The sequence below is a fragment of the Mytilus edulis genome, chromosome 7, assembly GCF_963676685.1.
Source record: "Mytilus edulis chromosome 7, xbMytEdul2.2, whole genome shotgun sequence".
Classification (NCBI taxonomy): domain Eukaryota; kingdom Metazoa; phylum Mollusca; class Bivalvia; order Mytilida; family Mytilidae; genus Mytilus; species Mytilus edulis.
This window is the reverse complement of record NC_092350.1, coordinates 39,432,443-39,490,710: the sequence shown is the minus strand read 5'-3', so window position 1 is coordinate 39,490,710 and position 58,268 is coordinate 39,432,443. Positions and strand designations below refer to the sequence as shown.

Sequence of the window (58,268 nt, the reverse complement as noted above, 5' to 3'; positions counted from 1 at the left end):
TATTAACTTCCGACAGTAGGTATAGACAAATACTGTTGATAGACGGTATATAGGAGCACTATATTGTATGTTAACTACCTACAGTAGGTATAGACAAATACTGTTGATAGACGTTATATAGGAGCACTATATTGTATGTTAACCACCGACGGTAGGTATAGACAAATACTGTTGATATACGGTGAATAGGAGTACTGTATTGCATGTTAACCACCGACGGTAGGAATAGATAAATACTGTTGGTAGACGGTATATAGGAGCAATATATCGCATGTTAACTACCGACGGTAGGTTTAGAAAAAAAATAATAATAGACGGTATATAGGAGCATTTTATTGCATGTTAATCACCGACGGTAGATATAGACAACTGTCAATAGACTGTGTAATGAAGCACTGTAGTGTATGTTAACCACCGACGGTAGGTACAGACAAATACTGTTGATATACGGTGTATAGGAGCACTATACTGTATGTTAACTACCGACAGTAAGTATAGACAAATACTGTTGATAGACGGTATATAGGAGCTCTATATTGTATGTTAACTACCAACGACAGGTATAGACACATACTGTTGATAGACGGTATATAGGAGCACTATATTGTATGTTAACTACCGACAGTAGGTATTAGACAAATACTGTTGATAGACGGTATATAGGAGCACTATATTGTATGTTAACCACCGACGGTAGATATAGACAAATTCTGTTGATAGACTGTATATAGGAGCACTATATTGTATGTTAACTACCGACGGTAGGTATAGACAAATACTGTTGATAGACTGTATAGAGGAGCACTATATTGTATGTTAACTACCGACGGTAGGTATAGACAAATACTGTTGATAGACGGTATATAGGAGCACTATATTGTATATTAACTACCGACAGTAGGTATAGACAAATACTGTTGATAGACGGTATATAGGAGCACTATATTGTATGTTAACTACCTACAGTAGGTATAGACAAATACTGTTGATAGACGTTATATAGGAGCACTATATTGTATGTTAACCACCGACGGTAGGTATAGACAAATACTGTTGATATACGGTGAATAGGAGTACTGTATTGCATGTTAACCACCGACGGTAGGAATAGATAAATACTGTTGGTAGACGGTATATAGGAGCAATATATCGCATGTTAACTACCGACGGTAGGTTTAGAAAAAAAAAATTAATAATAGACGGTATATAGGAGCATTGTATTGCATGTTAATCACCGACGGTAGGTATAGACAACTGTCAATAGACTGTGTAATGAAGCACTGTAGTGTATGTTAACCACCGACGGTAGGTACAGACAAATACTGTTGATATACGGTGTATAGGAGCACTATACTGTATGTTAACTACCGACAGTAAGTATAGACAAATACTGTTGATAGACGGTATATAGGAGCTCTATATTGTATGTTAACTACCAACGGTAGGTATAGACACATACTGTTGATAGACGGTATATAGGAGCTCTATATTGTATGTTAACTACCAACGACAGGTATTAGACAAATACTGTTGATAGACGGTATATAGGAGCACTATATTGTATGTTAACCACCGACAGTAGATATAGACAAATTCTGTTGATAGACTGTATATAGGAGCACTATATTGTATGTTAACTACCGACGGTAGGTATAGACAAATACTGTTGATAGACGGTATATAGGAGCACTATATTGTATGTTAACCACCGACGGTAGGTATAGACAAATACTGTTGATATACGGTGAATAGGAGTACTGTATTGCATGTTAACCACCGACGGTAGGTATAGATAAGTACTGTTGGTAGACGGTATATAGGAGCAATATATCGCATGTTAACTACCGACGGTAGGTTTAGAAAAAAAAATAATAATAGACGGTATATAGGAGCATTTTATTGCATGTTAATCACCGACGGTAGGTATAGACAACTGTCAATAGACTGTGTAATGAAGCACTGTAGTGTATGTTAACCACCGACGGTAGGTACAGACAAATACTGTTGATATACGGTGTATAGGAGCACTATACTGTATGTTAACTACCGACAGTAAGTATAGACAAATACTGTTGATAGACGGTATATAGGAGCTCTATATTGTATGTTAACTACCAACGGTAGGTATAGACACATACTGTTGATAGACGGTATATAGGAGCACTATATTGTATGTTAACTACCGACAGTAGGTATTAGACAAATACTGTTGATAGACGGTATATAGGAGCACTAAATTGTATGTTAACTACCGACAGTAGGTATAGACAAATACTGTTGATAGACGGTATATAGGAGCACTATATTGTATGTTAACCACCGACGGTAGATATAGACAAATTCTGTTGATAGACGGTATATAGGAGGATTATATTGTATGTTAACTACCGACGGTAGGTATAGACAAATACTGTTGATAGACGGTATATAGGAGCACTATATTGTATGTTAACTACCGACAGTAGGTATAGACAAATACTGTTGATAGACGGTATATAGCACTATATTGTATAAATAAATAAAATAAAATAAATAATCTTTATTTCAAGAGGATGATCCCATTAGTTAAAACTAATCTTCCTGAGAGTCCTCAAAATAATAATAACATATTTATAAGTACATAGAGTATTATAAAGTTATATTATACACAATATACAATTGTATTTAAATAATAATGAAAAAGCATATTAATTTGCACAATTGATGAAAAATTTGTAACATTTTGTTTTAAAAGATACAAGTGTATTACTCATTTTTATTTCATTTGGTAAACTGTTCCATATTTGAGAACCTGAATATGTAAATGTTTTCTTTAAAAAATTTGTTTTTGGTTTTGGAAGATTTAATACTTTTTCATCAGCTGAACGTAAGTTATAATTTTGATTATCAGTAAAATGAAAATTTTCTTGTAAATAGTTAGGAACCATACCATTTAATGATTTAAATACAAGTATTGCCTTTTGGTATTGAATGCGTTTTTCCACATTTAACCAGCGTAAACTATTAAACAATAAACTGGATGATGTCATTATGTCAGCTTCTACTATAACCCTAGCAGATTTCTTTAATAACTTATTAAGTTTATTTATTCCACTTTCACAACAGCTTCCCCATATATTGCAACAATAATCAAATAGTGGCAGAATATAAGCATTAAAATAGATAATACGTATATGCATAGGTAAATATTTTCTTATCTTTTGTAATAAATTGATTCTGTTTGATATAGTACATGACATTTTATCTATCTGCTGATTCCAATTTAGGTTTTTGTCAATATATAAACCAAGAAGTTTTTCACAATCTACATTTTCTATTTGTTCATTTGAAATATTGATATCTAAACTGTTTCCAGTTGAACAAAGTCTTTGTTTTGAACCAACAATCATTGATTTACACTTTTTGGCATTTAATTTCATACAATTTTGCGCACACCAGTTTTCAATTACATGAATATCATTTTGAAGGTTAGAAGTGAACTGAAGTAAATTATTACCTTTACAATGTAATGTAGAATCATCTGCATATAAATCTATTAATGAATGTTCTATATTAAGTGGTAAATCATTGATATATAAAATAAATAACAAAGGGCCCAGGATAGAACCTTGTGGTACCCCAGTTTTTATGCATTTAGTATTACACATGACGTTATTGACCTTAACTTGTTGGCTTCGTTCAAACAAGTATGACTTAAACCAGTCTAGTGTACAATTTGAAACATTATAATATTCAAGTTTTTTCAATAAAATTATATGATTAACCAGATCAAAAGCTTTCTTTAAATCTAAAAATATAACTCCGTTTATCTCTCCATTATCTATATTTGCCAACCATTCATCTACTAATTTAGTAAGTGCAGTAGTACACGAATGTTTAGGTCTGAAACCTGACTGTGTAGTATTAAGAAGGTCATTACTATTTAAAAATATATACAAACTATTAGCTATATGTCGTTCTATGATTTTTGAGAGACAAGGCAAAACTGCTATTGGTCTATAATTATCAGGATTACAGGCATCGCCACTTTTAAAAATTGGACAAACTCTTGCAGTTTTAAAAATACTTGGAAATTTACCACTTTTGATGCTTAGATTAAATATATATGTCAAGGCTGGTGCAATGACATCGCTGCACATACTTAAAATATTTGGTCCGACATCATCTAAACCAGTTGCTTTAGACTTGTCAAGTTTTTTTAAATACATGTTTACATCTAAAATACTCATTTCTGGTATAATGAATTTTTCACTACCCGTTTGTAACTTTGATTTTACAAATTTATTGAGTGCATCAAATCTGGCACCATCATCATTATTACATAATTTGTTATCAACTATACTTTCAGCAATATTTGTGAAATGCACATTAAATGTATTTGCTATATCAACATCATTTTGAATTACACTATTTTTATATTCTAAATGCGTGATATTATTATGTACTTTTTTAGGATTTAGACTTTTGACATACTTCCAAATAGTTTTACTATCTTTACAATTTGAAATAGCATTTTGGAAATATTTTTTCTTTGCCTGTTCTATTAAAAATGTAACCTTATTACGCCAAATTTTATAATTATATATATCACCAATTCTTTGAAAATAATCTCTTTGGTGTCTAGCGCTATTTATATCAGAAGTCCACCACTCTGGTTGTTGGGTATTTTTCACCCTTTTAATTTTCTTAGGAGCATGTTTGTCTAGGGTGCTCAGAAATAAATTATACCAATAATTAGCTGCTTCATCAACATCTCCAATCGATTCAATGAGATAGAAAGGAGTATTTGTTAAATTTTCAATAAATTTATTTTTATCAAATTGTTTGAATGATCTATATTCTATGGACAAATGCTCCATTTTTGTTATTTTGGGGTTAAGTTTTCTTGTTACGCAAACAGGATAATGATCACTGACAGCATAACTAGGCACCTTTACTTCTATAATATGGTCTACATCGGTCGTATATATATGGTCTATGGTAGTTGCACATTTATCTGTTACTCGTGTCGGTTTATGTACAATTTGTTGTAAACCATACAAATTAATACAGTCCTTCCATTTTTGATTTCCGACAACTGTATGATTTATATGTGAAAAGTTTATATTAAAATCTCCTAAGAGTATAATTTCTTTATTTTCTGCAGACGCTTTATCTATTTCTTTTTCAGCTGAATCAATCCAAGATTGAAATGAACTCGGTGGACGATAAAAAATGCCTATTAAAATAGAGTTTGTGTTTGGAAATTTAATTTCAATCCATAAAGATTCAATACTACTTATTTCTAAATCGATTCTTCTCTGATGACATACACTATTTCGTATGTACGCAATCACACCTCCGCCATAATTAATAGCGTTTCTATCTTTTCTTTCTATTTTGTAACCTTCAATTTGTAATGTTTCGGTACCAATTTCATCATTTAAAAATGTTTCTACCATACCAAATATATCAAATAATTGTTCATATTTTAATAGAAATTTTATTTCTTCAAATTTTGGTTGTAAATGTTGAATATTTAAACAACCTAGTTTAAACCCTTTTTTAAACAACCAACTTGCTTCATTATTTCTACTTTTATTTACAGAACTAGGTGTTTTATTTTGACTCTTTCTATGTCTCTTTTGAGATTTTCTCCAATTATTATTATTACTGTTGTTTATATTATTAATGTCTTTTATATTACATGAACATTGTATACTACTACATTTATCACATAACAGATTTAAAATATTATATCTGTTTGAAAAACTAGAACAAGCTAAATGCTACCTATGAACATAAACTGACTTACGTACAGAGTTTGGTGAATGATAGTTAAAAAATGGTGCTCTGTCTACATTTTGTCTATTTAGCTCATTATTGTTTTCCCACGAGTCACGAGAGTTCATATTGAGATCATTCCTGTCCTTTACGTTTCTTGGGTTGATTCCTGAATGGTTGAAATTTCTTCTGTCTGTTGTATTCATGTTGCTCCTAGGTTGATATCTTGGTTTTGTAGGGCTCCTTCTGAAGTTGTTTGCGTAATATTGGTGACTGGAACTTTGATATCTATTTCTGTTTTGTTGGTTCAAATGATGCTGTATTTGTTTTCCCTTGAATACTTTAATTACTTTATTAACATTTGCCAACAACTTTATTGTTCCATATCTATTTAGATGAATGCCATCTGTGGTGTAAAATGATTTAGCTATATGATCATCTTTGTAGACAAAAGATTCATAATTTGATATGAATTTGACATCATTATAATGGCACATTTGTTTTAGGATTGTGTTATACTCAGTGACATCACATTGTATCCTTGGTAATATTCCAGATACAATTGCTCGACAGTTTTGACATCTTACAAAGTTAATGATTTCATGAAAAATGTCCACAAATTGTTGTACATTCATTTTGCTACTTGCATCATTGTCACCTACATGAATTATAATTGTATTGTATGTACTCAGATCCATATTTCTTATGTCTTCGTATAAATCTAGTACATTTGCTCCTCTGTGAACATGGACATCTATATAATCTTTTAATTTAGATGGGTCAATTCCTTTTAGGACTGAACTTCCGGCAATTAAAACCCTACTTCCTGATAATGGCAGTTTTGGTTGGGTATCATAAACAGGATTTTGTGGTTCTTCATTTATATCAGCATTTATTGACTGTTCTATTTCATGTGAATGTTCTTGTAATATTGTTTCACATATTGTTTTTGGAATTGTTTGATCTTCATCTAACATTGGGGTACATTGGTTACCGAGATTTTCCTCCGGCATAAAGCTTTTTTGTAATTTAATTGTTTCCACTTCATACAGTTTTATTTTATCACTGATGCTTTGTGTTTTTCCTTGTAACATGTTAACTTTTTTTTCCAAATTTTTATTAACATTTTGAATTTCTGCTTCAATGTCTTGCATCTTATTCATTGATTGTTGGTCATGTTGCATGCGCACCTTTGCTAAAGCTGTCATGCGGTCATTTAAAATTTGAATGCTACTCGCATTTGACAAATTATTTGCTTGTATAGATATTTCCAATTCGTCAACTTTGTCTTTCAAATTTGTAACAACAGTAGTTAGTTTGTCTAGTGTTGTAACGAAGTCTCGAATATTCAACTGTGGTAATGTGTTACCAGTTCCATCTAAACATGTACTTTCATCCTCTGAATTAGTCGGATTTATATCTTTCACTTGTGCTTGTATATCATCTGGAATATCTATTATAGGTATAGCTACTGACGAAGTTGACGGTTCCCGATTTGTATTTGACGATACATCCGCTTTTATTGATTTTATTGTGTTGTTATTAGGATTTGATATTTGAATGGTACCGGGGTTTAAATGTTCTGTTTTATTTACATCTATAACAGAGTTGTTATTGCAATCTTCTTTTCCTTGTTTCTCCATTAAAATCACCTCTTCGAAAATTTTGTTTAGCTCATTTAAATTTATATCTTTCCCGTTTATTTGACATTCCTTCATTTTTACTACAATGACCGGAAGATCTGTTTCACAAAATATGTTCAGTCCTTTTCCATTAATAAGTACAGAAGATGTTGTGAAATATATATTAATACAATAAGATTTACGCTTGATAGATCTTCCCAACGAATCAAAACCTTTTTCGGAAACTTTAATTTGTTCTTCAACGGCATTTTTATTATTCTTATCGCTGATTGGAATAAATGCGATTTCTCTGTTATCTCCTCCATTTGTATTCAGATGTTCATAATAGTATGTGCATGCACGTTTAAACACTTCAAAACTAGACGTGCTAAAAAACAGCCTAAGGCCACCACCGGTCAATTTAAAACTTAAATGTTCTGATCTGTTGCATCTAGTTTCTTGATCAAGGCCTTTGATTTATTTAAAGTGTAGTCTCTTGATATATTTTGATGTTGAACAGTTTTGTTATTATCTGTGCTTTGAATTTTTTTCATGTTTGACTTTTATTGTTTTTGTTGCTGGACGTCATTTTCTTAAACAATTGTAGAACGTAACACACACAATAGGAAAACGTTACGGAATAATCAGGGTTGTTATTATGACGTTACTCGTTGGAAACGCTTCAAATCATTTTGAACAGCAATATCGTTTCAAAATAAAATTATTAAATTGGCACAGTTTAAGATAAATATTTCTCGCCAAAAGCTTCTTCAAATTCAAATGAATATATTGTACCTTTTTTTCCGGAAGAATTCCGATCATAACAGGTTAGATACACACTTCTTTTGCGGAGCAGTTTTCAAGCAGCTACGCCATTGCACATCCGGGTATCCTTTTCTATAAACATTTGTCTATACCTACTGTAGGTAGTTAACATGTCTACAGTAGGTATAGACAAATAGACAAATAGACAAATACTGTTGATAGACGTTATATAGGAGCACTATATTGTATGTTAACCACCGACGGTAGGTATAGACAAATACTGTTGATAGACGGTATATAGGAGCACTATATTGTATGTTTACTACCGACAGTAGGTATAGACAAATACTGTTGATAGACGGTATATAGGAGCACTATATTGTATGTTAACCACCGACGGTAGATATAGACAAATTCTGTTGATAGGCTGTATATAGGAGCCCTATATTGTATGTTAACTACCGACGGTAGGTATAGACAAATACTGTTGATAGACGGTATATAGGAGCACTATATTGTATGTTAACTACCGACAGTGGGTATAGACAAATACTGTTGATAGACGGTATATAGGAGCACTATATTGTATGTAAACTACCTACAGTAGGTATAGACAAATACTGTTGATAGACGTTATATAGGAGCACTATATTGTATGTTAACCACCGACGGTAGGTATAGACAAATACTGTTGATATACGGTGAATAGGAGTACTGTATTGCATGTTAACCACCGACGGTAGGTATAGATAAATACTGTTGGTAGACGGTATATAGGAGCACTATATCGCATGTTAACTACCGACGGTAGGTTTAGAAAAAAAAATTAATAATAGACGGTATATAGGAGCATTTTATTGCATGTTAATCACCGACGGTAGGTATAGATAAATTCTGTTGATAGACGGTATATAGGAGCACTATATTGCATTTTAATCACCGACGGTAGATATAGACAACTGTCAATAGACGGTGTAATGGAGCAATGCATTGTATGTTAACTACCGACAGTAGGTACAGACAAATACTGTTGATAGACGATATATAGGAGTACTGTATGGCATGTTAACCACCAACGGTAGGTATAGACAAATACTGTTGATAGACAGTATATAGGAGGACTATATTGCATGTTAACCACCGACGGTAGGTAAAGACAAATACTGTTGATAGACGGTATATAGGAGCACAATATTGTATGTTAACTACCAACAGTAGGTATAGACGAAAACTCTTGATATACGGTATATAGGAGTACTATATTGTATGTTAATCACCGACGGTAGGTATAGACAAATACTGTTGATAGACGGTATATACACATGTAGGAGCACTATATTGTATGTTAACTACCGACAGTAGGTATAGACAAATACTGTTGATAGACGGTATATAGGAGCACTGTATTGTATGTTAACTACCGACGGTAGGTATAGACAAATACTGTTGATAGACGGTATATAGGAGCACTATATTGTATGTTAACTACCTACAGTAGGTATAGACAAATACTGTTGATAGACGTTATATAGGAGCACTATATTGTATGTTAACCACCGACGGTAGGTATAGATAAATACTGTTGGTAGACGGTATATAGGAGCACTATATCGCATGTTAACTACTAACGGTAGGTTTAAAAAAATACTGATAATAGACGGTATATAGGAGCATTATATTGCATGTTAACCACCGACGGTAGGTATAGACAAATACTGTTGATAGACGGTGTAAAGGAGTACTAATTCGTATGTTAACCACCGACGGTAGGTATAGACAAATACTGTTGATATACGGTGAATAGGAGTACTGTATTGCATGTTAACCACCGACGGTAGGTATAGATAGAATGAAATTCAAAACAGTGTGGCTGTGGCCATTCATTGACACATTAAATTCATCCATTGACTGGGACAATTTACATGAACGTTTGTCTGTAACGACCATTGTTCACGACGTACCTACGATAGACATTTAAACTGTGGGGTCAGCAAAGGTTTCTTAACGCCTTTAATTATAAAATAATTCAAAAAATTAATCAGGAATAACCTTTATGTTTTGATTTATATAATTGATATAAATCAAAACACCGTGTTATTTCTGATTAGTTTTTCGAATTACTTTATTAAGTTGTTGAGAACCTTTGGTGACCCCATAGTTTAAGTGTCTATAAAAAGTACATAGTGAGCATTGGTAGTTACATACAAACGTTCACCTTAATTGTCCCAGTCAATGGATGAATTTAATGTGTCAATCAATGGCCACAGCCACACTGTTTTGAATTTCATTTTAAATACTGTTGGTAGACGGTATATAGGAGCATTATAACGCATGTTAACTACCGACGGTAGGTTTAGAAAAATACTGATAATAGACGGTATATAGGAGCATTATATTGCATGTTAACTACCGACAGTAGGTATAGACAAATGATGTTGATAGACGGTATATAGGAGCACTATATTGTATGTTAACTACCAACAGTAGGTATAGACTAAAACTCTTAATAGACGGTATATATAATAGCACTATATCGTATGTTAATCACCGACGGTAGGTATAGACAAATACTGGTGATAGACGGTATATAGGAGCACTATATTGTATGTTAACCACCGACGGTAGGTACAGACAAATACTGTTGATATACGGTGTATAGGAGCACTATACTGTATGTTAACTACCGACAGTAGGTATAGACAAATACTGTTGATAGACGGTATATAGGAGCACTATATTGTATGTTAACCACCGACGGTAGGTACAGACAAATACTGTTGATATACGGTGTATAGGAGCACTATACTGTATGTTAACTACCGACAGTAGGTATAGATAAATACTGTTGGTAGACGATATATAGGAGCACTGTATTGTTATTGTTTGCTGTCTTTGATATTGATTTTACGTTTATCGTTTCAGCATTAATCGGGCTGTTTGTTTTCGTTTTTCGTCACATCTAGTCAGGAATGGGTTTTAATAGCATTTTACATGAATACATATGTGTAACTCATGGCTGATTCACATTCGTTTGTCTTTGGTGGATAGGTTTCTCATTGGCAAAATTACCACATATCTTCTGAGTTTTCATTGCATCATCTAAACATGTAAAATTCGTATATAGAAAATATATACGTATTGATAATATATATATAATATAAAAAAGTAGATGTTGTATGATTGCCAATGAGACAACAGTGGTGTTTGTGGGACAGAATGACCCCCATTAAGGTGGTCGTCGGACGCTGACGCCATATTCGAAAGTTGGCGCCGACGCCGACGCCATATTTGGGCCTTAAAGCGGACGCCATAGTCGACCCTGAAATCAAGACGCAAACTTCGGGTTGGACCATGTTACTCGGACATCGAGACGCCGACGCCATATTTGGGTTTAAATCGGACGCTATTAATGTTTGATCAGGCTACTCTCCAGGGTGGATACTTTTAGTGACCCTAGAAAGAGTTTTTCAAAACTTGAGACCTGCTATACATCCATGTAGGTGTTTTAAGATTTTTTTTTCTTTTCTTCCGTTTTTTTTCTTTCTTTTTTCATTATTTTTTTTTGTATCATTATTTTTTATTTAACCAAATAGAGCTACGAGTTTACTGTCATTCTGAATCGTGTCAGTGGATGAAAAGTTGTTGATAATGTCCTTCATCTCGAGTCCCGACATCTCAATTTATAAACAAACGACAACCACTGAATTACAGTCTCCTAACTTGGGACAGCCACATACATAGAGAATGTGGCGGGGTTAAACATGTTAGCGGGATCCCAAACCTCCAATAACCTGGGACTTTGGTGTAACAGTACAACATAAGAACGAACTATAAAAATCAGTTGAAGAAGGCTTACTCATCAGATGGAAAAAAAATACAAATATATAAGATCCATACAATACATACAGACCATATATCGAAACCAATATATACTAAGCATTCAGCAAATCAAACAAAATGCATGTTAGAACCAAAGATCATTTTCACACTGTATATGGGTTAGAGATCTTAAAACAGAGTTTTTTTGGACACTGTATATGGGTCAGAGATACAGTTTGTATACAGACTGTATCTAAAAATTAGACCCATAGATAAAGCATACAGAAAATGCATACAGACTGTATATAAGAGCCACAGGCAGTGCACACACTTTATCTTGCAGTAACAGGCAAAACATACAGACTTTTATTTCAACTTGGAACAACTTACAATGCATACATACTGTGTCTCTGATCCATAGACAGTGTTAACCGACTAAATCTAAGATATTCCGACAATAGAAGTATCTTAGACTCATAGTCAAAGCATATAAACAATGTATAAAGACTAAGAACGACGTACAATACATAAACTTAATTTAATTTACAACAAAGAAAATGCATACAGACTGTATCTGGGAAGCACAGACAATGCATTGACTGTGTGTAATCAAAGAACCTTTGTGAGCACGCTCACATACTTCACAGCCCGACATTGTCACTAAGCAAACAAAATTTCAACAGATTATTTACTTCAAACACGCATGAAATTCTGTTGTGTAATTTCAGAAGATATGCAGAATAAAATTGAGAATGGAAATGGGGAATGTGTCAAAGAGACAACAACCCGACCAAATAAAAAACAACATCAGAGGGTCACCAACAGGTCTTCAATGTAGCGAGAAATTCCCGCACCAGGAGGCGTCCTTCAGCTGGCCCCTAAACAAATATATACTAGTCCAGTGATCATGAACGCCATACTAATTTCCAAATTGTACACAAGAAACTAAAATTAAAATAATACAAGACTAACAAAGGCCAGAGGCTCCTGACTTGGGACAGGCGCAAAAATGCGGCGGGGTTAAACATGTTTGTGAGATCTCAACCCTCCCCCTATACCTGTAACCAATGTAGAAAAGTAAACGCATAACAATACGCGCATTAAAATTCAGTTCAAGAGAAGTCCGAGTCTGATGTCAGAAGATGTAACCAAAGAAAATAAACAAAATGACAATAATACATAAATAACAACAGACTACTAGCAGTTAACTGACATGCCAGCTCCAGACTTCAATTAAACTGACTGAAAGATTATGATTTCATCATATGAACATCATACCATCATAACATATAAATGTATGAGAAGAACATAACCCGTGTCATGCCAACAACTGTTTTTATAATAAATATGTTTAGTTCCGATGCAAAGACCCTATCAGTGACTCAATATTAACGCCAAAATATGCAATCTTTAATGACTTGACAACAGTATCGTAATTATATCCCTTCTTAATAAGTCTATTCAAAGGTTTTGTAAGTTTCTGAGGTGAATACTGACACCTTTGTGCTTTAAAAAGAATATTTCCATAAAAAATTGGATGTGAAATACCTGAACGTATTAGAAGTCTGCATGTTGAGCTATATTTACGAATGATGTCTTTATACCGATTATAAAATTTAGTAAATGTTTTGACTAGTTTGTGATATCGAAAACCCTGGTGTAATAATTTTTCAGTAATTCATAAATTTCTCTCGTTAAAATCTAAAACATTGTTACATACACGAGCGAATCGTACAAGTTGAGATATATAAACACCGTAAGATGGTGACAAGGGAACGTCACCATCTAAAAACGGATAATTAACGATAGGAAATGAAAAATCATCCCTTTTATCATAAATTTTAGTATTCAGCTTTCCATTAGTGATATAGATATCAAGATCGAGAAAAGGGCTGTGGTCATTGTTAGTATTAGCTTTATTTAAAGTAAGTTCAACAGGATAAATTTCATTAATATACATACTGAAGTCGTCATTATTGAGAGCCAAAATATCATCCAAATATCTAAAAGTATTATTAAATTTGTTTATCAGATGTTGTTTCGATGGGTCTTTGCTTACTTTTGTCATAAATTGTAACTCAGAACAATACAAAAACAGGTCCGCAATAAGTGGTGCACAGTTAGTCCCCATTGGAATTCCGATAATCTGACGATATACGGAATCCCCAAAGCGAACAAAAATGTTATCTAGTAAAAATTCAAGGGCATATATAGTATCAAAGCATGTCCAATTAACATAGTTTTTTTGTTTATTGCTACTAAAAAATGACCTAAAAGAGTTTGAACATATATATTCACATTCTGATTTTTTGAATGCCCATTTAATTAGGTGTGTGAATTTTTTCTTAATGAGAATGTGAGGCAATGTGGTATACAGGGTAGAAAAATGAAAACTTTGAACAGATTCAAAATCACCAATATAAGCATGCAATTTATCAAGTACTTCCAACGAGTTCTTGACACTCCAAAAGTAATTTATTCCACAGAAGTATATTTAGGCCGAAATTCTAAGTTCAGAAGGCATAGTTCCTAATTCCTAACAAGAGTACACACGTTGAAATTTCTCGCCTTATTTATGTTGATAGACCTAAATAGAAAGTTTTACTACAATTATCACATAAACTTATTAATAATATGACCAAAGAAAATGAGATCTAGGTCATATGACCAAAATGAGGAATACATTTACACCTTACAATAATTCAATACAAATGAGGTCAAGGTCAGATGACACTTGGCACAAAAACTAAACACTGAACAATGAACCTCGAAAATGAGGTCAAGGTCAAATGAGACTTGCGAGGCTGACATCATAAGATATTTCCAGACACTAAATATAGTTGACCTATTGCATATAGTATTAGAAAAAACGAACAAAACTCAAAAGCTTAACTTTGACTATTGAACCAAGGAAATGAGGTCAAGATCAGATGACACCTGCCAGTTGGACACGTACACCTTACAATCCTTCCATACACCAAATATACAAGACATATTTCATATAGTATCTGAGATATAGACTTGACCACCAAAAACTTAACCCTTTTCACTGATCCATGAAATGATGGCGAGGTCAAGTGAAAACTGGCTGATGGGCATGCTGACCAAGGTACGCAAATACTAAACATAGTTACCCATAATATGAGAGAAATTACAAAAACTCTTAACTTTTTTTCAAGTACTCACTGAACCATGAAAATGAGTTCAAGGACACTATTAATGGACATGTGACAGACGGAAACTTCCAAACTTAAGGCATCTGTATTTAAAGTATGGAGCATCCAGGTCGTTCGCCGTCTAAAATATAAAGCTTTTAAGAAGTGAACTAACGCTGTCGCCGCCGCCGCCGGATCACCATTCCTATGTCGAGCTTTCTGCGACAAAAGTCGCAGGCTCGACAAAAACAAGAATGTGTCTATCGTACACCGTTCCCCACTTGCCCTATCATTTTCTTTGTTCAGTGGACCGTGAAATAGGGGGAAAAAACCTTCTTTGGCATTAAGCTTAGAAAAAAACATACTATTGGAAACATATGTACTAAGTTTCAAGTTTATTTGATCTGACCTTCAACAAAAACTAACTTGACCAAAACATTTAACCTGAAGCGAGAAAACGGACGAAGGAGCAGACGCATAGACCGGAAAACTAATGCCCATGTACTATCGTAGGTGGGGCATAAAAAAATTAATCATGATTTTCTGCCAATATGCACATTTACATAGCATGTCCTAACTATCTAAAAAATTCATGAAACTCTGTTGTGGTCTTTAGACAGATTTTATGACAAACTGCTGTAGGAGTATATAGAAAATCAATGAATTGATAATTTCATAATTTCCTCATTATCTACAAAGATTTATAAAACTCTGTTATGTGGTTTCAGAGGAGATGCAATATCGAGAACAGGACTGACAGACCGATGGATCAAAAACATTGTACCATAAAGAACTTTGTTTGGTTTGGTATAATAAAGGGTCTGCTAAATAATGTAAGGCTGAGATAAATTAGTCATTTGGTCACACCAGTTTTTTTGGCGATGTTCGTTTTGTTCAGTCTGTGATGTTCTTTGTTGTGTTTTGCATTCTGCTGTTTGTTTTTTAATCTTTCTCTTTTTTTTTGCCGTGGTTTTGTCAGTTTATTATTGACTTATGTGTTTGAATAAGCCTTTAGTATCTTTCGCCTCTCTCTTCGGTCAATTTGATTATGTGGGACATACAGATTTAGACCCAAACTTGTCTCTGATTGTTTCGTGATTATTGCAGATGTAAATCATACTATAAAATTGAGTATGGAAATGGGGAATGTGTCAAGGAGACAACAACCCGACCATAGAGCAGACAACAGCCGAAGGCCACCGACAGATCTTCAATGTAGCAAGAAACTACCGCACACGGAGGTGTCCGTCAGCTGACAAATATGTATACTAGTTCAGTGATAATGGACGTCATACTAAGCTCCGAATTATACACAAGAAACTAAAATTATAAATCATACAAGACTAACAAAGGTCAGAGGCTCCTAACTTTGGACAGGCGCAAAATTGCGTCGGGATTAAACATGTTTTTTGAGATCTCAACCCTCCCCTATACCTGTAGCCAATGTAGAAAAAACAAACGTGAAACAATACGCACAGTAAAACTCAGTTTAAGAGAAGTCCGAGTCCGATGTCAGAATATGAAACAAAAGAAAATAAACAAAATGACAATAATACATAAATAACAACAGACTACTAGCAGTTATTGACATGCCAGAACCAGACCTCAATTAAACTGATTGAAAGATTATGTCTTCATCATATGAATATCAGGCACAATCCCTCCTGTTAGGGGTTTATTATTATACCGTCATGAAATATACAACCCTCTTATTTACAATATTATTTGATCAACACTTTTACAAGGGTCTATTTGATATGATTTTTCTCATTGTTGAAGGCTGTATGGTTGCATATAACTGCTTACATCCACTTTATTTGAACTTGAGTGGATACATGTAGGTGTCTCATTGGCAATCATACCACATCTCCGTATTTTTACAGTATTGTATCAGTACTGTTACCTAATAACAGGACAAAACAAGACAGCAATTTGACAAAACTAAAGACATACATACTTGATTTTACTTCTCGAAATATATAAACAAAATTTTCATAGTTCGTATCTGAACATGTACACAGCCAGGGAATTTTAAGGGACTATATTTCAGTGTGCATTTATTTAGTATCTAATCTGGCTACTTCCTGTTTATCAGACCGGTACCTTAGAAAAGAATTGTGACAATATATCCAATCTTTTCAAAAACCAAAGACTAACGTCACTAGAAGCAGCAGTTAGTTGTCATAGATACTCTAGATAGAAAGATAATCTGCCACTTTTATAAAAGGGACTACACATAGTTTTTGAAAGGGTATAATCCGTTTGTGCCGAAATTACTTTCTTTAGTCCAGAAACTCATTTGTGCTAAATGGTAATCTCCACCCACATTTAGGACTGGCAGTTATTTGTAGTCTTTATCAACAGCTTGCACTTTTTCTAAATTATATTTGCTTCTTTTCAGACTGACCAAAACTGTTTTTTTTACCATTGTGGTTTGATTAAGGTAGTGTATATCAAACAGCTATTGGAAATATTTTGGACAACCCTCTTATTTACAATATCATTTGATCAACACCTAGTGGTCTTTGGTGGTATCTCGCATAACATTAATAAGGTCTTTTTAAAAGGCAACTTGAAATTATTAGTCCCATATTTATGTGCTATAGCAAATGTATGGGCTGCTGATCTGCATATATGATAGCAATATATTCTTATGTTTTCAATGACCCCTTATTTCTTCACTCCACTTTATAAGATAGAAATAAATGTTATTCCATATTTTATTGGGTTTTTTAAAGGTATCATAATTTAGACATAAAGACAAAACTAAGCACAGTGAAAAAAGTCTACTCTGTCCTGTAAAGTTTGAGATGTTTTTGTTGTTCAATCTTTGTCACTTGTATGGAAACACTAAATCTTGATAACCTACAACAGAAATATTATCACTTTTATTTCAATTCAATTGTTGCAGTTATCATGCATGTAATAGAGAAAATGATAAATTAGACCAGATCTCCACATTAGTAATATCAAAACTAGAGGCTTCAATGAGCCTGTGTCACTCACATGATACTTTTATTTACAATTGATGCATGATACAGAAATTGTCCATACCAATCGTTAGTGTTTACCATACAATACAGTACTTCTATACACTGTCTGTATACAGTATTTGTCGGATTTTGTCCATACCTATCGTCGATGTTTGACATAAAATACAATACTCCTATATACCGTATATCAACAGTATTTGTCTATACCTACCGTCGGTGGTTAACATACAATACAGTCCTATATACCGTATATCAACAGTATTTGTCTATACCTACCGTCAGTGGTTAACATACGATATAGTACTCCTTTGCACCGTCCATCAACAGTATTTGTCTATACCTACAGTCGGTGGTTAACATGCAATAGCATACTCCTATATACCGCCTATCAACAGTATTTGTCTATACCTACCGTCAGTGTTTAACATACGATATAGTACTCCTTTGCACCGTCCATCAGCAGTATTTGTCTATACCTACCGTCGGTGGTTAACATACGATATAGACTAGTACTCCTTTACACAGTCTATCAGCAGTATTTGTCTTAACCTGCTGTCGGTGATTTACATACAATATAGTACTTCTTTACACAGTCTATCAACAGTTTTTGTCTATACCTACCGTCGATGGTTAACATACGATATAGTACTCCTTTACACAGTCTATCAACAGTATTTGTATATACTTACCGTCGATGGTTAACATACGATAAAGTACTCCTTTACACAGCCTTTCAACATTATTTGTCTATACCGTCCGCCGGTGGTTAACATACGATATAGTGCTCCTTAACACAGTCTATCAACAGTATTTGTATATACCTACCGTCGATGGTTAACATACGATAAAGTACTCCTTTACACAGCCTTTCAACATTATTTGTCTACACCTACCGTCGGTGGTTAACATACGATATAGTACTCCTATATACCGTCTATCAACAGTATTTGTCTATACCTACTGTCGGTAGTTGACAAACAATATAGTGCTCCTATATACTGTCCATCAACAGTATTTGTCTATACCTACCGTCGGTGGTTTACATTCAATATAGTGCTCCTATATACCGTCTATCAACAGTATTTGTCTATACCTACTGTCGGTAGTTAACATACAATATAGTGCTCCTATATACCGTCTATCAACAGTATTTGTCTATACCTACCGTCGGTGGTTAACATACAATATAGTGCTCCCATATACCGTCTATCAACAGTATTTGTCTATACCTACCGTCGGTATTTAACATACAATATAGTGCTCCCATCAACCGTCTATCAACAGTATTTGTCTATACCTACCGTCGGTGGTTAACATACAATATAGTGCTCCTATATACCGTCTATCAACAGTATTTGTCTATACCTACCGTCGGTGGTTAACATACAATATAGTGCTCCCATATACCGTCTATCAACAGTATTTGTCTATACCTACTGTCAGTAGTTAAAATACAATATAGTGCTCCTATATACCGTCTATCAACAGTATTTGTCTATACCTACCGTCGGTAGTTAACATACAATATAGTGCTCCAATATACCGTCTATCAACAGTATTTGTCTATACCTACCGTCGGTGGTTAACATACAATATAGTGCTCCTATATACCGTCTATCAACAGTATTTGTCTATACCTACCGTCAGTGTTTAACATACAATATAGTACTCCTTTGCACCGTCCATCAACAGTATTTGTCTATACCTACCGTCGGTGGTTAACATACGATATAGACTAGTACTCCTTTACACAGTCTATCAACAGTATTTGTCTTAACCTGCTGTCGGTGATTTACAAACAATATAGTACTTCTTTACACAGTCTATCAACAGTTTTTGTCTATACCTACCGTCGGTGGTTAACATACGATATAGTACTCCTTTACACAGTTTATCAACAGTATTTGTATATACTTACCGTCGATGGTTAACATACGATAAAGTTCTCCTTTACACAGCCTTTCAACATTATTTGTCTATACCTACCGCCGGTGGTTAACATACGATATAGTGCTCCTTAACACAGTCTATCAACAGTATTTGTATATACCTACCGTCGATTGTTAACATACGATAAAGTACTCCTTTACACAGCCTTTCAACATTATTTGTCTACCCCTACCGTCGGTGGTTAACATACGATATACTTGTAGTACTCCTATATACCGTCTATCAACAGTATTTGTCTATACCTACCGTCGGTGGTTAACATACAATATAGTGCTCCTACAATGTATATACCGTCTATCAACAGTATTTGTCTATACCTACCGTCGGTGGTTTACATACAATATAGTGCTCCTATATACCGTCTATCAACAGTATTTGTCTATACCTACTGTCGGTAGTTAACATACAATATAGTGCTCCTATATACCGTTTATCAACAGTATTTGTCTATACCTACCGTCGCTGGTTAACATACAATATAGTGCTCTTTTATACCGTCTATCAACAGTATCTGTCTATACCTACTGTCGGTAGTTAACATACAATATAGTGCTCCTATATACCATCTATCAACAGTATATGTCTATACCTACCGTCGGTGGTTAAAATACAATATAGTGCTTCTATATACCGTCTATCAACAGTATTTGTCTATACCTACCGTCGTTGGTTAACATACAATATAGTGCTCCTATATACCGTCTATCAACAGTATTTGTCTATATCTACCGTCGATGGTTAACATACAATATAGTGCTCCCATATACCGTCTATCAACAGTATTTGTCTATACCTACCGTCGGTAGTTAACAGACAATATAGTGCTCCAATATACCGTCTATCAACAGTATTTGTCTATACCTACCGTCGGTGGTTAACATACAATATAGTGCTCCTATATACCGTCTATCAACAGTATTTGTCTATACCTACCGTCGGTGGTTAACATACAATATAATGCTCCCATATACCGTCTATCAACAGTATTTGTCTATACCTACTGTCGGTAGTTAACATACAATATAGTGCTTCTATATACCGTCTATCAACAGTATTTGTCTATACCTACCGTCGGTGGTTAACATACAATATAGTGCTCCTATATACCGTCTATCAACAGTATTTGTCTATACCTACTGTCGGTAGTTAACATACAATATAGTGCTCCTATATACCATCTATCAACAGTATATGTCTATAAATACCGTCGGTGGTTAAAATACAATACAGTGCTTCTATATACCGTCTATCAACAGTATTTGTCTATACCTACAGTCGGTGGTTAACATACAATATAGTGCTCCTATATATCGTCTATCAACAGTATTTGTCTATATCTACCGTCGGTGGTTAACATACAATATAGTGCTCCCATATACCGTCTATCAACAGTATTTGTCTATACCTACTGTCGGTAGTTAACATACAATATAGTGCTCCTATATACCATCTATCAACAGTATATGTCTATACCTACCGTCGGTGGTTAACATACAATATAATGCTCCCATATACCGTCTATCAACAGTATTTGTCTATACCTACCGTCGGTGGTTAACATACAATATAGTGCTCCTACAATGTATATACCGTCTATCAACAGTATTTGTCTATACCTACCGTCGGTAGTTTACATACAATATAGTGCTCCTATATACCGTATATCAACAGTATTTGTCTATACCTACTGTCGGTAGTTAACATACAATATAGTGCTCCTATATACCGTTTATCAACAGTATTTGTCTATACCTACCGTCGCTGGTTAACATACAATATAGTGCTCTTTTATACCGTCTATCAACAGTATCTGTCTATACCTACTGTCGGTAGTTAACATACAATATAGTGCTCCTATATACCATCTATCAACAGTATATGTCTATACCTACCGTCGGTGGTTAAAATACAATATAGTGCTTCTATATACCGTCTATCAACAGTATTTGTCTATACCTACCGTCGGTGGTTAACATACAATATAGTGCTCCTATATACCGTCTATCAACAGTATTTGTCTATATCTACCGTCGGTGGTTAACATACAATATAGTGCTCCCATATACCGTCTATCAACAGTATTTGTCTATACCTACCGTCGGTAGTTAACATACAATATAGTGCTCCAATATACCGTCTATCAACAGTATTTGTCTATACCTACCGTCGGTGGTTAACATACAATATAGTGCTCCTATATACCGTCTATCAACAGTATTTGTCTATACCTACCGTCGGTGGTTAACATACAATATAATGCTCCCATATACCGTCTATCAACAGTATTTGTCTATACCTACTGTCGGTAGTTAACATACAATATAGTGCTTCTATATACCGTCTATCAACAGTATTTGTCTATACCTACCGTCGGTGGTTAACATACAATATAGTGCTCCTATATACCGTCTATCAACAGTATTTGTCTATACCTACTGTCGGTAGTTAACATACAATATAGTGCTCCTATATACCATCTATCAACAGTATATGTCTATACCTACCGTCGGTGGTTAAAATACAATACAGTGCTTCTATATACCGTCTATCAACAGTATTTGTCTATACCTACAGTCGGTGGTTAACATACAATATAGTGCTCCTATATATCGTCTATCAACAGTATTTGTCTATATCTACCGTCGGTGGTTAACATACAATATAGTGCTCCCATATACCGTCTATCAACAGTATTTGTCTATACCTACTGTCGGTGGTTAACATACAATATAGTGCTCCTACAATGTATATACCGTCTATCAACAGTATTTGTCTATACCTACCGTCGGTGGTTTACATACAATATAGTGCTCCTATATACCGTATATCAACAGTATTTGTCTATACCTACTGTCGGTAGTTAACATACAATATAGTGCTCCTATATACCGTTTATCAACAGTATTTGTCTATACCTACCGTCGCTGGTTAACATACAATATAGTGCTCTTTTATACCGTCTATCAACAGTATCTGTCTATACCTACTGTCGGTAGTTAACATACAATATAGTGCTCCTATATACCATCTATCAACAGTATATGTCTATACCTACCGTCGGTGGTTAAAATACAATATAGTGCTTCTATATACCGTCTATCAACAGTATTTGTCTATACCTACCGTCGGTGGTTAACATACAATATAGTGCTCCTATATACCGTCTATCAACAGTATTTGTCTATATCTACCGTCGGTGGTTAACATACAATATAGTGCTCCCATATACCGTCTATCAACAGTATTTGTCTATACCTACCGTCGGTAGTTAACATACAATATAGTGCTCCAATATACCGTCTATCAACAGTATTTGTCTATACCTACCGTCGGTTGTTAACATACAATATAGTGCTCCTATATACCGTCTATCAACAGTATTTGTCTATACCTACCGTCAGTGTTTAACATACGATATAGTACTCCTTTGCACCGTCCATCAACAGTATTTGTCTATACCTACCGTCGGTGGTTAACATACGATATAGACTAGTACTCCTTTACACAGTCTATCAACAGTATTTGTCTTAACCTGCTGTCGGTGATTTACAAACAATATAGTACTTCTTTACACAGTCTATCAACAGTTTTTGTCTATACCTACCGTCGGTGGTTAACATACGATATAGTACTCCTTTACACAGTTTATCAACAGTATTTGTATATACTTACCGTCGATGGTTAACATACGATAAAGTTCTCCTTTACACAGCCTTTCAACATTATTTGTCTATACCTACCGCCGGTGGTTAACATACGATATAGTGCTCCTTAACACAGTCTATCAACAGTATTTGTATATACCTACCGTCGATTGTTAACATACGATAAAGTACTCCTTTACACAGCCTTTCAACATTATTTGTCTACCCCTACCGTCGGTGGTTAACATACGATATACATGTAGTACTCCTATATACCGTCTATCAACAGTATTTGTCTATACCTACCGTCGGGGGTTAACATACAATATAGTGCTCCCATATACCGTCTATCAACAGTATTTGTCTATACCTACTGTCGGTAGTTAACATTCAATATAGTGCTCCTATATACCGTCTATCAACAGTATTTGTCTATACCTACTGTCGGTAGTTAACATACAATATAGTGCTTCTATATACCGTCTATCAACAGTATTTTTCTATACCTACCGTCGGTGGTTACATACAATATAGTGCTCCTATATACCGTCTATCAACAGTATTTGTCTATACCTACCGTCGGTGGTTAAAATACAATACAGTGCTTCTATATACCGTCTATCAACAGTATTTGTCTATACCTACAGTCGGTGGTTAACATACAATATAGTGCTCCTATATATCGTCTATCAACAGTATTTGTCTATATCTACCGTCGGTGGTTAACATACAATATAGTGCTCCCATATACCGTCTATCAACAGTATTTGTCTATACCTACTGTCGGTAGTTAACATACAATATAGTGCTCCTATATACCATCTATCAACAGTATATGTCTATACCTACCGTCGGTGGTTAACATACAATATAATGCTCCCATATACCGTCTATCAACAGTATTTGTCTATACCTACCGTCGGTGGTTAACATACAATATAGTGCTCCTACAATGTATATACCGTCTATCAACAGTATTTGTCTATACCTACCGTCGGTGGTTTACATACAATATAGTGCTCCTATATACCGTATATCAACAGTATTTGTCTATACCTACTGTCGGTAGTTAACATACAATATTGTGCTCCTATATACCGTTTATCAACAGTATTTGTCTATACCTACCGTCGCTGGTTAACATACAATATAGTGCTCTTTTATACCGTCTATCAACAGTATCTGTCTATACCTACTGTCGGTAGTTAACATACAATATAGTGCTCCTATATACCATCTATCAACAGTATATGTCTATACCTACCGTCGGTGGTTAAAATACAATATAGTGCTTCTATATACCGTCTATCAACAGTATTTGTCTATACCTACCGTCGGTGGTTAACATACAATATAGTGCTCCTATATACCGTCTATCAACAGTATTTGTCTATATCTACCGTCGGTGGTTAACATACAATATAGTGCTCCCATATACCGTCTATCAACAGTATTTGTCTATACCTACCGTCGGTAGTTAACATACAATATAGTGCTCCAATATACCGTCTATCAACAGTATTTGTCTATACCTACCGTCGGTTGTTAACATACAATATAGTGCTCCTATATACCGTCTATCAACAGTATTTGTCTATACCTACCGTCAGTGTTTAACATACGATATAGTACTCCTTTGCACCGTCCATCAACAGTATTTGTCTATACCTACCGTCGGTGGTTAACATACGATATAGACTAGTACTCCTTTACACAGTCTATCAACAGTATTTGTCTTAACCTGCTGTCGGTGATTTACAAACAATATAGTACTTCTTTACACAGTCTATCAACAGTTTTTGTCTATACCTACCGTCGGTGGTTAACATACGATATAGTACTCCTTTACACAGTTTATCAACAGTATTTGTATATACTTACCGTCGATGGTTAACATACGATAAAGTTCTCCTTTACACAGCCTTTCCACATTATTTGTCTATACCTACCGCCGGTGGTTAACATACGATATAGTGCTCCTTAACACAGTCTATCAACAGTATTTGTATATACCTACCGTCGATTGTTAACATACGATAAAGTACTCCTTTACACAGCCTTTCAACATTATTTGTCTACCCCTACCGTCGGTGGTTAACATACGATATACATGTAGTACTCCTATATACCATCTATCAACAGTATTTGTCTATACCTACCGTCGGGGGTTAACATACAATATAGTGCTCCCATATACCGTCTATCAACAGTATTTGTCTATACCTACTGTCGGTAGTTAACATTCAATATAGTGCTCCTATATACCGTCTATCAACAGTATTTGTCTATACCTACTGTCGGTAGTTAACATACAATATAGTGCTTCTATATACCGTCTATCAACAGTATTTTTCTATACCTACCGTCGGTGGTTACATACAATATAGTGCTCCTATATACCGTCTATCAACAGTATTTGTCTATACCTACCGTCGGTGGTTAATATACAATATAGTGCTGCCATATACCGTCTATCAACAGTATTTGTCTATACCTACTGTCGGTGGTTAAAATACAATATAGTGCTCCTATATACCGTCTATCAACAGTATTTGTCTATACATACCGTCGGTAGTTGACATACAATATAGTGATCCTATATACCGTCTATCAACAGTATTTGTCTATACCTACCGTCGGTGGTTAACATACAATAAAGTGCTCCTATATACCGTCTATCAACAGTATTTGTCTATACCTACCGTCGGTGGTTAACATACAATATAGTGCTCCCATAAACCGTCTATCAACAGTATTTGTCTATACCTACTGTCGGTAGTTAACATACAATATAGTGCTCCTATATACCATCTATCAACAGTATATGTCTATACCTACTGTCGGTGGTTAACATACAATATAGTGCTCCCATATACCGTCTATCAACAGTATTTGTCTATACCTACCGTCGGTAGTTAACATACAATATAGTGCTCCTATATACCGTGTATCAACAGTATGTGTCTTTACCTACTGTCGGTAGTTAACATACAATATAGTGCTCCTATATACTGTCTATCAACAGTATTTGTCTATACCTACCGTCGGTAGTTAACGTACAATATAGTGCTCCTATATACCATCTATCAACAGTATTTGTCTATACCTACCGTCGGTGGTTAACATACAATATAGTGCTCCTATATACCGTTTATCAACAGTATTTGTCTATACCTACCGTCGCTGGTTAACATACAATATAGTGCTCTTTTATACCGTCTATCAACAGTATCTGTCTATACCTACTGTCGGTAGTTGCTCCTATATACCGTCTATCACCAGTATTTGTCTATACCTACCGTCGGTGGTTAACATAAGATATAGTGCTCCTATATACCGTCTATCAACAGTATTTGGCTATACCTACCCTCAGTGGTTAACATATAATATAGTACTCCTATATACTGTCTATCACCAGTATTTGTCTATACCTACCGTCGGTGGTTAACATACAGTATAGTGCTCCTATATACCGTCTATCAACAGTATTTGTCTATACCTACTGTCGGTAGTTAACATACAATATAGTGCTCCTATATACCATCTATCAACAGTATATGTCTATACCTAACGTCGGTGGTTAAAATACAATACAGTGCTTCTATATACCGTCTATCAACAGTATTTGTCTATACCTACCGTCGCTGGTTAACATACAATATAGTGCTCTTTTATACCGTCTATCAACAGTATCTGTCTATACCTACTGTCGGTAGTTGCTCCCATATACCGTCTATCAACAGTATTTGTCTATACCTACCGTCGGTAGTTAACATACAATATAGTGCTCCAATATACCGTCTATCAACAGTATTTGTCTATACCTACCGTCGGTAGTTAACATACAATATAGTGCTTCTATATACCGTGTATCAACAGTATGTGTCTTAACCTACTGTCGGTAGTTAACATACAATATAGTGCTCCTATATACTGTCTATCAACAGTATTTGTCTATACCTACCGTCGGTAGTTAACGTACAATATAGTGCTCCTATATACCATCTATCAACAGTATTTGTCTATACCTACCGTCGGTGGTTAACATACAATATAGTGCTCCTATATACCGTTTATCAACAGTATTTGTCTATACCTACCGTCGCTGGTTAACATACAATATAGTGCTCTTTTATACCGTCTATCAACAGTATCTGTCTATACCTACTGTCGGTAGTTGCTCCTATATACCGTCTATCACCAGTATTTGTCTATACCTACCGTCGGTGGTTAACATAAGATATAGTGCTCCTATATACCGTCTATCAACAGTATTTGGCTATACCTACCCTCAGTGGTTAACATATAATATAGTACTCCTATATACTGTCTATCACCAGTATTTGTCTATACCTACCGTCGGTGGTTAACATACAATATAGTGCTCCTATATACCGTCTATCAACAGTATTTGTCTATACCTACTGTCGGTAGTTAACATACAATATAGTGCTCCTATATACCATATATCAACAGTATATGTCTATACCTAACGTCGGTGGTTAAAATACAATACAGTGCTTCTATATACCGTCTATCAACAGGATTTGTCTATACCTACAGTCGGTGGTTAACATACAATATAGTGCTCCTATATATCGTCTATCAACAGTATTTGTCTATATCTACCGTCGGTGGTTAACATACAATATAGTGCTCCCATATACCGTCTATCAACAGTATTTGTCTATACCTACTGTCGGTAGTTAACATACAATATAGTGCTCCTATATACCATCTATCAACAGTATATGTCTATACCTACCGTCGGTGGTTAACATACAATATAATGCTCCCATATACCGTCTATCAACAGTATTTGTCTATACCTACTGTCGGTAGTTAACATACAATATAGTGCTTCTATATACCGTCTATCAACAGTATTTGTCTATACCTACCGTCGGTGGTTAACATACAATATAGTGCTCCTACAATGTATATACCGTCTATCAACAGTATTTGTCTATACCTACCGTTGGTGGTTTACATACAATATAGTGCTCCTATATACCGTCTATCAACAGTATTTGTCTATACCTACTGTCGGTAGTTAACATACAATATAGTGCTCCTATATACCGTTTATCAACAGTATTTGTCTATACCTACCGTCGCTGGTTAACATACAATATAGTGCTCTTTTATACCGTCTATCAACAGTATCTGTCTATACCTACTGTCGGTAGTTAACATACAATATAGTGCTCCTATATACCATCTATCAACAGTATATGTCTATACCTACCGTCGGTGGTTAAAATACAATATAGTGCTTCTATATACCGTCTATCAACAGTATTTGTCTATACCTACCGTCGGTGGTTAACATACAATATAGTGCTCCTATATACCGTCTATCAACAGTATTTGTCTATATCTACCGTCGGTGGTTAACATACAATATAGTGCTCCCATATACCGTCTATCAACAGTATTTGTCTATACCTACTGTCGGTAGTTAACATACAATATAGTGCTCCTATATACCATCTATCAACAGTATATGTTTATACCTACCGTCGGTGGTTAACATACAATATAATGCTCCCATATACCGTCTATCAACAGTATATGTTTATACCTACCGTCGGTGGTTAACATACAATATAATGCTCCCATATACCGTCTATCAACAGTATTTGTCTATACCTACTGTCGGTAGTTAACATACAATACAGTGCTTCTATATACCGTCTATCAACAGTATTTGTCTATGCCTACCGTCGGTGGTTAACATGCAATATAGTGCTTCTACAATGTATATACCGTCTATCAACAGTATTTGTCTATACCTACCGTCGGTGGTTAACATACAATAAAATGCTCCCATATACCCTCTATCAACAGTATTTGTCTATACCTACCGTCGGTGGTTAACATACGATATAGTGTTCCTATATACCGTCTATCAACAGTATTTGTCTATACCTACCGTCGGTAGTTAACATACAATATAGTGCTCCTATATACCGTGTATCAACAGTATGTGTCTTTACCTACTGTCGGTAGTTAACATACAATATATACTGTTGATAGACGGTATATAGTGCTCCTATATACCGTCTATCAACAGTATTTGTCTATACCTACCGTCGGTGGTTAACATACAATATAGTGCTCCTATATACCGTCTATTAACAGTATTTGTTTATACCTACCGTCGGTGGTTAACATACAATATAGTGCTCCTATATACCGTCTATCACCAGTATTTGTCTATACCTACCGTCGGTGGTTAACATAAAATATAGTGCTCCTATATACCGTCTATCAACAGTATTTGGCTATACCTACCGTCAGTGGTTAACATGGAATATAGTGCTCCTATATACCGTCTATCAACAGTATTTGTTTATACCTACTGTCGGAGGTTAACATAGAATATAGTGCTCCTATATACCAAGAGGGATAATTAACGGATCTGCATCTAGAATTTATCATGCTGCCCTTTTTTTGGATTTTTAAAATTCTTGTTATCCCTCAATTTTTACATTCATCCCAAATAATACAACAGTAGTCAATTAGGGGCAGAACACCCATTGTATTATGTTTTCTTGCAGTTATATAAAAAAAAAATGTATTTAAGAAAGATGGTATATTCTGGATGATATATTAGCACAACCTTGGTCAATTTGATTTCTCCAGTTACTTAGTGGGCTGAAAATTTTGAAACTAATATTTTTTCACATGAAGAATTTTGTAATACATTAATTTATTATCAAGTTTGGTTGAAAAGTCTGAATAGTTTCTGCTTTGTTCCAGTAATCAAACATTTTGTTTCATTTGCATCTATGAACATGTTATTCATTTTACACCACTCTTCAACCCTGTATAAATCTTCTTGAACATCATCATTTATATTTTCTAGATGTTTCCCCCTTATTTATGAATAGTGGTGTCATCAGCATATACAACGAAATAGGTCTGTTTCACAATTTTTAATGCATAAGGGAGGGTCATTTATAAATAGCACAAACAATAGAGGACAAGGTATAGAACATTGGGGAACACCAAATTTTACATGTTGTTGTTCAGAGTTAACATCACAAATGTATACCTTTTGTTATTCAGGTACGACTTAAAAAAACTAACAGTAGTCTCACTAAATCCATAAATGTCGAGCTTTAAACAAAGAAAGTCATATTCTACCAAATCAAAAGCTTTTTTTTTTAAATCTTAATAAAATTGCTAGGTTTAAATTACCATCTTTCATTTCTTGCAACCATGTGTCAATGATATTAAATAAATGTCAAGCTCAATCCAGTATATATTCCAAGTTATGGACAAATGATAATGCTATTAAAAATACCAAATCATAACCAGTGCCTTTCTCTTTTTCTATTTACAGTATATGACTAGATAATAATGATTACTTTTTTCAACTATTTTCATACTTTTTTGTTTCCTCTGCTTTTGTATTAAGGGCATAAAAGAGGGACGAAAGATACCAAAGGGACAGTCAAACTCATAAATCTAAAACAAACTGACAACGCCATGGCTAAAAATAAAAAAGACAAACAGAAAAACAATAGTACACACGACACAACATAGAAAACTAAAGAATAAACAACACGAACCCCACCAAAAACTAGGGGTGATCTCAGGTGCTCCGGAAGGGTAAGCAGATCCTGCTCCACATGTGGCACCCGTCGTGTTGCTTAAGTGATTACAAATCCGGTAAATAGTCTAATTCGGTAGGTCATAGTTTATGGCAAACTAAGCATCTACATAATCAAACTATTCCTAACTATACTCTACCTCAAATTCTGGAAACTGCACAATTTTTGTCATAGCAGTCTTATGGTAGCTGAACTATTTCTATTTTTTGTAAATCTGGATTAATAAGTCTTTTGTCACATTCTGGGGCTATAGAAAAAAAACATTACAGAATTATCAAAATTATGTGTGTATAATGTTTGTGTACAGTCATTAAACTAAAAAAAGGACAAAAATTATTTTTTTGTGTATAAATAAATAATTGTGATTTTAATGTCTTAATATTATTAAAAAAACTTCAAAAGATTAAATTTAAATTATAATCTAAACATGAAAGAGCACATATAAATCAACCTTTTACTCAGATTTATATCTAAAACCAGTTATAACTAGCTATAATATCTTTGACTTCACAAATATCATCATCTAATTTTACAAATCAGTATTTATTTGGTGGCACTTCCTGCACACTAAGTATGTTATGCCTTAGGTTTAATTTTGATGCAATCACATTTCAGAAGGTACATGTCTTGAACTGTTTTAATGAATAAATTACAGTTTTAAACTCAGTTTAGGCTGACCTGAGGTCAATAGTCTGAAACAATGTCATCAAACTATCAGTTTTACTGTAATATATTGATATTGTGACATTTATGGGAAAGAGCATATGAGTTAGTCATATTGGTCAATACAAAGGAAAGTTTATAGCTGAGACTACTATAACACTATGTGTTATACTAGTAGTCTCAGTTTATAACTATGTTAATTATATACATGACATATAATAATTAAATCATTTAAAAAACTATTCCAAAGATTTCTCTCAAATCATGTTTACATTTTTTTAGAGAAGAGTCTGTCTGAAATATATTCAGGGGTAGTCCAAATAATTATGACTTCTTAAAAAGCTATATTATGGGGGAAAAGGGGGGGGGGGGTCTATTATGTTTTTTTCATACAGGAGGAAGACGTCAAAGCAAAAAAAAAAACACCAACAAAACAAAATAAAATAATAGCCTGTCAAGACGTCCCTATATCATAATAATTTGGTCTAATTTTGGGATAATACATTTAACTTCCTTTGATGTCGGGAGGGGATAAGTTTTGACGATTAATTATTCTTGAAACTAACAATAATTATTTCTTATTGTTACTTTGTTAAGCGAGCGCGATGTGTGGTTCTCGAGTTATTTAAAAAAAAAAAAGGGGGGGGGTTGTTACTATATCAAATTTACCCAGTTTGGAGACAATAAATATTTAAAATCTAACCATAAACTCCAATGTTCCTGCTTTTTCTAGCAGAACAAACACGATGACATTCTCGTCTCTGTTATAATCAATAGTTAACTCATTTCTTCTTCCAGGTTATTTCTTAATCAATTATGATTATCAGCTGTCTATCTATTTACCATGTTTATGTTAAACTGGTCCGTAATTCCATTGTAGTGTATCGATAAGTGAACACAACAGGGAACCAGTTTATTAAACGTCTGTAAACCGAGGTATATAATATACAAGGTTCCTGAGTCAGTAACCGTAACTATCACCGTGCTTTGTGCGCATGCGCAAGAAACACCAACAACAAGGATAAAACATGGTACACAGTTCCGTAATTTCGTATATTTTTCTTATCTTCATACTAAAGAGCTCCAAAAGTAGGCGTGCTTAGGTGCACTGGGCGGGTCTAAAAACCGACTCTCGGTGGTTAACGTCTCTCGATGGTTAACTTTAAGTGCCTACCTTGATATATAGATAAAGTAAAGATATGCCGCATTGTGACCTTCTTCAGAAACAACAAAACTTCTCTTTCAGAGACTGAATTTAAATATACGCCAAACTATCATAATCTGTGGCGAATTACTTATTAACCCTTAATTCAAATATATACTTCAAAAGATCCTAAAAATAAGAGACATACCAAGTATAGTATCTGAAAACCAGAAAATAATTTATACAAAACAGGACGTCTCAGACAGGCTGACGATAGATGACGAAAAACTAATCTATATGATCAGGGCATAAAAGTAAACTTAATTTGAAAGACTTGTTTTATATCTAACATAGCGAAAAGTAAAATCACAAAAATACTGAAATACGAGGAAAATTCAAAACGGAAAGTCCCTAATCAAATGACAAAACCAAAAGCTGAAACACATCAAACGAATGGGTATCAATTGTCATATTCCTGACTTGGTACAGATATTTTCTTATGTAGAAAATGGTGGATTGAACCTGGTTTTATAACCAGCTAAACCTCTCACTTACAATAAAAGAAGATGATATTTTATGAAACCAAATGAAGTCTATTATCATGGCTCTTATCAACAAATTACTTAATTATGGGTGATCAACATTTCTTGGTAAAGAAATAGCCACCTGCAAGTGGATGCGAATGGGTAAATGTTCTCTCATTCTATAGATTTTACACAAATCCAATGGTGACATGAGTTCCCCAAATATTAAAAATAAAATTGAGAATGGAAATGGGGAATGTGTCAAAGCGACAACAACCCTACTATAGAGCAGACAACAGCCGAAGGCCACCAATTGGTCTTCAATGCAGAGAGAAACTCCCACACCCGTAGGCGTCTTTCAGCTGACCCCTTAACAAATATATATACTAGTTCAGTGATAATGGACGTCATGCTAAACTCCGAATTATACACAAGAAACTAAAATTAAAAATCATACAAGACTAACAAAGGCCAGAGGCTCATGACTTGGGGCAGGCGCAAAATTGCGGCGGGGTTATGTTTTTGGGATCTCATCCCTCCCCCTATACCTCTAGCCAATGTAAAAAAACAAACGCACAACAATACGCACAGAAGTCCGAGTCCGATATCAGAATATGAAACAAAAGAAAATAAACAAAATTGCAATACTAATAAATAACAACAGACTACTAGCTGTTATTGACATGCCAGCTCCAGACCTCAATTAAACTGATTGAAAAGATTATGTCTTCATCATATGAATATCAGGCACAATCCCTTCTCTTAGGGTTATAGTATTATACCATAATGAAATGTATGAGAAGAACATAACCCGTGTCATGTAAACAACTGGTTTTAAATAAATGTGTGTAGTTCCGATGCAAAGACCCTATATGTGAATCAATATTAAAGCCAAAATATGCAATCTTTAATGATCTGACAACAGTATCTAAAATATATTCCTTCCTAAAAAGACTGTTTAAATATAAAGGTTTTGTTATCTTTTGGGGTGAATACTGACATTTTTGTGCTTTGTAAAGTATATTACCATAAAAGATTGGATGTGAAATACCTGAACGTATAAGATGTATGCATGTTGACTTATATTTACGAACTATTTCCATAGTTACATGTATTTATTAATTACATGTATTTCTTAATCTGAAATGAGTACGTGCGTATATAAGAAAAACATTATAACGAATAAATCAGTGCCATCAACATGAACATAGGCAAGTTTGTGACTATATTTCAATGTCGTTGTTTCTTTCGTTCGGTAAATTTAAAATATATCACTTTTTATTACCAAACTATGAAAACTTGTGGTTTGTACAATTCTGAGTCCTTCGCTGGTTCCTCAATTTAAATCTTGATATCGAATCATGAAAATATTATGATATTTTCCGCATTAATACACATGTATTTTTTTTTTTATTTGACGAGCGCTTCTAATACATACAAAAGACTCATAAGCTTCTTTGAGACTTCTCCAGAGTGCATTGACGTACTTCGTCCAATTGATAAACCAGAGAATGGTATGCAACTACTCTGTTTTATTTGTTCAGCATATACATACATCTACGATTCTAAAGCATAAAAGTTGATAAGTTCTTATATATTAATAAGGACAACGTCGCTAGCTATAAGCAACGGAAATGTCGAATATTACTTTTTTGCAAAAAAAATCTTTTTCACACAAACTGGCTTGGCTATAGAAAATCTCTGATATCAAAAATAACCCACAAGACAAGTGACACAATTGTCAATTTCAACTGTGTGTATAATACAAGCTGCTGTCAAAATGTTGTATTTTAACTGGGAAATAGTTGTATTATGACTTTAGAAATCAAAAACTTGTAGATTTGTTTATCTATGTGAATATAAGGTACTAGTAAGTTTTTATGTTTATCCAGAAATGTCCGAGTTTGTATTTCATAACCATGTACAAAAATGATCAATTTCAAAATACAAAATTTTGGAAGCAAACATTTCAACCAGATTTTCAAAGCCTATTTGTGAGATATTTTGTTGTGGAAAAAATTGTCATATACCATATTTTGGAAGCCTAGTGAGGACAAGTTTACACCGACCGTGTTCCCCATGCTGTATTGAATGTAGGTTCCAAGGAATTCCGAGAATTAGAGATTACAAAAACAATCAAATACCCCCAAAAGATTGTTTTTTTTTAAATTTGTATTTCATTAACAAGTATAGTTTCATATTTTCATTAACTAGTAGTTTTCTAACCAATATTACGAGAGAATAGGTTTACTAAACTTAAATCTTGACAGTTGAAAGTCTTTATTGTATCGTGTAAACAAAAATTCCAATACGTTGGTATAACATATAAAGTCATATTTTCCTGATCAAAGCATATTATAATCATAAAGATTAGTGACATTGATATTTATTATCAGCTATTAACTCAACAGAAACAATGAGAGACTACACCCATAAATCATCATTAAACCAGTGAGTAAACAATAGTCAAACGAGTGTCACATGTGGAACAGGATCTGCGTACCCATCTAGAGCACATGAGATCACACAAGTTTTATGTAGGGGTTGGCGTTGCTTATAATCTTTAGTTTTCTATGTTGTGTCTTGTGTACTATGTTTTCCTGCTTGCCCTTTTCCTTTTTAGCACAGCGTTGTCAGTTTTTTTATCCATGAGTTTGAGTGTCCCTTTGGTATCTTTCGCCCCTCTTTTTGAATTCCATCACCACCATGCACAAGATTCTGAACACTTTGAGCTCAGACAAATCGATCATTAGCCGAGTATAGAATACAAATTAAAGGTTCAAAATCTTGCTATTAACTTGTTTATTTTGTAAGTCTTGCAAAATAATAACCTATTTAAAACGATACGTATAAAACACAACAGAATGCAACCGTTAGCTCTGAACGTCAAACGTTTGCTTTTGTCTGATTTGATGTGTATATTATTTTTTATCATTGCCATATATGTGGGAGGTTTGGCTAGCCATAAAACCAGGTCCAACCTACCATTTATTCTTAAATGTCCTGTACCATGTCAGGAATATTGCAGTTGTTATCAGATAGTTCATTTTTTTTATGTTTGTTGGCGTTTGTTGTTGTCGAGTTCAGTGTTTCTGTTGTTTCGTTATTTTCCTATAGTAGTTGATGTGTTTTACCCGGTTTTGGTTTGTGACTAGGATTTGTTTTCGCATAACCGATTTATGACTATTGATCAGTGGTATACAACTGCCTTTACTTATGGACTTCCAACTTTTTTTTAACTTACTTTAGAGTTCGGTATTTTTGTTAACACTTATTTTAAGTAATCAAAAAACTAATAGTAAGTAGATTCAAAATGATACATGTGCAATACAACAGAATCTAACATAAGCTCTGAAACATGGTTAGTGGAGAGTTGTCATTGGCAATCAAACCACATCTTCTTTTTTTTTTTTTTTTATATTAGATATATTTAAAGATCAACACTACATATATAACTACTGTTATCGAAAGTATTAAAAAATGTTTTTGAATTTTTTGAAATACTAAGGCTTTTCTACCTCAGGCATAGATCACCTTAGCTGTATTTGGCAAAACGTTTAGGAACTTTGGTTCTCAATGCTCTTCAACTTCGTACTTTATTTTGCCTTTTTAACTTTTTTGGATTCGAGCGTCACTGATGAGTCTTTTGTAGACGAAACGCGCGTCTGGCGTATATACTAAATTTAGTCCTGGTATCTATGATGAGTTTATTTAAGGCCTAAAACGATTTGCATAATCATTCAAGAGAGATCCTAAATATATCAAAGAAATACTCAAACTAATTAGTCGAAAACGAACTAACAAGGTCATGGCAAACAAAAAACCACCCGAGAAATGACCAAAAGACAGCCTATAAAACACAACATAAAAAATCTTTAAAAGAGGGACGAAAGATACCAAAGCGACAGTCAAACTCACAAATCGAAAACAAACTGACAACGCCATGGCTAAAAATGAAAAAGACAAACAGACACACAATAGTACACATGACACAACATAGAAAACTAAAGAATAAACAACACGAACTGTGCAATGAAAGGATAAAATAAGGAAATAAAATATTTAATGCTCCAGTGTTTTATAACTTATTTGGAGAATTGGATTTTTAATTCGACATGTAATAGTTAACATGCATGTACTACATATGATTCTTATGGCCTAGATAAGTAAAACATCTAATAGATTTATGTAATACGCAAATATCCTTTTTTCAAAGTTTACGCTATAAATATATTTACATTTGTGACAGATGTTCTATTTATAAAGAACATACGAATAAGAGAGTCAAATGAAATATGGCCATCAATTATTCTTAAAAATAATTTCAAATATTATTATTATTCTGTTTTTTAGTTTTTACCCCATCTGCAAAGTTGAGTATATGATATTATATTGAATTATCATTTTATTAAAAAAATAACACCTGGGGTACGTTATATTTTCTCTCTCAGACCTTCATTGATCTTCAATCATGATGTTAGAATGCCTTCCATCCTTTGATTTTGCTAAAGTGACGTCAATGATAACGACGTCCATACGGTCTGACAATGTCTCATAAAACTTGAGGATTCTTTTATACATTTGAAACGACCGTCAAGTGTTCTAAATTTGAATAAAATTATTGCCTCAAGGTTGGAAATATCAAATCTCAACTGTCACAACGGTAGAAAACACATATCGCACACTTACCAAAAAAATCAGATATTGGATGTTTAAGTACTGTGGATATCTTATATAGATTTTTGTGATTTGTTAAAATCGCTCTATTTGACAAGCATTTTTTGTTGCTATTGTTAAATATGAAACCCCTAAAAATATCGCATAGTGTAACAGACCTCTTCAACCAACAATAATAATGAATATTTGCAAACTTACAAGTGTTGTTATCTGATAACTCACGTTTTCCTTCCGATGTTTGTCTTACAGGGCAACTTTGAGGGTAAACGAAATATATATTTCAAATAAGTTCCGCTTCACAATGTGCTCACACAAATGATATTGATATATACCATCCACTATCAACAGGGACATTGAGACAGCATAAGTTAATCTTTAATTAGCAAGATGCTAGATAATAGTTAATTCCTCCCTGGGTAAGATGCCTAATATTTCGCACTAAGGCTTTTCCAAATCTTTAAGCGACTGTTAGCTTATTACGGAAGGCTTTACAAAGGCCTTTTGTAATATCTTGCGCTGCATTTCTAATTAATTATCTTGAATCAACTGTCAACAAATGTTTGCATTTTTCGAAATACTGATAACTTTCTACCACAGAAAAAAAAACATTTCATTATCTGGAACAAATCCTTTCGGAATCTTGGGTAGTCAAAGCTCTTCAACTTCATACCTAATTTGGGTTTTGAAATCTTTTTTAAGTGGACATCACTGATGAGTCTTTTGAAGACGACGAAAAGCGTGTCGGAAATACACATATTTAAGCCTGGTATCTATGAAGAGTTCATTTGCTGATAACGGAAAGCAGTAAGAAGAGAACACATCCAAATGCTATCCATTGACACATTTGTATATTGATCGTTCAAAATGTAATTTCTCTCATAAAATGAAAGAATGTCAATGCCCTATCACTGGACATTCTCGAGCAAAAACCCTATGATAAATCAACAGCCCTAGTGTATAACTGATAGAGCATTACATTTCAAATTGCATATGTACATTTTTGTACATGATTGTTTTAGTATCATGACAAAAACCTTTGAATGATATATTTTCCTGCAAAAGGAACATGTTAGAAATCAGTATAAAACAGAAACTTAGATTCATAAAATGAGGTTTCTACCCGTCAAATCACAATTTGGAGAAGAATATCATGTCACATACGCATTTGATATAAGTCTAGGATATAAAAAGCAAACCAACGAAACCTTTTTAAATGAGTTAAAGCTAATCATATGATGATTGTATGCATGTCTTTTAAACCGTTGAGCAAGTTTGAGCGTAATCAACTGCTAAAGTTTACAAAATAAGGATCCATTAATTAGTGAATATCCATACGGTCATGCAGTTGATTTAACATGATTATTTTGGTTGATATGACAACTTATTGCAAATTTGATATAAAACAATTTGTTTTTTTATTATGATCGATTACGTATTCAAATAATTTCTCAATATAAGTGTAAGCTTTGTACTATCCCTTTGTATTATAATTATATGACAACAGTGAACCATTTGTTGAAAATTTAGTTTTGGATGTAACACGTCATGGGCTGAAATAATTTTCTCCATTATCTCATTACTTTGTCATGTGACCAAGACGTCATTAACGTCTTTTTCGTGAATTACGTCTTTGAAATGGAATAAAGAATTAAAATATATGGAATAGCGGTATTTTTTTCTCTGTCTATTCGAAATAACTTAAAACAAATGCTGAACACTTTTAGATTACCCACAACATAGGTTATTCAGTATGCACCAAATTTAGTATTATATCTCATCATAGACAGAACAAATATTACAGTCATTAATATTTGTATATTTTTTTATATTGTAGGTAAAAACGTTGCTTTGTATTTGCTTGTTAATTATTCATGAAAAACTTGCAAGGGTGGATGCGGCAAATTGCGAAGTGCCTAAAGCAGGGAATGAAACATTGGCCTCAATTCCACCGGTATTAGGTTCGGCTGATTGGTGGAGCCTTGGTGATTATCCAGGGTAAATAAGTCATAACTATACATATAGCTTATTTATATAGTAGTGTATATACTTAGTTTCGTTAAAATTCTGCTGCAGTATCATGTTAAAGTTAAACCATCCCTATCATGTTATAATAAAAGACAGTTAAATTTAATAATTAATTAGACACAGCCGTAGGCATCTATCGAATATTTTTATTATTGATTTGCCTTTTTGTTAACTATTTGAATAGTTTATCTTTTATTTCATAATCATCTCTAACATACATCTTATTTGTTGCAATATTGTTATTGAATTGTATCGAGTGTTTCAATTTTAGACTAAGAATCAAAAGATTTATAAAGAAACACAACTTACAGAAAAGTATTACAGAGGCCGAATCAAGACTTGTGTTTTGTAATGCGTAAGTTTGTTATTGAAAATTGCATTCAATTACTATAATGAATCTTCAATTAAATTAATAATTACATTGGACTTTTTTTTACCAATGTAATTATTACATTCCAATTACTTGGCAAATGTAATTAATTACTTTACTTCCTTTTAAAAGAAAATAGATAAACTATTAAAAACATGCATTTATTCTATGATATGTACATAGGTATTATGCATTGCTCTATTTTAAAATTCAGTAAGAAGAGTACACGTTATTTAAATGACGTTGTACGATATATATGTTTTATGACTTTTCCCCCAGTCAATTGAATTATAACCGCTATCATTTAACAACTGCATTTTTTTTGAACATTTTGTTCATCAATTCAACAAGTCATAAATTTTGGACAGCATGATTGGAACATAGTTGAACAGACAGCACGCAGCTTCGAACGAGATCATCAAAATATGAAAAAAAGGGAAATGGAAAACACAACATTTTCCACGAATTTCACAGATAGATTAATCTTATCCCATATCTTATATGTAACATGTCAATAGTTAATCATTTGAAATATCTTTTACCATTAAAATACGTCGGATAAATTCAAAATCAAACTTAAATCACAGTAAAAGCTTGTTCAAAGATTTATCCCATCTAGATCCTAGCTGCGGAACCGTAGCTCTTAGGTCCTTTTGTTATTTTTTTGACTATTTCCATCCGCAAATAGTAAACAAATAACAAAAGGACCCAAGAGCTACGGTTCCGCAGCTATCTAGACCCCTAACAATTCTAATTTTCACGATCTGGTCTTTTTGGCATATATTCTTTTTTATTTGCAGGAGAGAAACAAAATTTCAAATTCCTAATCTGCCTTCAATGTTAGTAGCAGACCAAACATGCTCTCCATTTGATACACAAGTTACCATACCAGATACCGTGTTAATTGGAGGCTATAAATGTTGGATATTGGAATCATAGCGCATAGTTAAAAGATGTAGTTATGTTCAATGTAACTCGTAAGTAATTTCATCCCAAAACAACATAGACTGCAAAATATCACAGCACAAACTAGGGAAGTTTCAAGAAAATTCATTAAAACACTTAGATAGCATATGTTGAAAAGACTTCTTAAGAACGTGATGTGTGGTATATACCAGTTGTATCATTACACAAAGAAATTATACACCACCCAAAGTTTAAAATCCCCCCAAAAACTAAGAATTTATCATAAATATTGAACATTCAATGATTCGGTAAATATATGTCTTCTCTTCAAGAAAGTCAATTCGTATACTGCAGCAATTTTTAATAGTTTTTAAAATATGACAGAGATTAAAATATCATAGAAAGTACCACGATGCTCAGTACATATCTTCTTTCTCTGTTGTATCCATATGATGCAAGAAGGTCCTCTAGTCAGATTTGATAGCATTGGTGCTTGAAATTTGAGCAAGACAATTGTAATCGTGTTGCTTAATCTTTATTTTTCAGTGTTGTGTCTTGTGTACTATTATTTGTATGTTTGTGTTTTTCTTTTTAGCGATGGTGTTGTCAGTTTATTTTCTATCTATGAATTTAAATGTCCCTCTGGTATCTGTCGCCCCTCTTTTGCAACATATTTTGAGAAATACATATAATGAAACTGATAGGTCAGCATTGCATTAATAAAGTTGATAATTAGGAAGAAGAGCAAAGCAGTCAAATATTTAAGCGACCTGAAATCATGGGATTAATACGTCAAAAAGAAAAAAAGGATGTTTTAAAGGATAATTAAAACCAAAACAATGATTACCTAGCTAGACTTAGATTGGAGACCAATCAAAAAAGGTCCCCTTTTACATATTAGAAAAAAATGACAGAAAAGCAACCAGACACGTACAAACTGTTAGTGCCTCATACCTGCTAAACTACCTACAATGAATAAACTGATACAAAAAGGAAAGTCATGTCGTGTACATTATCAAATATCGTAGTTGCCACCGTGCGTCAAGGGAGAGTACACATCCAATTGCTTTTCCATGCCACATTCATGTGTATAGAGATTCGAATGCACAAACAAAGATAATTCTACAGCCAAACTCAAAGGATAGCTGGAAGTGTTTAATTGGTAGATGATTATATTTTTAATTCGACATGTTATGGTTAACATGCATGAATAACATATGATAATTCTGTTCTAGATAATTTACGAAGCTTATGAATTTATGCAAAACGCAAATATCCTTTTTGCAAAGATTACGCGACATGTTATGTCCAAAATTACAAAGCTGATAAATTTATGCTGTAAGTAAATAAACGATTTTCAAAGTTTACGCTATAAATATATTTACATTTGTGACAGATGTCATATTTCTATTGCACCAAAGAAGAAGAAAGTACAATGAAGGTAGGCTAGATATAAATTTTTAGAAATGATTACAATTTGAAATTTTTATCTTTTATTCCATATCTTCATTGATGAAGTTTAAATATGTATATAGTTCTTAAGTACAGCTCTTTGTTAGAACCAGGTGATAGAGTGCGATATATAAGGGTTTCCGATTTTTTCTATAAATTGCCTGGAAGAAGCATTCTTTGAATACTGCTCAAAAAATAAATTTGAGTGGGAAAATAAGAGTGGTTGCCATGGTAACGGACACTCTATTTTTGGGTTGTTAAGCGTGGGAAAATCTTTCAAAAATCATCTTAATCACTACAATTCAGAGCCTGTTATTGAATAAAAATCAAGTATATTTCATCAAATTTCATATGTAACGTTGATACAACTTGGTTTAAGCTTCATTTTAGTTAAGATTGCATGTAATTCAAATTTGTAAATTTTTTGTAAATTTTTAAAAAATTTTGCCAAAAATACATATTTTCAAACTTTTCTGAATATGGGATTTTTGTGAAATTATCAAATTTTCTCAGGTGTTTTTTTTTAAAAACGATTGATCCTTTTCCTGACCGTTTGATTTTATTTTATGTAATCAATGCGATGTTCATTTGAGATCTAAGTTCTTCAAACATTTATTATACGTTAAAATTTTGCTTTCATCCAAATCTCCTGCAATTTGATATTTATCCACTCTCGACAGATGAATTTGAGATATTTTAAAACTCTCGACAAACCTTGATACAGTGGAAGAATCTATCTGAAAATTGAGAATGGTAATGGGGAATATGTCATAGAGACAACAACTTGTCCAAACCTTGTGGTTCGTTAAATTAATAGCATTAAGAATAACAGAAAACCTAATGAAACCAACTACAATCTTGATTCCAAAATTTAGAAGAACCAGCATCCACATATTCAAGAGTAACTATACAGAATATACGTGATATCGGATCAATACACCCAACAGATGAAATATACGCATCATTACCAGACGATCAAAAGCAAAACAAAAATCCCCCAAAAAACAGAAAATGTAAAGAAGGTCCTATCGTTTGATTGATAGAGCATTTAATTATTTGGGTAGGAGTATGATCTAACTTATGAATTAAGGACACGCTTATTGGTAACAAACAAATAATGTTATCTCGTATTTTTTTGGTGTTTGTTTTTAATTCATTTTTAAGCTATCTTATCTAAAAGTTATCTCGATTTAATGTACAACATTTTCGTATTATAACGATCAATTACATATTTTAAATCATTTCTCAATATGTGCAGGCTTACTATTCCCCCACTTTTATTTACAAACAACATGAAACAAATGAAACTATTTGATAACATTTTTTTTGTAGGTACATGCATTGCTATGCTTTTGTCTATTTATTGTACAGGAAAGACTTGCAAGGGCAAATGCAATCTGCGAAGTGCCTAAAGCAGGGAATGAAACATTGGCCTCTATTCCGCCAATATTAGGTTCGGTGGACTCAAATAACCTCGGTGATTATCCAAAGTAAGTATGTCCTTACCCTACCTGCGCTCGTCTAAAGTCACCTGACCAATGCTATTTTTGTATGTTGTTTATTTGAATATCTGCATTCATATGTTTCGGAGTTTAGTGTGACGTCCAATTTCCATGAACTAGTACACATTTTTTTACTAGGGCTAGCTGAAGTCCACCTCCTCATGCGGGATGTCTTACTGTGTTGTTTGTATAAATTAACTGTTTGCCAAATAGTTTATTCGAAATACAAAAGATTTTCTTTTCCCAGGCAGAGATTACCTTAGCCATATTTGGAACAACAGTTAGAAATTTTGGGTCCTCAATGCTCTACAACTTTATACTTGTTTGGCTTTCTAACTGAGTGTCTCTGGTGAGTCCTGTGTAGACGAAACGCGCGTCTGGTGTATCAAATTTTAAGCCTGTTACCTTTGATAACAGTTAAAGACCCATTGGTTGCTTTGTGTTGTTGTCTGTTCTTTGGTTTGTGTTCTCTGACTATTTCGTTAACATTCTGCTGCATAAGGAATTTATATTTGAATATCTGGAAAACTTCTTAGTTAATGTATTATTTTCACAAAATATGTTTTATATACACATATAGATTCCTACACTGCAACAAGTGTATTACGATATTTCTCCACTCGAGACAAGTTAAATTTTATTATTTAAAGCGCGAGGCTTGCCGAACAACGAGTTATAGTGTCGGAATCTGTTTCTCTGATGATTTTTATCCTTCTTTTTCAAAGATTTTCAGAAACTTGTGTTCTTTATATTCGACGTCATCAGGCATGGTCGCCTTTTTTCATACTTGGATGATAGTTCTATACTTCTTTTATATTTTAGATTGTTTGAAGGCTCCTTCATGGACAATTGATGATTATGTTAATATTCACACCCCTTTATTACCATGTGTGTCAAAGATTTTCAGAAACTTGTGTTCTTTATATGCGACTTCATCAGGCATGGTCGCCTTTGTTTCATAATTGTTGGATCATAGTTCTATACTCCTTTTATATTTTAGATTGTTTGAAGGTTCCTTCGTGGACTTTTGATGATGATGTTAATCTCTCCCCTTTATCACCATGTGTTTCACTATATGTTCTTTATATGCGACGTCATCAGGCATGGTCGCCTTTTTTCAAACTTGTTGGATGATAGTTCTATACTTCATGGACTATTGATGATTATGTTAATATTCACACCCCTTTATCACAATGTGTTTCATTACAATAGGAAAATTCAGAAGAAAAACAAAACATTTTGACATCAAATTTCGACTAATCATTTGCCGAGAACAGATTTGTCACTAGTGAGGAGAAATATTTTTCTCACACCGGTCAGAAAATGTGAAAATAGCACAAAAATTAGAGAAATTGTAGTTAATATTTTATTTTTAAGGATGATTTGCTCACTTTTGAGATTTTGCGATTTCCTCATTTTTTTGTTGTTTCACTTTGATTTGAATCATCATGAAGATTTAAGCGTCTGTAAATCAAACTACTGCTGCCTATAATTTGACGTTTTCTGTTTGAAGTTCTTGTACAAATCTTATGTTACAAACGGTAAAAATCAGATTTGGATGGAAAGCAACTGTAATATTCCGGACTTCTACCGGTAAATGAGACAACTCTTCACCATGCAAAGACCAAAATGTGTTGTTGTTTGTTGTACGTCCAATGGCTAATATTTCATGCATGTTCAATAACATATTTCTTAATGTTGTAGTTATGTCGATAATTAGTTAGATTTATCTTTATAGTTGATATTATACAAAGCGCATACACCAAGTTTTTGTTGTTATATAATTACCTATCAAAGTAAATGCTTCCTCATCAGAACCTTATATTCAGTTAGCATAAATGCATTGTGCGGCATCTGCGTGACAATAAGTTTTCAGACGAAAATAACTGCATCCCTATCAAGCAAGAATGTATATTCAATCATTATCGAGTCACCGATGTAAACATGAACTAATGTTTTTATATTGAATTTTGTATTAGTTGACTAGAAGAATAGTTTGGTTTTGCATACTCATCTATAACATTAGATTTTATGTGTTGCAACATTTTTATTGAATTATTTCGATTGTTTTATATTTCAGGCCTATGATTAGAAGATTTATAAGGAAGCACAACCTAAAGAAAGATATTATGGAAGCCGAATCAAGACTGGCGTTTTGTATTCCGTGAGTAAATCTCAAAATGTCAAACGTAGTTCATTAGAAATCATCAAAAGAAATGTTTGATATAAATGCAACAAGTAAAATAAAAACAATACCCAATCCGAGAAAAAATTCAAAACGGAAAGTCCCCAATCAAATGGCAAAAATCAAAACTTTTAAAACACATCAATAAATGAAAAAAACTGTCATAGTCCTGTCTTGGTACAGATTTTTTTATGTAGAAACAGCATATTTATTATTATTTATTTGAATTTATCTTTCCCAACCTCATTTCTACAATGAAATATCTTACACCATTAAAATATGTCGGATAAATTTAATATGAAAATGATATACAAGAGAAGGTTTTTTAAACATTGAATAACTCTATACCCCCTATTTATTATTCATGGTCTGCTCTCGTAAAGGTTTTCATTTTCATTTTTATTTGCAGAAGAGAAGTAAAATTTCAAATTTCTGATCTGCCTCCAATGCTGATAGCAGACCAAACATGCTCTCCATTTGACACACAAGTTTCCATACCAGATAGAGTTTTAATTGATGGCCTTAAATGTTGGATTTTGGAAGCTTGGCGCAAAGTTAAGAGATGTAGCTATGTGCAATGCAACTCGTAAGTAGAATTCTCCGGAAAAGAAACGACAACAAGGTCAAAATATTTGTAATAAAAAATAAAATAAGTTCTTAATTATATTCATTAGTCATATCCTATCATCATTGATATCAATTTTTATTTTTTTCCATTCAACTTTTGTAGTTAAACGCAGCTGATGATCGAGTGTCTTGCATCAAATTAATACCCGGATGTTTTGGATAAGTTTTTGTCTTTGGTGTTGCCATTGCGACGTCATGTTTAGCCAATATGCCGGGTGAGGTCACATAAAACGGGCACAATTTTTTATAGATCGCTGAAAAATTATAAAATTTTGCCTAAATATTGTCAAAATATCATAAGAGACGTACATGTTTTCAACATCGACCGTTAAATTTTTAAATCTGTAGGCTTAGCCATTCCCTCGTATTAAATTTGAAAATTTCTCGATAGAAAATATCTCGTATTACACCTTATGCAGTGGTGGAATTTATTTCTCTTATGATTACTAACTGATAAATCACCAACATTCTTACAGTATTTGAAAACCAAACTTAACTTAACCTAAGCATTGCATACATTTGGATACACCACCTTTTGATTAGTAAAACTATGTATAATGATATTCTATAGAATGCTTCTATTTGATATAAAAAGTTTAACATTAATATTTTTAGGGGTAGGGAAGACTGTCAGGTACCACCATCAGATACCTGACCTGTTCCTACTCAATTTAAGTGCCGAGCCACCAATCCAAGATTATTAAAGGTGTATGCATTTTGTGTTGACACAACCAGGAGAAGACGTCAATACCGCATGAAGCATTTTACCATTCCTCTTCCTCAGTGTTGTACTTGTGTCAGATTCGAATGTCGAGCGAAAGGATGAATAATTACAATTGATTTCCGAGTTCTTGATACGCACTTCTCTTTATTGGAACTTCTTAATACCTCAATTATATAACGTTAAATATCAATTAACAAATGATTATATTTGTGAGAAAAATTATCAACGTTTGCAAAATACATATATATGTAAATTGATTTGTGTTGTTAATAATTTATGTATCGACATATTTCAAGTTGCATAAACAAAGAGGCATGGGAACTTTTTTTAATGATGCAATTGATTGAACTTTTTCTTGTTTTTTCAACTGTACTCGTGTCTTCAATCATCACTTACTCACAATGCGGTTTGAGTGTGTTTTTGCGTTACTTACTTTATCAAGCACGAGTCGGTTGATCTCATTGAAGTATGTTAACAGCGTAGATACAGCGTTAAAATTGATTTTGATAAGACAATTCAGAACAGTGCATTTATTGATTTAAATTTTAAACTAATTCGAAAACAACATGAACAAAGGGGTTTCGCAGTTCAATTTCTAATTTGTTGACCTTTGTATATTTTCTTAAGTCTAATCGAGAAAATGTATTCTATTTACTATCATGAACGACAAATGCTCTTTTTGTTGATGACGTCATTGTCTAATTAACGCAACTGATTTGTCTTCTTCAGACAAAACGTGCCTCTGAAGTACAGATATATGGTTTTTGCATTTGTGATGAGTTATTACTCGTTGCTACATCTTTGTTTTTGAATCTTTGTTTAGTTAATTTGTTTGTTTATTTAAAAAAAATTGTTTGTCAGTTATGTTGTATGAATGTGATGCATGTTTACACAGTTTTGATTGTTGAATATCAATAAAGGTCACCTCAGCCGATATGCAAATTAGTCGTATAACGAAACTATAATATATTTTCATTCGTGTAGGATGTTAAGCAAGCTATAAAACCATGTTCAACCCATATTTTTTTTACCAAATAATGTTTGTATCACGTACAAGGATTGTGGCCGCCGTTTATTTTTACTTGTTTTGTTGATTTATAGCGTTTGATTTTGTCAATTATTATAGACTGCCCGTTTTTTAATTAGCCTGGGAGTTCAGTACTTTTTTTTTATACCTTTCATGTAAAACATACAATAAAATAACACCTAAGAGAATTACAAAAACGTTTAATTTTTGTTCAACGAACCAATCTCTTTTTAGCTCCAAGTTAACCTGGTTCTTGTTAAAAAGTATTAAAAAGTTATCGAGCTTTAAGGTAGATTACAAAAGGGGGCGTTCATAAAGTCTAATTCTTATTATTGAAATCAAAGAGAAATGTATTGAGGTTTTTTTACATTAATCATTTTTAATTTCACATGAAAATGTATGAAATGCACACGAAGTTATATTAATTCCCTTTATTGTCAGAATGCATTGAAAACTTGTCTAGTACAAATGCAATAAGAGCATGAATTTTGCAATTTTGAAAATGATTCATGAAAAACTTTTCTTACTAAATCACAATTTTTTTTATTATAGATAAATTTTCTTATACAAATCATTCATGGCTATTCTTTTATGATCTTAAACTATTCAAGCGTAATAGACAAAACAGGCATTAGATACCAAAGGGATTAGAATAAGAAATAGCCTATCCTACTTTAATTAAGTCGACAACACGAATACCAAGTTGCCAAATAAAATAGAGAAGGCAAACGACAAACGTTTATATCTCTGAGCTTTCTAAAGTAATCAAAACTATTACTGACTGACAGATGACTTCATCACTGAGGTTGAAATAGATGCATATTTTAAAATGACTCCTTGATTTATATTTTACATCAATCTGCCTTAAAAGATAAGTTTCAAAATCATTGCGGTTAAATTGAGGGAAAACGTTGACAAATGTAAACAGACACTAATGATTCGCCATTATTCCACAAAAAATCGTTAGCTTTGTTCTTAGTTAAAAACACAGAATGACTAAATTTGAAATGTACATGTCTATCTATTTTTTTTTTAAATTCAGGTTGCACATTACTATCAACATATTTATTCAAAACTTATATATAGAACACAACATTTGTATGGTAATCATACGACACATCTTAATCATATAACAGTTTTGTAAAAAAATATTCATAAATGCAAAAATGTTTGTGTTCATCAAATGATGCATAAAAAGAATGTTAAAATGACATCGTCATTCGTTCGAAAAAAAACAATCCTTGAATTACCCTTTCTGCTGTTTTGCTATACTGCAACAATGTTTTACATCTTTTTAATTCTTTTTTTTTTTAACCCAAAACACATTGACCAGTTGATCGATTGTCTTTGGTGTAAATTCGTTTTTACTTAATAATTGTGATAAACATATACAGATTATTCTAAAAGGAACTCTCAATGAATTGGCTTCTAGAGAAGAACGAAAAGAAGCTATTGTGCCATAGAAAGGACATTCCATTCAGCTGGTTTATCTAAAAGTTTGTTTATCTGATGATCGCATCTATCCATTTGAGAAGAAAAAAATACCGCGTATAATACTATTTCTGCATCATACTTACTCTTTCAAATGAATTAAGAAATTCATTTAATAGCTTCACTTTTCAAAAAATTAGTTGACTTAAATTCACCTATTGGTAACCTTCCAATGTCGTGTAAAATCATTGGACTGTCGACTTTGACTATAAAGCACTAAACTAGAAGTTAAATGTGCCAAAACACAAGAGAATACACCAAATTTGATCAAATTGTTAACCTCCATATCACAAATTGTTGACTAATGTTGGTTTTTTTATTTGTCAACAGTCAATTACAAGAATTCAACCTGAGTGACGTCTAATGATACTCATGATGAACATATTAAATAAAGTTTAGGATTGACGTAAAATGTTGACCACGATATTAAAAGGAAGATCACATATATTGAGTTAATATTGCAGTTTTTCAAAACATCTAACTAGAAAAAAATGCTCTTATTTAATAATTTATATGTCTGCAATTACAAGAATTGCTTCTTAATGTTGTTTTCATTCTCATATTTGTGATTTCGTTATTCTACTGAATGAAACATTATAAGTCAGTTCACTGTTGAAACTCATATAAAATATAACAATGTTTTTATTTTTATCAGAGTACATATATTAAACTATGGTACAGACTATATATATTAAATTAAACAACAACAAAAATAAACATGTATTTACATTGCATTTGTTCTTGTTAAAACACTATATCAACACGTATGCTAAAAAAAACAAAATACAGTGTGATTGCAAAGTCGACGTTTGTTCAGTTTTCTCCCCTCGCTAGTAGAGCTTTCAGTTGATTTATATAGTAAGCGGCGATCTTTTATTTGTCAACAGCTCATATTGCTCTTCCTAAAAATGCTCAATGAGAACGTTGCAAATATTATTCAAAATAGTTTGTGTGATTTTGAATTAAAACGAAGCTAGTTCAGTTAAAATGGTTTTCACAGAATATCTCTAAGGAAAATTTATCTCATTTTTTAAATTACCTTAAGTTACAAAATTATTTTCATAATATCTAATACGTTTAATAGTATTCAGAATTCCTTCTGTACAGCTTTTAAAACATACAACATTCAGTGTCAACCATGTAGAACCACATTAGATGTCCTTTTTTATTTGAACAAATTTGGTATTACAACTATATAAAAATACACTCCTTATGTATTTTTGACAAATTGACAAAGTAGTTGCATACAGAATTCATTCAAATGATTGTTTTATCTGCAGAGTGGGTTTATCTTTGAACGTCATACAGTGCTGCCCAGAAAGATTCTTTGAATTTGTCAATGTCTTTATTACCCAATGGAAGGAAAAGTTTATTTAAGCATGTGTAACTTGTTGGATAACACATATCCTGATTTGTGTTGAATTCTACACAGAATGTTTCTTCTATGATTGGAGGATCATAAAGTCCCGTAATGAATGCAAACAACAGTCGTGCTTGGGTTTCTGAAATAAATAAACAACAAATTGGAACATAGATAATTATTTTGGGTAGTTTACATTACTTTTTTTTTAAATGCGTCAGTCGGACGGCTCAAATGAATCATTTAAAGATTTAATTGTATTCTATTTAACAATTAAAAATTTAATGAATGATGAATGGTTTATTCTTATTTTTGTACATGCATTAACATACCTAGAACTAATTAAAATAGGTACCAATGGTTGAGGATTAAAATTCCTCTTTTAAATTATTTTTATTTTTAAATCCAATGCAGTTTTCGAAAATTTCGGTAGTTTGAGGTGTATTGGAATATCAGATTAAGAATGCGATATTCAGTCATATTAATTGAATTCTTTTAGTATACAATTATAATCATACTAACCATCAAGCGCATCAATGCACACTTTTGCTTGTTTCTGTGCTTTTCTTTGTATATCTGTTTTTGTAGGTAGTTTGTCTAGCAGTGGTTCTAATTTCTGCTTCACATAATTGGCAGTGATACTATATTGCTCCGAATACACAAATAACGGTTCAAACCACGTATTTGTTCTGATAGTGTCCAGAAACCCCATGTAGTTGAGACCCTTTTTCAGCTGTTCGATTTCTGAAAGTCTTTGATCTATTACAAACCATTTTGTAATATAATGTAACAAAGAATGTTTGTTTTTAAGCTAAAACATGAAATAACATTAATTTGCATAGTAAGAAATAATTAATAATTAATTTATATTAGAAATAGTGAATTATATATAAGTGCGAAATATAACTCCAATGATAGAGATTTATAATAGAGGGAAAAGTTGAATGAAAAAATCTATTAAGCTAACGTTCCATAAACTTTGCCTGTACATAGTCAGGAACTAAGTCAGTGGTTTGCTTTCGTAACATCTGAATGCGTTTTTTATGTAGGTAAATAGTGTTGACTGCATACATAAATCCGACCGGTCTGTCTTATTAACTTGTTTTAATTCGAACTATAAAACCCTGTCACATTCTGACGGTGTCTGTTCATTGGTAGGAGCATGTTTTTCAGTGGTTTTCAATTTATAGCTGTGTATCATATTTTGTACATAAGTAAGGCCGTTTTCTTGCTTAAAGTTCATGTGTGGAAGTTCTTATTTAATTCCGGTGTCAATTGGTGTCTTGTGGAAATTCTTAATTCCTGTGTCATTTGGTGTTTTGTGGACAGCGGACTCATCGGCAATCATATCTATAACATCTTCTTATTTTCATATTAATAGAACTGAACAAATAATGCATAGACACTTGTTGATGACATATGTAGCAGCAGTTACAATGTAAATGCAAACTGATACACAGCAATTACAGGCCAAGAGACGGAAACCACTTACCGTCATTAATTGCCCTCCTGGCCAACCAATAAAATTCAAAAAGTTTGCACTATCTTCGGAAATGGCTTCAGTCATTTCACTTTCTGTTTTGGCATCTTGAATCTACAAATTAAATTAAATACATGGTAATAACAAAAAAATTTTCCATACTCTTGCCTAAAACTTTATCTTAATCTTAAAAAAAAAACCCACTTTTTGTTAAGTAAAACAAAGGCCTCTGTTTACTGTAAATAAAAAGGTTGGCTTTTAAAGTTACATGTTCTGTGCATGATGTGTATTTGGATCGATATGTGAGTGTTTGCAGTGAATTTATTGTGGAAGTATGATTCCGATTGAATACAAATTGTATGATGGACTAACTTAAAGGATTACAAAAATTAGGGCACATGCAGTATTGTCTAAAAAGCAAACTAGGTGAGGACTTGTTCCTGAAAATTGCTAATCTATACTTTTAAACGAAATCAACATTTTTTCTAATGAACTCTGTGATATTAAGTTGATTTTTGAACTCACCATTAGTTCGCTTTTCCTACAGTATCGGTTGTTATACTGATCGAGATTAAAACGTGGAGGTGGAATACTAGACAGCTGGTACATCCATACGCCCTTTCAACGTGAGTTTAGAATTCTGGTGATTGATAGTCTTTCACGTTATTTTAATATTTCCCATATTTGGAAAATTTGGTATTAATATGTTTTTATTCAATACTATTCGTTTAATATTTATTCGAAAAATATTTAAGACTAAAGGGGATTGACACTTATATGTTTAACTAGTGAACACATATACATAAATAAAAATGTACTTGCCTTTTTAACTGTATTCCATACATCACCTAGGGGTATGTCAGTAATGTTCAGACTTTGTTCTATTTCATCATCACTTTTGCCAAGAATTGACATAAATACAGCATTGTTTAGGTATGGGAATCCACAGTCTCCATTCAAAATGGCCTCAACTATCGCAATACCTAAGGCAGTAAATTCGTCTTTCTTCGTTAAATCGTGTTTTGGTAGCTGGTTTCTACCAGAACCTTCAAAAAGTCTTCTCAGGCACTCTTGAAAGAAAATTGAATAATATTGTCTCCGAAATCCGCTTCCGTCCACATCAAACTTATTTTCGTCTTCTCCGGTGAAAGTGATAACAGGACATTCGTGCGTAGGCTTCATTCCTGTGCGCATGGGCCGAATCTTTCCAATGTAACGAGCCATTGCATGTTCATAAATTTTCTTTTTGTCGACCTCCATTTGAACAACCTTTTCTTTGTCTCCAGTTATTTTGTCGATTGCTGGTTTAATACCCTCTCGGTAGGAATATATATCTGTTGTGAAAAGAACAAAATGTAAAATAAAGCAAATTATATTCATATCAAATTCGAATGCTATGATGCTGGTTAACTGTTTGCCAGTAAAGGAGCTACCGCATTTGACTTTTTGGGTAGGGGCTAGGAAGAACAATTTTGTCTTGCAATTATTTCAAGTTTTAATCTCTGTGCTGCTTTTTTTAAAATTTTTCACCCTTATCGGTTCTGCCTTTTTTGTTTATTTATTCCGGCTTTATTTTTACATAAAATTTCATCATGCTTATTGTTTTGGAAAGTGTCTTATCCTGCGTTTTATTTTTTATTTTTCACCCTTATCGGTTCTGCCTTTTTTGTTTATTTATTCCGGCTTTATTTTTACATAAAATTTCATCCTGCTTATTGTTTTGCAAAGTGTCTCATCCTGTCTTTTTTTTTAAATTTCATCCTAGCCCATCCTCCCCCCTCTCACCCCAACCCCTTTCCCCCATACAAATCAAATGATAGCTCTCTAAAGCAGGCATTCTAAATACAACGGCATGTATTGTTTAATTCGGTGGACAAATTTTAAAATGTAACACATTAGGAAAGGATCATTCCTTGACATATGACAGGTGTTATAGCCACGAATTTGTTGATATCATTCTAAACCCATGCTAACTGTTATCAAAAGAACAAAAATTAGGCTGTTAGTTTTCTCGTTTGAGTTGTTTTACGTTTGTCATTTCTGGGCCCTTTATATCAGACTGTGATTGTTGAAGGCCGTACTGTAACATAGTTGCTAATGTCTGTGTCATTTGGTATCTTGTTGAGAGTTGTCTCCTTGGCAATCATACCACATCTTCGTATTTTTATACTTTAAAAACGGAATACTGTCACAATCAGAAACTATCTGTATATTGTGAATGTTATGTGTGTTGGCATACAATCATACACACATAAAATAAATAACACGACGAGTCAGCACCGACTCTGACTCTGAGTCTATGACTAGCTTTTGCAACTTATGACGACTCTGGTTTCCGAGATTTATATCAACTTAATAGTTCAGCATGGAGTACAATTGTTCAGAGTTGAAACTTCTCATCCTTAATCGAACCAGCCATATCGGAAGGATAAAAGAGTTTATATAAAAAATCAATATTACTTGAATAGACTCACACATATTTCTCTAAATGAGTGAGAAATACAACTGACGGATCATAGAAAACATAGCAAATACCGGAATCTATCTTTGCATTTATTATACAAAATATCGTTTTTAACTGTCACAGTTCTCAAGCTCGAAAATATAATGCAAAACTATGAGTATTGAACATGTTGAATTTAATACTCCCGATATAAATGATAATGTGTACTCTTACCTGATACTGCAACATGGGCTAACCTCATAGCATCCTTTAAAAGACCCTATAATATTACAAAAATATATTTCATATTATGACAATAAATGGTGTTAAAATCTAAAATCAAATAAATGATGCAAGTAAGAGCTGGAAGATATAAAAAAGATATTCGAACACATAAATAGAAAATACCAAAAGACAAAACTAAAATCTACAAACCACAACATAGTTAAGATTCGGTTTTGATTCATAAAAATGAGAAAATGTGGCCTCTCCACCAGAGACCAAATGACGACTTCAATGTTATTGTGAGCAAAATCGATATAACAATTTAATCAGAAATAGACGATGATGTTTTCTTTAGTGAAGTAATCCCGTATGTAGATATTTTTACAAGAAAAAAAGGAAATAATCTGAAGTTTGTACGTTGTTATTCTGTTGTTTACATGTTGTAAAATACTGTTACATTATTTATTAATGTATTTCTGTCTTCTGATTGTTCTTGCGTTTATTTGTGCTGTATTCCAGTCATATAATGTTGTCATTTTGCAGTATTGTTTACATTGCCATTTACGCAGGAGGTTTCGCTAGCCATATACCAGGTTCAACCCATCATTTGTGCCGAGTCAAGAATATGGCATTTGTTATCAAATATTCCGTTTTTATGTATGTTGTCATTTTCTTATGAAGCAGTTCAGCGTTTCTGTGGTTCCATTGTTTTCCACTTAAAGTTGATGTGTTCCCTCGGATTCGACTTATGACTATTGAACAGCGGTACACTACCGTAGCCTTTAGTTTGCAATCAAAAAGCAACTGATAGATTTTTGAATTAGTAGGTGTACCTCTAGTCCACGAACTGGACCACCGGGGTTTTTCCCTTTTGGTGGTTGGTTACCCATTTTCTCCCAAGTTTTTTTCCAATCTGTAATTCTTGGGTGAAGTTTAATATGAGAAAACCATGATCTTGTTATTATGATAGACCTAAAAAATATCGAAAAAATAGAAATTAGTGTCGTCACGAAATAGATGTTTAATTTAAGAGTTATATGTACATTCATTGGACATAATTGTTAAGCAAGTAAAAAAAAGAATCATTTGGCAGGTAAAGTTAACTTCTGTTTTGGAATAACTGAAACCTGTCTGGCACTGCAAAAATAACAGGAAGTAACTATTTCAAAAGGTTTTTAACCATTTTTTTAAATGTTTAGTTCAGAAATGTATTTTGCGGAACCATACTCGTTTGTTATATCAATAAATCTATTTATGTAGTTTAGAGTTTGACACGCCCTTATTTTTCATTCGGGTTATGATCATTCCTTATGAATGTAAATTCAGAAAGTAAAATTTTGACTCTCTGAATGTATAATGTGTTTTCTTCTTCATTTTTTATAAAATAAATTAGAACTAACTACTCAGGTTGGACTTATTGCATTGCATTTCATTAATATTTATTTGTAGTTCAATTTGCATGTTTCATATTACTTTGACAGAATAAAACTGAAAGCCAAATTTTTTCAACAATTTCGATGGTTTATAAATTGTGTAAATGAAGTTAGGACAAAAAATGGAAATTCTACTAGAAATAACCAATTCGGCGTGGCAAAAATAGATATAAGCATTATGGCATAAATTAAAACAAAGTAACTTAAACTTACCTTGAATGAATTCATTACATGTTTATAAGACCAACGTTTATAAACAATTTATGCATATAAATATATCGTAAATATATACATGAACAGGTACAGGTAGCATAAATAAAAACAAACTTAACAGGGCTTTAAATTTTCAAATTTGGAAAATGATTTATCACACATGTGTCAGATCAATATTTGACAATTTTCCAAATCCTCAAATTTTGAAGGTATTTAAATATTTGTCTATAATATACAGTTTGAATAAGGAGAAACATGATATATCTTGAAGAATGAAATTGTTTATATGTTATTTTTATCTATGTCGAGACTGTATTAATTTGCTATCAATATATCTTTAAATAACATAAGCTATTGCAATTTGAAAAAAAAAGATACGGACCAAAAGCCGTTACATACACAAAGATAAAAAAATCTTAAAACGAAAAATCTCACAATTATTCAATAAATGTACGTGAATTGTA

General features: G+C 33.1%; 2 protein-coding genes and 1 long non-coding RNA gene across 5 annotated transcripts; 1 reads left to right on the top strand and 2 right to left on the bottom strand.

The window, feature by feature from the left end:
• Positions 1–17,830: 17,830 nt before the first annotated feature.
• LOC139482874 (uncharacterized) lies at positions 17,831–32,973 on the bottom strand. 2 transcript variants are annotated; one of them, XR_011654990.1, is made up of 3 exons: positions 32,840–32,973; positions 31,473–31,580; positions 17,831–17,989 (listed from the first exon to the last, which is right to left on the bottom strand). It is a non-coding gene; the product is annotated as an uncharacterized lncRNA (long non-coding RNA). The 2 variants fall into 2 exon arrangements; XR_011654989.1 differs by having other exon boundaries at positions 32,700–32,971.
• Positions 32,974–42,920: 9,947 nt separating this feature from the next.
• LOC139482873 (uncharacterized) lies at positions 42,921–48,389 on the top strand. Its single transcript, XM_071266905.1, has 5 exons — positions 42,921–43,083; positions 44,427–44,584; positions 46,677–46,760; positions 47,191–47,367; positions 48,024–48,389. Exons 1-5 carry the CDS (start codon positions 43,039–43,041, stop codon positions 48,061–48,063), a joined length of 504 nt encoding a protein of 167 aa, XP_071123006.1. The 5' UTR covers positions 42,921–43,038; the 3' UTR covers positions 48,064–48,389.
• Positions 48,390–51,276: 2,887 nt separating this feature from the next.
• Positions 51,277–57,971, bottom strand: LOC139482677 (uncharacterized). Of its 2 annotated transcripts, none has more exons than XM_071266688.1 (7): positions 57,805–57,971; positions 56,992–57,130; positions 56,168–56,213; positions 54,313–54,824; positions 53,503–53,604; positions 52,533–52,821; positions 51,277–52,152 (listed from the first exon to the last, which is right to left on the bottom strand). In XM_071266688.1, the coding sequence occupies exons 2-7, from the start codon at positions 57,046–57,048 to the stop codon at positions 51,938–51,940; spliced, it is 1,221 nt and encodes a 406-aa protein (XP_071122789.1). In that variant the 5' UTR covers positions 57,049–57,130; positions 57,805–57,971; the 3' UTR covers positions 51,277–51,937. The 2 variants fall into 2 exon arrangements, with proteins under 2 accessions (XP_071122789.1, XP_071122790.1); XM_071266689.1 differs by having other exon boundaries at positions 56,992–57,079; positions 57,805–57,945.
• Positions 57,972–58,268: the final 297 nt, after the last annotated feature.

Excerpts from the sequence above, each read along its gene's own strand:
- LOC139482677 (XM_071266688.1), bottom strand. The coding sequence starts at position 57,048 with ATGGGTAACCAACCACCAAAAGGGAAAAACCCCGGTGGTCCAGTTCGT. Across the intron at positions 56,214-56,991 it reads GTCCAGTTCGTGGACTAGAG|GGTCTTTTAAAGGATGCTAT; the intron begins GTACACCTACTA and ends GTAATATTATAG. Across the intron at positions 52,822-53,502 it reads CAGGAGGGCAATTAATGACG|CTTAAAAACAAACATTCTTT; the intron begins GTAAGTGGTTTC and ends TTCATGTTTTAG.
- LOC139482873 (XM_071266905.1), top strand. The coding sequence starts at position 43,039 with ATGTCATATTTCTATTGCACCAAAGAAGAAGAAAGTACAATGAAG. Across the intron at positions 43,084-44,426 it reads AAGAAGAAAGTACAATGAAG|GTACATGCATTGCTATGCTT; the intron begins GTAGGCTAGATA and ends TTTTTTTTGTAG. Across the intron at positions 46,761-47,190 it reads AGACTGGCGTTTTGTATTCC|AAGAGAAGTAAAATTTCAAA; the intron begins GTGAGTAAATCT and ends TTTTATTTGCAG.